General features: G+C 40.8%; 1 protein-coding gene and 3 non-coding genes across 12 annotated transcripts; 1 reads left to right on the top strand and 3 right to left on the bottom strand.

Annotated features, from left to right (window-relative positions):
* Positions 1-613: 613 nt before the first annotated feature.
* TMPO (thymopoietin) lies at positions 614-25,109 on the bottom strand. 9 transcript variants are annotated; one of them, XR_003990724.1, is made up of 12 exons: positions 24,615-25,104; positions 13,948-14,074; positions 12,754-12,912; positions 11,105-11,205; positions 6,485-6,604; positions 6,274-6,369; positions 5,617-5,727; positions 4,596-4,685; positions 4,421-4,513; positions 4,196-4,290; positions 1,572-2,865; positions 614-664 (listed from the first exon to the last, which is right to left on the bottom strand). XR_003990724.1 is itself a non-coding variant. In XM_030480718.1 (11 exons), exons 1-11 carry the CDS (start codon positions 24,852-24,854, stop codon positions 2,577-2,579), a joined length of 1,521 nt encoding a protein of 506 aa, XP_030336578.1. In that variant the 5' UTR covers positions 24,855-25,104; the 3' UTR covers positions 614-2,576. The 9 variants fall into 9 exon arrangements, 8 of the variants coding, with proteins under 8 accessions (XP_030336578.1, XP_030336579.1, XP_030336580.1 ...); XM_030480718.1 differs by having other exon boundaries at positions 614-2,865; XM_030480719.1 differs by having other exon boundaries at positions 614-2,865; positions 4,448-4,513; positions 24,615-25,045.
* A 6,435-nt stretch (positions 25,110-31,544) lies between these two features.
* TRNAW-CCA lies at positions 31,545-31,616 on the bottom strand. Its single transcript has one exon. It is a non-coding gene; the product is annotated as a tRNA-Trp (tRNA).
* A 457-nt stretch (positions 31,617-32,073) lies between these two features.
* TRNAD-GUC lies at positions 32,074-32,145 on the top strand. Its single transcript has one exon. It is a non-coding gene; the product is annotated as a tRNA-Asp (tRNA).
* A 124-nt stretch (positions 32,146-32,269) lies between these two features.
* Positions 32,270-32,341, bottom strand: TRNAD-GUC. The gene has a single exon. It is a non-coding gene; the product is annotated as a tRNA-Asp (tRNA).
* Positions 32,342-60,982: the final 28,641 nt, after the last annotated feature.

Genomic DNA, 60,982 nt, shown 5'->3' with positions numbered 1-60,982 from the left:
TTTCCAGTCTTTTTGTAGCTCTTGCACTAAAAGAGACTTACGCAACATTTACTACATCAGAACTCAACTGATTTTTGCAACTGGAATTTGGATACTAATACCAGTCTGTAAAGTTGCTCCACTCTGTAACTGGTTCTGAAAGTTTAACCTGTCTCTGTCTAGAAGCCAAGATAAACTAATGGAACAAAACCCAGTACACTTCAGTGTAACTTACACAGCAGTATTTAGGCAGCTTTATGCACATGCAACTATTCAGCTAGTAGTATTATTACTACATGTGTTTCTCTTAGAATAACATCAATAGCTTTAGTAATGCTAGTAAATCCATATTTAGAGCTGGCAGAGGAAGGAAGAGAGGGAATAAAGAAGGAAGATTATTCTCAGAGCTCTCTCACACCATTAAATGGCTCAAGTACAAGAAGTTTCCAACTTCTTCTAACTACAATTGAGCTACATGTAAGTTACTTTGAGAACTTATGTAGAAAAGTCTTTACCTTCTGTGAAGTAACACTGAAGTTGAGAGGATTCTCCAGAACAGTGCATAAATGAAAGAATGATGACATTTGATTGCATTGCAGTTCAGTTTGGGGTGTGTTTGGGTTTGTTTTTTTTAATGACGCTAACAGTATCCCTGAAGGAGGTCAACTGAAATTATTTCATGTAACTAGAAGAGAAAGATATATTTCATGTTAAAACACATAGCAAAGTGGGGTGAAAAATAATTTAAAGTGAAAAGGAAGTTCCTTAAGCATTGGAAAGCAAATGAAGACTAGCTTTTCCCCCCATCCAACTTAAAGGCCTAACACAGGCTAAAAGATTATGGTGCAGTACTATTGTTATAGTGCAAGTATGATGAATATTCCTCCCACCAAACGTTGACATGAACTGTTCTGGTTTTACTATCAGATTTTATTTTTTCTTTAAACATGGATTACTTTAGCAGCACAAAATGACACCTCTGATACATCAGCTGTCTTGCTTTTGCTGCTTTTCAGCAATGAATTTATTTTATTAAGGAAAATTCACACACATTAAAATCATTTTTATTTTTCTGCATTTTGACACCAGAAGTGAATGTCTTACGTTACAATTTTCTATAGGATGGACACAAGTTTAGCTATTTGGATTACTAAAAAGGCAGATTAAAAGGAAAAAGAAACATTAATCTTAACAGAAATAAACCCCCAAAACTATTGCTTTGCTACAAATTACCGTTTGTCCCAAAGTTCACAGAAAGTAAAGCTTCCCCATAGCTATAACCTATGCAATAATTGTACCTACAGTAAAAAGATATTGACTATTAACTAATGTTCTCAGCTTTTTATAAGTAGCACTTCAAGAATTAGTATGATTTATTGCGATTTTGTACCAAGCAGTAAGACTGAACATCTGTATGCTGCAGATTTAAGCACACCAAAATGTATACATTCACTTTGAAAAATTGTTGCTTATCACTCTTCATTGGTAGTATGAAGTCAGCTGCCTGCTCAACTAAGTTACACAATATAGAGTGTTTCAGCATGCTTCCACTGAGAAAAATATTCAACTGCATGAAAAGTAGTAAATCTCACCTTAGAAGATGAAACTGTAGCAGAAAATGCAGCAATGCCCTCTTCATACAAGAATAAAACTTCATATGGAATTTTCACACTTTGAGAATACTTCTCTACATGAATATTCAAAGATAATCACAAAGCTGTGCTGGAAAGATCTAGCTTTTTAAAAAAAAAAAAAAAAAAAAAAAGACAACCACTGCTAACGTCAAAATTTAGACTACTTCAGATAACAACTGACCCAAAAAAGTATTTTAGTAGCAAATTATATTGATGCAAATTTTATTTTCCACGCATATTACTAATAAATAAGTTCCTCTAAGACATCTCTTGCCAATTAGGTTTGTATTCAGCTCCTACAACACTGTAAGCACTAAAACGAAGGGATACATTTAAATGAAGTTACACTTAAACGGAGTTACTAATATGATACTAAGACTTTTACAGAAATGCAAACAGGTTTACAGTTACATTTACTAAAAAGTTACAGTAACCTACAGAAAAGGTTGTCATACTCTCCCTACATCCTAAGAGATTAAATTCAGTTACATGGTTACTGAAAAAATGCACACAAAAATGCATTTCCCTTTATCACCTGTGTTAAAATCCTCCTCCACAATAATCTATAGAGACAGAAGTACAACTTCTTTTCTGTACAAAGGAAAAGCTTTAAAAACACAGCTTCACATTTTACTACATTTTTGCCCTTCTCAGCTTCCAAGTTCTTGCAAAAACAAATATACATTTTCTCAAAAATGAATTTAAAGGATGTCCACATTAAAAAAATAAAGCCTACAAAAGTTCAAAGATTTAAAAAAATGTTACTCCTATGGCAGTGATCTCCTACTAGTCCAAATCCAGGAAGTGACCGATGTCCATTTAATATTATCTTTCTTCCTTTATCCAATTTATCATGTTCCAATCACATTATTTGTAAGAAGTCCTTGAGCCGATGAGAGGGCAGAAGAGTTCTCTACAATTAAAAATAGGAGATCAAATCGGGTGTGCCTTTCAAAAGGATACTCATTTGGCACCACCCTGAAAGATACTCGAATACTCAGAGAAAGGATTTCCTTGATTAGTTTCCATTGACTGATAAATCGAAAACAAGAAGACCGAAATGACAACAAAGAGAAGAACTTTTATCCACAGGGGAATGGAGCGTTCTTTTTTTGTTGGTGGTTTCTCCAACTTGATGTCAGTTGAGGTACCGTATTTTGGAGCATACTTAGAGAAACATTCCTCCATTCTGAAGTCACTGTGCTCTATAGGCCGGCTAGCAGCTCCTTTGATGGGTTTACGGCAGCTAGCACTATTAAAACAAATAAAATATCACATATTTCAAAGAGCAATGTAAGGTACACACAGAAGTTTTATTATAATGAAAGAACTAAAGATTATTCCTAGTGAATGCAGTACCTGAAACATCTGTTGCAAACTCTAACATGTCTATCATTACTATGATGAACACTGAATGAGTATCCTAGTCATTCAGTGTTCAAATACACCCCCCTTAAAAAAAAAAGCTGAAATGCCACTGTCCACATAATCAATGGATCATAACTGGCAATAAAGCTCTAGGAAGTGTGCCTCTCCTTTTACATCTTTAGTGATCACTTGTGCAGCCCCACTGGGATTTCTAATCCAAGAGTGCCCTGGCCTTTAAAATATGTATTTGATGGCTAAGCCAACACACAGAGCCATAAAACAAAGCAGTAAGGGTTAAGAAATCCACCTACATTGCCATGTCATAGAATAGTTAGGGTTGGAAAGGACCTTAAGATCATCTATTTCCAACCTCCCCTGCCACGGGCTGGGCTGCCTCACCCTACATACATGGAGTACAACCCACAATTTTTATTAATTAAGTGGTATAGATTTAACAAGACTGACAGACCTCAAAACAAGAGAGCAAAACTGAGTGATGAGAAGATACACCACAGTAGTAGTAGCTGTTACCATATATTCTCCTTATGGTAAGACTTTATAAAATTGCAGTTTAAATTGAAGCTATAATTAACGTATTGGAAACACAGGACTTGATTTCACAACATAGGGAAATTTTCTCATTCTCTAACAGGACAAAGTTTGGTGAATTGCTTAATTATCCAGAAGGTTGTTTTAATTTTTGTTTAAATATGAAGTTGCAAAGAGAAATTTAATAGCCCTTCCTAGGTGCCGTCCTTATACATGCTAAGATTAACCTTTGACTAGAACAGGACTGCTACTTAGAGGAAAAAAATAGGGTATCTGAAAATTCTTTTTGGCTTTCAAAAAGAAAGCTCAAATATATGCTGGGATATCTTTCTTTCATTTAACAGCAGGCCTAAAGCAGTTGTATCTAACAGCTTAAATATTGTAAAGTACACAGAGAAGCCCTTTCCATCTAACTTGCAGCATCCAGAAGTTCCAGTAACAATTCCTACTATAATACTACCCTGTTCTCCCACCCCCAATCTAAATAAAGACAAGACTGTTTTGCCTAACAAAATCATGTATATAGAACAGAAGAGCTGATCATCTCAACTGTTATAGAGATAGCGCAAAAACTGTTCCTCAGAAACCTACCAATATAACACACTTATCAGCTTAAACAGGATTACAAAACTGAGGAACAAGCTCCACATAAACCTTAGAAATACCTAATTCCTGTAGGTGTTGATACTTCATAAGGGAACATTTCCTTGAGAATATCCCTTTCTACTCTTCGTTCTTCTGTATGAGTTCTCTCCAGCACCTAGGAAATCAAAAACAATTATAAGCCTAATAAGACTGCAAAACAAAAAGCTCCTGCATAGCTATCTCAGTGACCATAACCATGTGCAATTTTTAAGACTGAGTCACCCAGTGGCATTCAAGAAATTTACTTTTTGGGTTCTAGAAATTAGTTTAACCTTTGATAGTGGCAGCTGTCTGGTCACTTTTGGTGTCTTTAAGCATTCAGTCCTCTCCTCAGTTTCCTTTAAGATAAAAAATATGCTGTATAAATACAATACACCTGCCAGCCAATGATGCAGATGATCAAAAAAACTTAACCATCACCTCTATCATGGCTGTGTTGAGCAGATCACAGGATTGGTTGTGGCCAACATGATTAAAAAAGTACTGATGTAGGCAATCTGTCTCTTCTTGCTGTAATAAACAATGCCACAGTACAGTAAAATACTAACTGAAGAAAAAAAAAAAACCCCACAAACCTTAAGCTTTAAATAGAACATCCAGTTTTCCCCACAAGCTTCTATTTGACAACTAAGCCTACATTCCAGTTACACTACAAATAAAGCAGCCCATTTCATAAATTTCAGACCCATTGAGAATAGGCTTCACAAGTGTTAACACAAGTTTTATCTACAGTAACTACATGAAACAATGAACTCCACTTAACTTCAGCCAAAGATTATCTTGTAATGTAAAAGTACACAATATTACAGTACTACGTTAATACAATTACATATACTTGCAAGTGCTTTAGACAGTTCTCCAAGAATATAATTTTGACAGCTTGACTAAGTTAAATGTAAAAGAATTATTTTCTTTCTTGGTAACTGATAGGAATCTACAGATGCTTTTTCAAGTCAGGCTTTTGGTCTAAAGTAATCCTACTATTTGAGACCCTAAACTAAAGCACATGGTGGCTTTTCAGGATAGGCTGATTTACAAGATCAAAAGTAGATAACCCAATACTGCTCTATCTTTGAGCTATTCAAAGAATTTAAGGGGAGAAAAAAAAAAATAAAAATCTACAGTTTGATCAGAAAAATAGCAGCACAAGGAGAAATAACACACCAGAACATATTTGGCTTGGGGGGTGGGGGGGAAAGAAAGAAATAAAAAAAAAAATAAAAAAGCAGCACTTACACACACACACCCCCCCCCAAATCTGAAAGGGGAAGATAAAAGAGAATATACACTTATTTTTATGCCATGTGACAATACTGTTTTAACTAGTACCACCTGGACAATGATATCCTCTACCCCTTCTGTACTAAGAAGTAAGCACATACACACAAGAATCTTGTTCACAGAGAGTAAGCAAGAGCAATCTAAGTTTTAATTTATTTACTTCAGCTGTCATCAATGGTTTCTTTGGTGTTCTTCTGGGCATGTCTGAGAGTTCACTGACTGACAGCGTAGGAGCTGCATGCTTGTAATTTCCAGTCACCCTATTGCCAACCTGCCAAGATTCAAAATTATTCAAACTCAGAATCAGCCAAAATACAAAATAAAAGAGGGGGGGAAAGGTGGCAGAACCAAGCAACAAAATCTTTATGTGCATTGAATATATATGCATGTTAGCAGTTAACTCGAGGAGGTTATGTAACAGATACTTTGAAATAAGCACAGGAAACACATTGCTTATCATCCCAAGTAGTTTCTTTTAAGCTGTTTAGAAACGTTAAAGCTATTTAGTTCACAAGAAGCCAAATTTAAAAGCTGATATTCTGCATGTACTTAAAAGATCTAAGCTTTGAAAGTGACTCTTTTCAACCCTCCCCACAAAAAGACATTAGATGGGATCTAGGTGTTTATCCAGTCCCATCTCAAAGTGAACAGCATAGGTACTAATAGAGACACTGAATATGGTTTCAAAGACTACTGAATAGTCTTACTTCCCTTGAAACAGTATCTGTTCAAAACAGAATGATTCTATCAGTAAAGATATATTACAGAAGAATATCACTTGCATGATTTATTGAACATATTTACTAAACATATTTACTAGGGTCTCGTTGCTTGCAGTCAATATAGTTTCAGCTATGGGAGTACTCTCTGATATTACAGCATCATCTACAGGCAACTGTGCTGTAGCTTCCACCTGTTTGTTTAAAACAAACAAAAGAAAACAATTGAATAAAATAGCCACTGGGACCCTAAAAGTGGGGGGGTTGGGGGGGGGGGAAGCTTGTCTATTATAAAAAGCCTATCATCACCCTTTTCCTTGGTGTTCTTCTTGACACTCTTGTAGACTCCCTAGAAAATGCCTGCAGAGGTCCACTTTTTGAAGATCCACTTGTCCAGACAGTCTCAGTAACTCCATCTTGAGAATAGGTCTATTCAAGCATCAAACACATGATCAAATACATGAAAGCCAGCTCTCAACATTGGATACCCACAATCAAAAGCCAGAATAGCATGCATACTCCAGAAGCAGTGTCTACAATCTGAAAATTAGTATCTGGATCCTAATACATTCAGTAATTATCATCTAGCTAGACTAGTAGTATTGACCACAGTATTTACGTTAGAGCACATACAGAACTGACTAGATAATGCCTGACAGTAAAAAATTTGCTTACTGCAATAGAGTGAACTAATGCTACAAGTAGTTATATCAAGTCATGGACAGCAGATATGCCAGCTTTAAGGCCCATTGCATTACCTGCCTGCACAAAAAAAAAAATAATTAATCTATGAGCATAAGCAGAAAGCATCACCATGTTCTCTACTCACATGAGAGTCTATTCTCTCAAGCAGAGGTGGGAATGGTCTAGGCACAGCCACCCACATATCAATTTTCACGTAACAGTAGGTTTAAACAATCAAGCCTGACACAGATCTTTACAAATCTAAGTAACAGCATGAAGTGCCAAACTTTTATAGCCGTTAAGAAACACAGATCATTCCCTATGCCTTAATGCAAGTTTTATGCTCAAAGGGAAAAAAAAAAAAAAAAAAAAAAAAAAAAAAAAATCTTCCTTAAAACAAATTCCAAACATAGACCTGGAGGGAAAGGGGAAAAAGGGCCTGCTACTTCTAAATTATAAACAAGATTTCCCTTTGCTCATAGCAAAATATTAGCCCATTAACACCTCACGCACTGAAGCATTACCAAGTTTTTGGAAGTTACACCCAGCAATGATAGAAGTTACAGAGACTGGTGCAACTGTCAATTACAGTTCTAACAGCAGATATCACTGAATACTAGCCCCAAAATAAAAGACGTATAGAGCAGGCTGAAAAGGATTTATTGAGGAGGAAAAGCCAAAAAAAATCCACAACAAAACACAACACAAAAACAACAAAACAAAAGTTAACAATGTCTTCCATCCATTCCTCCTTTGTATCTTCAGTGAAACTAGAAGCTGAGCAGCTTTATGATTCCTAAGTTCTGTACTGCAGCTGCTACACATCCAGCAGAGGGAGCACAAGTGTTTCACTTTTACTCCAGCCACTAAAAAATACTTTGAAAACCAAATGATCAACTCCAAACAGATTCAGATGTTTCATACAGAATTGAAGATTTCAGCCCAAGTCTCCAATATTTTTTCAATTTAAACAGGATCTTCCAACCCCTCTTTATACAGTCACCAGACACTGGCTTCACTTCCCTATTAAGAAAAGCTTAATCTGCAGACTTCAACCACAGCTCCCCACCTCACCCCCATACACCTTCTATTTGAGAGGCATTCTTCTTCAAAAGCCTAAAGAAAAACATTAGTTTCAGAGTGGTTCTACTCAAACACATTCCAATTAAGAAAGCAGTACAGCAATTCCCTCATACTACTAATGGAGAGCTCCCCTGGCCCAGGTTGTCTGACTAGAAACTAGTTTTCTTCTAGTGGAAGCTGGAAACACTTCAGTAAATAAATGCTTCTCCTTAGTTCTTCAGACTGTTATCAGTCATGTGTTTTAAGTACCAAATTTCAAGGTTTTTTCTCTCACATGAAAAGTCTAGGCGGAGGAAAAAAAAAAAATCTACTGCATAAGACCCATCCAGATGTCAGCAGAGCATATTCAACAGACAAAATTAAAAAGCTGTTGCCTACAGTTATGCTTATCCTCAGTGTCAACTGAGTAGGCCTTGTCTGCTTATTCCACAAATATCTGAACTAAATAAACTCTATTAGAATATAATACTTGTGTTTAGGTACATCAACACCCTATGTACAACGATAGCAAATTACAATGGTGTGGTACACAAGTACTATTCAGCCTATGCTTTTAACTGTTGCATTACTCAAGCAGCGAGGCTATAAATTATGAGTTTAGCTCTGGTGTCACAGCAGCTGCAATGCTGCTTATTTTTATGCAGCCCAGTTATATAGAAAGTAAAAAAAAAAAAAAAAAAAAAAAAAATCAAGGGAGAAGTAGGGGAACACAACACTTTAAAATGTCACTACACTAAGTCTCAAGGAGAGAGACTAGTTCTATATTGTTAGGACTCCTTAACATTTACGTTATTTAGCCTGCCTCTTTCTGTCCAGTGCACTTTCTATGAGGCCTTAGGCTCAGTTTTGAACTCTACATCTATGTTCACCTACCCAATTGGAAGTGGGGGTTCAAACGAGAGTTTTCTTTCAACTTTTTCAGTTCACTATGAGGATGCAATTAAACACAAACAGCCAAGCTCAAATTAATCTAGCCCTCCACTGTTAACTAAGTGATAGGACCCATAAGCCTGCTAACCCCTCATCCAATTTATTTTGCACCAGCTGCCTTAAGGACTACCTATTTGCACTCATTTCTCAAGAGAACAGCAACATCCACCCATGCCAAACAACAATCTTTTCAGGTCTGTACATCTAGACTAAGACTAGTGCTGCACAGGACCTAGAAGAAGCAACAAACAAGTCTGCTCACACACTACCCACCAATTCAGCCCCACCGCTCTTCAGAGCCTCAGTCTTTGAGCCAATGCCACACGGACCATGACTGTTGCATATAACTCTGCAGAATAAGTATGGTCACTTGACACAATCTCAGAAGAAGAGGGGGGGGCGGGAATCTTCCTCATCTTCCACTTTTATTCTGAGCATAACATATGACTACACACATTTGCTAACCAAAAGCATTAAGTTGTTTTTGGCGTCAAACAGATGTAAGTCTTTGTTGGTTTTTTTTATTTTGTTGTTGTTTTTTTGTTTGGTCTGTTGAAGGGTAAAGAGCTACAGTTAAGAGTTCCTGAAGAATATGGCATAATTGTGAAATTAGATTAATTTTTTTTTACTAATCAAATGATATTCCTTTTATTAACTCCTGGTAATTAAAATATTGTATCTATATTGCACATGTAATATATTGCAAGATAAAACACAGTAATGACCTCATGTTAATATGGTGAAATTAGATGACAAAAACTTGAGTAGGCACTCATCATTTGAAAATTCCACAAAAATACATCACTGTATCTCTTCCTTTTTATTCTGTAAGTGGGTTCCTGAAGACTAGGAAGCTTTGTTTGTTGATAGCTGAATTAAATCCCTCTGTTACTCTAAGGCTGGCAGCGACTTTTGGGTGAATAGAGATTTAGAAAAGAGTAATCCTTAAAATACAAGATTCAGATGCCCATTATAAAGGCCATCATGAGCAGAAATTGCCTGATTAAGGAGTATTTTGTGTGCTGAATTATGTGTGTGCTTTGGTTTGTAGAAGTGAGATCTGTTCAGCTTGTACCCTAACAATCCAATTAAAAATAATGAGAACTAGTTACAGATCTCTGTAACTGTGCTGTATTACCCACGCTCACACTGCAACGTGTTACCTGCTTTAAGAGACATCCATAGCAAAAGCATGCTTATACATACAAAAACAATATCTAAAAAGGAAGTATCTGGCATTTATAATAAAGTAGTGAGGAAAGTCACTGATCTGCTAAAATACACCAAGCTATTAACAGGTGAGATTTTGAGTCACTAAATGTTTTCTCTAAAAATCCTTCACTGTAGCACAACTCCACTACTTCCTGGTCACATGAATAAGACCATAAAGATCCTAGGTAACCTAAACTGGGGAACAGGGTATTTAGTGACACTGTCACATTAGTCACAAACTACCAAATCCAGCATTCAGCCAACATTTTGAAAACCTGAGGTGCTTCTGTGAAATTCCTCTTTCACCACAATAGAACTAGTATTATTCATAAGTAAAGGACAGCTGGTACACACAGCGAGATTTAAACTTGTTGTTTATTACTATTCTTCTTAGGAGAAGCTTTCCAACAAATTAATGTCTATACTAGTACTGCTGCCACAAGCATAGCTGAGGAAAAAAAACATAGCTAAAGCATGTGTGTACACACATACACATGCTTCTATATATAAGCATATACAGAAGTACATTATGTATTAGAATCATTAAACATATGTATTTAAAATGCACACATATATGTATAGATATCAAACTAGATGGATATGAATGATGTATACGTATTTTAAAACATTTCTTAAAAAACAAACAAAAAAACCCCAAACAAACAAAAAAAACCGCAAAAAAACCAACACCACCCACAAACTGACCTTTTTCTAAACTTTTCTTTTTGTGTGCTAAAGTTGCCTATTATTTTTCTCCAAGAGGTTTGTCTGATTGGCCAGCTATGGTAGCACGGCTTTTAGCAGAACATAATTTGGAATGTTATCAGACAGGCTAATCCCAGCAGCTAAAGTTAATTCACAAGATTTTCATGCTGCATTAGAACAGGCTTTCTGGAAGAACTTTTAAAAAACAGCAGAGCCCAGTTAGTCAAATGTGATTATGTTAAAAGCAATAAGGTGTTTAATGAGCACATCACCTGCAGTTAGTAGCTGTTCCAGATGCCACTAAATTAAACATACCTGGTTGTGTTCAACAACTCTTCTTTGTTTGAGTGCTACTGGAGTCTTTGTCCTGGCTTTCAATGGTTCTCTCTTCTCAAGCCTCAGTTCAGTCTTCGGATCTGTAACCAGTTTTAATATAACTAGTTTCTATAATACTACTAGTCGCTGTACTACTTTAAACCAATTCTATTTTAATAAAATTCATTTTAAGAGGCAACATAACTCTGTTATGAATTACCACTTCCCTAAAAAGTTTGAGAAACAGGTACGTTTCTCCGCTGAATGTAGAAGAAGAGACATTTGAAGAATAACCTTAAAAATATTTTAAAACACTGACCCAAGTATTTCAGTTTTGTCCTAAAATCCTACATTTCAGATAAGTTTTGACCAATCCAGAAGTTCCATCTATAAACTGGTATCAAGCTGCAAATACTTTAACCAAAATACCATTATACAATTAATTGTAGTAAGGGTATTGAAGCTTTTCAGCATCGTTTAGGCTGGTAGTTTTATTTCCTTTAAAACAGGTCATTTTTATATAAAACTCATTTTTGATGCAGACGGGCAAGTGGTTAGCAGTCATCTTACCAGTAACAGGATGTATTATTACCAGCCCTTTCTAAAATTCTAATATACCGACATATTTAGAGTCTATTTATAGAAAAGTTCTGTTTATTTTTGACAGGGGGGAGCGTCTGGTTTTGGGTTGGGGTTTTTTGTGTCTATGCCCTGCTCCCCCCACCCCCCTCCCAGTGTTTGAACAACTTGGTAATTAGATAAAGCATGTGTAAGTATAAGGAGAAGGCTGTCAGCTGTGACTGGGCTCTTGGCTGTGCTAAAAATAAGTAAAGATATAAATCTTTAACATCTCTTCCCCCTTTGAAAGAGCAAGGGCTTTAAGTTCAAAACCAACCCCAAATACAAAAGGGAAATCCATTGAGTTCCTAGTTGTATTTCAACCTCTTCTGTCCTATCTCCATAGAAGTTCTGTAGAAACAACAAAAAACCCAACACCCCCAAAACCAAACCACACAAAATAAGCACCTTCTAACATTCCATTCAAGATGCTCTTTAAAACCTACACTGTTTTTATATAAGAAGAATGATGGTGTGGTTTAATTTCCATTTCCCCCACCTCTATACCTTTTTGATATAAACTTTGTATTAAAACCACAAAAAATACATCCGAGACCAATCAACCAACCCACCCCAAACTAAGCCCATAATGAACAGAGCATAAAAAGGATTGAGTCATACATGACAGACATTAAACCAAAAAAGTACAGAACTTTAAAAAACATTCATACACTATCCAATAGTAAATAACTACTGTGAGCACCTTAAGACAAAATTGCACTTGCAGATGAAGTGCAAAGGACACTGGAACACTTAATATGCAGTTCTCCTACCCATCAGATTTAAAGGCTCCAATCTGGGGAAAATGGACAGAAGGGAACAGTTCAGTAGCAAAAGTTTCCTTTCCCAGAACATCTAGACACCTAGATCACTGTGCTAGTACTGCATGATGAATTACATGACTCACATGGTCTACAGCAGTAAGCCTCACCTAACAGCAAAATCATGGCCTGTTTAGATATTTCTTCTACTGCCAAGTATTACTGATGTATATTTGAATAGTTCACATGCAAGTTCCACTTAAATCTTACCTTCTTCATTGTCACTGTACTGGTCAGAATCACTATTTCCATTCTGCCTGGTGTTCTCTGTAGCGGAAGAAATCGCTGGGAGAGGCACAGGTGCCTTTGGTTCTGGGCCTTGCTCCATCAGTTTCAACAGTTTTTTCTCATAAAGTTTCCTAGTAGTAGCTATAAACAAGGAAGGATACATGCTAAAGATAGTTTTCATCTTTCCTGACTTGACTGCTAGAACTTGGCTGTTATATATTCCTTTGGGATCTCTGAATGCATGGGGTTTTGTATTTTTCATCAGTCTGTATGGCCCAAAGCATATATACGGGAAGGCATGCAGAAACAGCTAACAAAATATTATGCATAAGACTTCAAATACACACAGGATTCCAGGCTCCACCACTGTCATTTCCATTCACCCAGGATCCCAAGAACATCCACAGAAAGCTTACCATGCTACAGCAGGTTTTTTTATTTTGTTTTGTTTTGGGTTTTTTTTTGGGTTTTTTTTTTTTGTTTGTTTGTTTGTTTTTTTTTTTTTTTAGAGTTGTAGAAGTCCCTTGCCATTAAGCTAGTGAACAATCTGAAAGGCAAGGAGCTTTGATCCCACATCACAGATGAGTGCCCAAGGCAGGAGATTAAGCTGGGACAGGAACTGATGTAGGTTATCATGCAAGAGAGAATGCTAGGTTCAAGGAGCCAGGGGATAAAAAAAATGGGGGGGGGGGGGGGGGGGAAGAAATGAAAAAGAAAAAATAGCAGAAGAAAACATTACTGCACAATGCAGTGAGTAGGAAATGCTCTAGGGATGGGTAAGTTACACATTCTGATTCTGCTCTCAATGCTATTAGGTTATTATGTAAGATTTAGTTTCTTTTTAGCAGGCCCCAGATCTCCGCCTCTGTTATCAGAAAACCTAACTATCCCAGTGCTGAACTTTAACTAATAGTTACACAGCTTTGGAACAGAAGTTGGAACATCTCCAGCTGGCCTAGAACACAAGAGGAATAAACTGTGGACTTGCCTACACTGAAATGCCAAGTCTTCTCAATGTAAACAGTTCAATGAAAACATCTGAAGTGGAAAGCAGTACTGGCACCAGTACTGGCACTAAACTTCAGTAACTGCATCAGATAAGCTTAGAACACACAGAATTGAGGTTTATTGGGAAATATGTTGAACAGATGTATTTGCTAGTACCATTTGACCTACCTACAATTGGGCCAGGATTTAGTCCATACTTCACAAGTTGCTCTTGAAGATCTTCATTGCTCATCTCTGTTATGTCTAGGTCATCCTTCTCGTCTGGCCTGGGTTTGTCAGTTTTCTTTGTGGCCTTCTGTGAGTGTGCAAGGAAGAAACAAAAGACAGTGTTTCCGGCTAATATAGGACACATTGTTTTATTCTAAGGGAACAGGAAGATATGAGAGTCCTAAATATACAAAACCAGAAAAAGCCATTATATTCTCCACCACCAAATCCTATGTGAAACACTTCAAACATTTACACCTACTAAACAAACATGCACAAATCTCCTACTTCTGTAAGGACATACTTATTACAAGCCTCCTCTACAGAAAACAAACAAACAAACAAGAAAAAAAAAACCCCCAACAACAAAACAACCCCCAAGCAAACACAACACACAAACCCTTACTTATTATTCTGATCCTGCATTTTAATTTGAAGTTCAAATATGCAACAGGAGAGGATTTCTTTCCTATGACTGGAGAGGTAAGCTTCTAGCTGTTTCACCATCACAACACTAACCTACAAATATTTATGTTCCATTGGCATTTCTTCACATTCTTCTTCTACCTCACAGATCAACGCTTCTTCCTCCAATGGCATGGAAAAAGTAACCACACCATCTCAATCAAGTTCCTAAAAATCCTCATTCCCACTTATCCTGGTATTCTCTGTAAGACTACATGATGGTTGCAAAGGAAGTGCAGGAAAAGCAAAACCAGAAACACCCTCAAATTTTCAAAATCCTGTCTGCCTAGGCCTCTGCTACTGTAGATCTAATAGACCCTAAACCCAACTCTGGCAACACTACTTGCACAGTTGGCAACACACCACCACCACATACAGAGGGTTATCAAAATAATCTGCCAAGACACTACTCCTAAATTAGCAGTTTCCACTATACCCGAACAGAGTGTTCATAACATTTGTTCAACTTGGGAAGCCTTTGTTCCTACAATATGTATTTCAAGCTCCAAGATCTGCAGGAGAGTGAGAAGAAAAAAATATGCTTAGGATCTACTTGCTCTCACCTTAGAACAGTCCTGATACTGCTTTGAAATAAATCGTATTTTTGTCTCAAAGTCATAGGACACAAACAGATATAACTTCTTCACTTTACATTTTTCTCAACTTGGTTGCCCAGAGGACCTATCTGCATTTTCTGGTACTTACCAAAGAGTAAAATTCCAGATACAAATATGTTGTAAGCCACAATTAACAGGGTTTTGTTGTATTTACTATGATAGCACTGAAAGATTGTAAGATGACTGACACGAGTCACCAGTACTTGCTAGCCATTGATGTCAGTTCAATATTGGTTTGCATACAAGCTTGTTCTTGCCTCACGTATCTTGGTATTTTAAAGCTAAACAGGGTCTGAGAGGATTTCCCGAATATTAACTGACTTCTTAATTAAATTTTCCTCCAACTCCTGGATTGTGAAAAATCTCAGCATTATGAACTAAAATCAACTGCTGAAAAGCAACACTCTCCAAAAGCTCATGCTGTTTCTTAATTCTAAGATATAGACTTCAAGTAATTTGAAGAAAGAGATAGTGTCACTAAAGTAGCAGATCTGACTTAATGACAGATGTATAACACTTTCTATCAGTCATTCCATTATCACATAACAATCTAATTTTTGAAGCAACTGAGCCTACTTGTGTAGTACACAAGAAAACAATGAACTTGGAGCTACAAGACTTGTACTTACTTTGGAATGTGTCGGTCATAATGGTATCACAAGTTAAGTATCACATTAACAAGAACTTAATATCCAGTGCATTTGTTTTCCTGGACTACTCGAACTGCCCAAACAGTGCAAAAGAATCCCAAAACAAATAATGGATTCTCTCATCGGGATCTGTTTAGACAACTTGCACACATCACCAAGAAGATTAACTAAGATGCTACTTCTATACTTCACAAGAAAACTACCACCATGGTGCAGTAAATCACCATTCCAATGACACTTCAAAGAAACTGGAAACCTAATCTAATGTATCTCTACCTTTGTATTACTTAGAGGTGACAGAAGAAACTATAACAATATACACCAGAGAAACTACTCAGCATTGTACTAGACATTTTACAGAAATCATAACTACCAGAAATCTAACTCCAATTAATGAGTAACACATAAGTAAACATAAGTAACATGTACATAAGTATGTTACATGTACTCTAACATAAGTAAACTCACAACTCTCATAGTATCTTTGGTACTTCATTTTTTCCTTCCAAGATTAATTTCACTTTTTCCTGCAGCATTACCCCACATTGAGACTATCAGAATAGTCAGTTTCAGCAGAGAAAAAGGGCAAGGAGGGGATGAAAGGTGAAGATAATCTGTGTTCTTCAATCATATGGCCAGATAAATCAACCTTGTGTTGTACGAGGACTTCAACTTTTACTTTGAATACCTATTCTCCTTAAAGCAGAAACAAATGACTTGAATTGTACAAGCAGAAAGCTGCCATTGTAACCACTCACTGTACCACAAGATCAGTTCCTAGAAGCCTAAGGCAGAACAATTTCTCTCATGACTTGGTTGTGGTATGACAGCTTCAACCTCACGATGTCAGCTTTAATTACCACTACTACTGTGGTATAAAGCACCACTATACTTTCTGTTCATCATCACAACTTATTCATGAGACTACCCTGTGAGACAGGTTGTAAGAACTATCTTTAAAATTTACCACTGCAAATAAAAAGAAAAGGCAAGGAAAAACAAACCAAAGCAAAAAACAAAGAAACACACCACAAAAAAAACCCACAAAAAACCCCCACAACCAATGCCAAAAAAAAAACAAAAAACCAAACCAAAACAAAAAACCCACAAAACACACCACCCAAAAAACCCAAAAAACAAACCACATGACCAACATATCCACATTTCCCTGGTGTGGTGACCACTACTAAAAGTTGTCGTACCGTGTTGCAGAGGTGAAGTGCTTAAAATGAAATCACAGCAACCACCAGGCTTTGCCAAAGTAAGGCAGGGCAGCTGACCACTTTGTATGTAATGTAACTATTCTTACAACACTATGCCCAGACCAGTAAATCCTCACTGAAGATCTTCTAATTCCAACCAGAGCTAGAAGCATTAAAACAAAACAAAAAAAAACCAAAACAAAAAATTATCTCTAATCATTGCCATCTTCTAGAAAACAGAAGATGGAAGAGGAGCTGTATAATTCACTTGAGAGAGAGTTATTCACACCAAAGAGATATCACCACCAAATTGCCATCTTTCAGGCTCAGTTCCAGATTAACTAGGACCCAACCTTTCAAACTAGTACGGAAGCAAGTTATAAGCGTAGGGCTCCCAGGCAGCATTCTCAGTTCTAGGGCCACAGGAAAACAAGAGCATAAGAGAAGTTAGTCTTGTCAGTGTCATATCTCAACAGCAAAAAGATTTCACCTTCTTACACTAATAAAAGGAGCAGAAGATGTAAGCAACAAGAATTCAGACTTGGAAGCTATCCCGTACATCATTTTTTGTATTCCTGCTGAATAGAAATCCAACAACCACAGACTAATTTATCCGACATAATGTACAGGTATCTTTACTAGGTTCTAGGACTACTCCACCAAAGACAAGCGTAAGTAACATCTTAAAGAAGCCATTAAATAATATAACAAATATGGGACATCATCAAAAGCAGCATTTTCAAATCCCAAGTTAAATGGCACCTGCATTAAAGTATTCAAGGACTTTAATCCCAAACAGGTGCAGCTTCCTCACTAGAGGCAGAAAAGCTCAGGGCTTCTTTACTATTTCTCCGAATGAGGTTAAGACAGGCTAAGAAAGCCCAAATCACACCAACAGAATGTTCCTTAATTTCCAGTTCATACAGCATCCTCTCTAGTAACCAATAACTGTATTTCTCTTAGGGTAGTGGAAGACAAGGAACCGTACATGCCAAGTCTCAAAAATAAGACTTGTACTGTGAAACACAGGGATGCTGGAAAGGGACTCTTCAATAGGGACTGTAGCGACAGGACAAGGGGTAACGGGTTTAAATTTAAAAAGAGGAAGTTTAGGTTAGATATAAGGAAGTACTTTACTGCGAGGGTAGTGAGGCAATGGAATGGGTTGCCCAAGGAAGTTGTGAATGCTCCATCCCTGGCAATGTTCAAGGCCAGGCTGGATGGAGTCTTGGGTGGTGCAGTTTAGTGTGTGGTGTCCCTGCCCATGGCAGGGGGTTTGGAACTAGATGATCTTAAGGTCCTTTTCAACCCTAACTATTCTATGATTCTAGGATTCACCTTACACTTTTTATTCTATCACACACAAAACATTTCTTGCAGTAGAATTTTTTTTAAAACCAAGTCCTACTGAACTTTTTAACCACAAATGCCTCCAGACAATACTCACCAAAAGCTACAGAACAGACAAAATAAACAATGGAAAGGATATTATGCAGCAGTAATTTAGAGATACAGATACACACAACTATGAATTCTCTACCTTTTAACAACAGTTAATCAGTGCCAGACCTAAAATTTCCAAGCTTATGTATGGTAAAAGTTCTAAACGATAAGATCAGGGATTATTCAACCCTTCCACCCCCTCCACAGTGAAGGTGCCTGCTCTGAAAACAGATCAATACTGCATAATGAAGAGCTGTTTACAGAGAACCTAAGTGAAAGAGTAAAAATTCACAATAAATTAAAAAAAAAATAAAATAAAATAAAATAAAATAAAATAAAATAAAATAAAAAAAATCAAGAAACCAAACTAACAGATGGTCTCACCAACTGAATGTTGACCTGGAGACCTGGCTTGTGTATGTGTCCCTGCTGAACAATGGACATGTGCTACTAGACAAAAAAATTATTTCAACAGGATTTTATTGCTTAAACATATACACCATTACTACACTAGCACTCTAACAAGCACATCTCCCTGGTTCATGATTCTAGAACTGCAGAAAGCCTGAAGGCACAGAACAGCATGGCAAGACTTCTCCCTGCAGTGGGAATTACTCAGCCACCTCACCCCTATTGCCCACAGCTGTCACTCAGACAACAGATGAGTGCTATTTAAAAGGCCACAAAAGTGTTAATATGTATTCTGGGTCACATTTGTACAGCTGTTGTACACACAGGTCGCATTAAGAGATCCAGCCACACAAGAAACACCTTCTCTTCCTTCACAATGTAGCATATATGCTTTACAAATCTCTCCTCTACCCCAAACATGCAGCTTCACTTTCCATGCTCCCTATCTTCATAAACCACCAGTTTTTTCCATTAGCTTCCATTTTCCAATAGGAAGGGCTTGAAACTACACAGTTACCTCAGCTACAGATATTATCACTACCACACCATTGTGACCTCAAAGAGCTGAGGCTACTTGATTAAAACAAGCAATTAAAACAAAAAAAAAAAAAAAAAAACAAAAAAAAAAAAAAACAAAAAAAAAAACAAAAAAAAAAAAAAAAAACAAACCAAAACACCAAAAAAAAAAAAAAAAAAAAAAAAATTCTTTACCTGATATAATCTTTCTAACAGGTCCTTCAGGTCCAGACGCCCTCATTATACTTTCATTAACAGAAGTGAGGAGGAGACATCTGACTGATAATTTTAAAATCATCACTTTAAAGGTCAAAAATATCACTCAGTGTGTTTCAGAAGAGATTCTTCCAGGACATTAAATGCACCAATAAGACAAGTCATCAAAACCTACACACTCTAAATTCTGAACAGCTCCTGTCTGGCAACAGTGTCAAGATGGTACTTTTGACGTGAGCTTTAAAACAAATGCTCCTAAGGAGACAGAAATGTCTTTTCATCATTACTTTTTCCGAGCTAGTGTGTCCTGATATTCACCCATAGTTACCCAGGACCAGGGATTATCCAGATGCAGATAGTTCTCCCCCACAAGAAAATGTGTCTCACACCAGCCACTGTCCTCACATACACTACGCTAAATAGGCCTAGGGAAAAAACCTTGCTAAAAAAAAAAGTAGAGCTGGAGAAGCTGGCTCCTTCAGACGGTACTAGCAGACTGAGGCCCAAACAAGCATGATTTTAAAAGCTTTTCTTCTCCTGGTAAGAGCATGTAGGCAGAGTGAGCCCTCTCCCCCTTTCCCAAAGAGAAGTACCCCATCTAAAGAAATGGTCATATTTAAAATTATACTTTCAGATATTTCACAGCACAGCTCTTTAAATAGATATAAATATATATATAGGTTAACATTTAATCTTACTTCGATTTCCGTGGAATTTTTTGTACTTGAAGTTATCTTCTACCAAGCAGACTGCCACTTTATGCAATAGGAGGGGGTTTGCTGGCATCACATTATGAAGTATAAAAATGCTAAGTTACTTCCTACAGTAAAGGTAGGGTTAATTTTTAACATTAAGTTGCCAAAAAAAAAATGCTAACTTCCAAAAGAGTTTGCTCGTCTAAAGCATGAGTTTCAGGGCCTGAAAACAACACATCTGAACAAAACTCCATAAGCTTTGATCTGCTTACACGTGCATGTTAGAAATCTGTACATTCACTACTGACCAGAATAAAACACGGGTCAAATAAACTCTCATGAATAACATGAATATGATAAATGAAACAGCAGCAACATCACTATGACACAATACACCAACTTTAAACCACTAGCATAAGGTTAATGCAGTACTGACAGAGCTGTGCTAGAAGAGTGATGGATTTAAAAGACAGTCTGTAGTCAAACTATGGGTTTTGTCTCACTGCTGCATAGTTTTTATCAACAGAAAATGTGCACCTAAATGCACTATCAAATGCCTAGAACTAAAAAAAAAAAAAAAAAAAAAAAAAAAGAACACTAAAATGACAGCATAGACAGTTTAAAATTACTAAGGACTACAGCAATGTCAAAACATTAACTATCAGTATCAATAGACCTGGGTTAGCTTTACTGTCTCTTTAGTGAGTGTAACACAGATATTCAGAGCGCCCCTTTCGACTTTTTTCTCATATCCATTTGAAGAACAACCGTACTTCCTTCCCTTCCCCCCCAGCATCCGTAAGCCAGTTTACAGCTCAAGTAAGGTATTGGTATGAACTCAAACACACCACAGGGCTACCCGCCCCGTCCGCCTTAGCCCCCACACCCAGAGGGTGCCGAGGAGAGGCAGCCCCGGTGCGCCCCCTGGCGGCCAGCTGCGCCCCTCACCCCGCAACAGGCCGCTCCCGCCCTCCCACGCTGCTCTCCACTCTGATCACCTCTACAGACACGAGCACTGCGACCCCAACCGGCTGCCGCCTAACAGAGGGTTGCAACTCCTTGCACTTGCTAAAGGGAAGTGCGAGCTGACCCAGAGCAAGACGGGGATCGCTCAGCGGCCGGTAAACTCTCCAGTGACTGTCAAGCCAAGACCACCCTTATTCAGGCCAATACGGCATCCCCATTACATTTTTCACACTGGAAGCCTAATAAACAATGTATTTTGTACATCTTTGACATTTATGCCCATAAAGTAAGGACAGAGTACTTTTTGACTGCGATCCCAACACTTTCCGAGGACTTGAGCAAGAGAGGATTGCTCACTCAAGGCATATGCACTTCAGCAAGCAGGCACACACACAGGAAGTCAAGCCCTCAAACCTATTGTGTTGGTATAAGCACAAACTTATTACGCATCTCACTTGCATTGGTCTTCTCTATTCAAAAGTACCCATTTCTCTGCTCCCAGAGTAATTCTGGCCCTTTTCTGCCTCTCCCTCTACATATCCAGAATTCATTCATTCATTCATCCCAACAGTGAGAATGAGTCTTTACTCCCAAATCAGTTCATTTGGGTTGGGTGGTTGTTTTGGTTGGGTTTTTTTAATTGTTTGTTGCTTTTTAAGGATTGTAAAATTTTAAGCTATATCCAAAGAAATACAAAAACATCAGGAATAGCAGAAAGCACAGTGGGACAGAACCCTCCAAAATGCAAACCTATGTAAGTGCTCTTTCAAATGTTTTTACAAGTTAATACTAGCCTTGACTGAGTCATGGGGATTGAAGAGGCTTTTTCAAGTTTTCAAGTTAAGCAATAGTCAAATTTTTAGAGTGATACAGGTAACACTGAATAGAGAAGTCCAAATTTTTTAATCCCACAGCAGATACTTTTGTAATAGAGTCAAGGATTTTGGTGTTCTAGAAACATACAAAGTAGCAGATCACCTGTAAGTTTCAGAGAGCTGGTTCACAACGCCTTCCCCCCAATGTACACAAACCAATACTACAATTTCTAAGACCTGTAATACACATAAAAATGGAACTAATAAAGCACTGCAATTGTTACTCAGTTCTGAACCTAGTAACAGAAAAGAGGCATGTTATTACACTAGCGTATGTCACAAAGTACTTTTATTTCCTTATGCACCCAGTGCAAATTGTCTTCTGCTCCTTTTAAATATACACATAAAAGCAATACCTAAGATAAACCAATTAAGTTGCACTGAGGAGTAAGAGACAGAGGTTGCCAAATCCACTTCTTTCTGGAGCCTACTAAGTGACTTATAGGAAACGCGGGATGCCTTTATTTTATTTCTCCTTCCCATAATGCCCCGCAGTCCCAGCTTCCTCCCTTTGCCCCTTATTTCCAGTTTCTCCTCTTTCAGAGGTCTGAGCACTTTCCCTCCTCTTCTCTCCATCCTATCAAACTATTCCACTTTGTTCCCATACCAGAATCCCACTCCTCTAGACATCAGACTTCCTTCACTCTGCTTCTCCTCCCTTCCAACTGTTTTGGGGGCAAGTCATTCTGGAGACCTGTACATACTTCTCTGGAAGGACAGGCAATTAGAGAAGCATCCTTATACCAGAAGGCATTAACAAGGACAACAGCTACTCAAGCTACAAGCAGTTTCACAACTACCTAAGCTGTACAAAGCAGACAGCAAGCATACATCAACCAAGCTTTTTTGCCTCCCCAAAGCCCCAGGTTTTTTTTTTGGGGGGGTGGGAAAGGAGGGAAAGTGGGGGAGGAGGAAGGGCACAACAGACCCAAATCCAAGCAACTGCCATTAAAATATTCACAGAAGCTTTAGAAGTTACGATGACACAATGCTCTGATATTAACACACAAGACTAGCAGAAATAGCACAGAGCCTTTCAGACACTGTTAACAGAAGTATAAGGAGTACCACCCATTCTGTAAACATCAAAAAAATAGTCACCCGCAGTTGTTTAAGCTTAAGCACTGTGAAGAAAAATAAGAACCAGGTCTAAGAACTTCAGCAGTTATGAAACTTTCCTTCTCCTACAAGTGTGAAACACGTCAGATTCAAGCTCATCCTACTTTACTCAACAGCACCTCACAAATGCTACACGAAGACCACTAAGTCAGACCAGTGTAAAGTTTCTCCAGTGAATGCTAATTAATCATTTGAATTGGACAGATGTTAAAGAGAGGTAAACAAGCGGGTTAGAAAGCTCTTCCTCTTTTAGTTGCAGTTTCAGTTCTTAATTCCAGAACTGTTTGTTAGGTTTTTTTTTAAAGTTTTAAGTATGAATGACCTTCAAATGAGTCCATTTCTCTGCACACTCTTTACAACTGAGCTTTGAAACACAGTATTTCAGATACAACTAAGTACTTGTAATATCACACAATTTACAACTCTGGTAGCTGCCAATCGTTATACAAGCCTTTATGTGAGATCTGACAGCTCAGAATTATGAATTAAGAGTGCTTGCTCAATATATTCAAATTTACAGATCACTTATTAAACAGGAAATCACATTTTCCCAAAGGGTAAAATTCTAAATGGCATCAGCTCCCTCCCTCTTCCCTTTCAGGATAAAAGAAAGTCTGTCTAAGAAAGTCTGTCTAAGAAAGCAAGTAACAGCGAACCAACCAAACGTGCAGCAGAGGCACTCTTCTATAAAACATACGCTTAGATGTACAAGACAGCTACATTAAACAGACCCTCTTTACACAAAACACCCCACTTCATTAAACAAAACAAACAAGCTGTTCCATCACAGCTTCGCCCTTTCATCTGGAGGTATTCACACGGAGTAGCGTTGCTCCAGTACAACCGGGACAGCTGCCGGGAGTCATCTTTCTACAGTAAGTTGCAGCCCCGTGCAGTTTCTCCTGCTCTATTCCTCCAACACCCAAGTATTTTACTTTCGAGACGGCGCGCCAGACTCCAGTAAAGGATTCCCAACGTACAGTCGGGTCTGTCTCACGCTCCACGCCAGATCGCTCTGCCCCTCCCCGGCTGGAGGGGCCCCCCGCCCGGCGCGCCCTGCGGCCACCGGGGACCAGCCACTCCGAAGCCGCTGCCGCCGCGGAGCGCACACGCGGTTCGCGACGCGGAGGCAAAGCCGGCGGCTGCCCGGCCCCGGCCCCGCGGGTCCCAGTTGGGCTCCTGGCGCGGGGCAACCGCCTGGCAACGCGCGCCTGCCTCTCCAACCCCGTTCCCGCCGGGCACGATCGCGCCCTCAGCCAAGCGGGGCCGTGCTTCGAGTGAGGCGAGGCGGAGCCAGCCCCACGCCGGAGAACGCGCGGGGAGCCGCGGCCGCCAGGCGGTGTGGGGGGGAAGGCCCGTTCGGGCGGGAAAGCTGGCCCGAGGCCGTCGGAAAGCCAAGGGAGCACGGGCGGGGACCAGGACCCCGGCGCAGGGTCGGGACGGCGGTACTCACCCGCCCGGCAGCAGCGCCGCGGTTCCTGGCGCCGAGAGGCGTGGGCTCCCGCTCCTCGTCGCTGGAGAAGTCGGGCTGCGCGGCGGCAGGCGGGTTGCGGGCGGTGAGGTGCTGCAGGTAGAGCTGCACATACACGTCCTTGCGCTGCTCGCCGCCCGGCAGGCTCACATTGTTCGCGATTAGCTCGCTCTTCAGCTTCTCCTTGGTCAGCACCGACGGATCCGCCAGGAACTCGGGCATCGCCGCCGGCCGCCGCCGCCACCACCACCCTCCCGGGAGAGGCACCAACAAAGCGCGGGGAGATGGAGAAGGGGCGGGGGGGAAAGGAGAGGGAGGAGAGAGCGGAGGAGGAGGACTCGCCTGCCCCGCGCCAGGGACCCAGTTCCCCAACGGCAGGCGCGCGCACCGAGGCTTCTCCCAGCCAGCAACAAGCCGCGCCCCGATTGGCAGAGAGGAGAACGAAGCGGCCCTGTTATTGGCTGCCGGGAGAAGAAGGGGAGAGGAGCGCGAGGCCCGCCAGCGTTAGTGCTTTGCGCGCGCGAGGGACAGTAACGCAGTTTAAATTCGGCTCAGGCGGGAGAGGCGCGGGGGGAGTGAGGAGGGGCGGGGGACGCGGGACGCGCGACGCGCGCTGCCTCAGGGCGGTGGCAGGGTTCAGCGTCACGGCGGTTCCCCCTCTAGCCCCTGCGGGTCTCCCCGGCTTCTCCCCCCGCCGCCCCTTACCGGCTGCACAGGCTGTTTAACCCTGCCGGGAGGAGGGATGAGAAGGCGGTTCAGGCCCGTCGTGAACCCTGTACCCTGCCGTGATCCCCGTGACGTGTTGTGACACCTGCTCCTCGGCACCGGCCTCCCTGGCGCTATCGGCTCGCCGAGCGTGCCGCCGGCTTTTCTTCGGTGCGCTGAGGCGGCTGTCCTGGGGGTACCCAGGTTCTCTCCCGGGGTAACCGGACCTGCTGCTCCCGCCAGCCAAGCGCTTAGCCTCTCCCGGTGCGTTAGCTGTCCGGCTGCAGAAGAAACCCAACCGGGAAGCTGGTAGCTAAGCTGTTAGTGTAACTGCTGCCGTTGTGATGACCTACATGTTAAATAAATGATAATAAAAATGAATGGCTTCTGTAGCATTGCAAAATTGAAGGGTGCATAGTCCTTTTAGTGAGCTGACTTCAGCAACTTCGCCTGGGGAAGAAGACTGCGTTTTAAGACTGCACGGTGTTTAAACAAGGGAATTAAACCTGTGTTTACACGCTGCTGGCTGGGAACATACACTGCTATCAATTTTCCTGTATTTTGATGGGAACAGTTTAATATTTAGATCTAATTAGATATCCTATGCTTTTGAGAGCTACCTTACAGTATCAGACATAAGAATTGAAATGTGAATATTTTCATTTGCCCATCGATTGATGGACATGCAACAGAAGTATTAGTGTTTGTGCCTGCTCCTCTTTATGTTCCAAAAAAGAGTTTTAAGTTGATGTCGAGGAAAGGGATTTCCTCAGTTTGGGTTTGCTCTCCACACAAAGTATGGCGGCTGTCATTCCTGTTTACCAGCCAGCTAGATGGAGGTGCTGAAGGTTATTATGGAAGGGTAACTCCAGGTAAATCACAGGACGCACACACAAGAGCCTGATGCTTCCAATGGAGGACTGGTGTGCATAACAAACTAATAATAGAAGGGAGACACTTAGCTTGGGGAGTTTAATTTACCTTGTAGTGCAAATAGTCAGCCACCATCTGCAGTTCATTATACTTTATATCTGAAAGTATTCGGTTCTTGGTGTTGCATATACTTTACCTGTTTGGTTTGTTAGACAACAAAGCTGAATAGCACATGCATACAAAGCAAATATTCATGTACCAATGTGGATTGATTACTATCACTTACTTTTAAGCCTGAATCGAACAAATGATGTGGTTCTGTTTATTTTTTCAGCATATCTTACCAACATTTTCCTGGATCATGGGTATCACGTGACAAGTGTTTTGGAAATGCTTAAAGAAAATTAAATTCCCTTCCAAATTTGATAGTAATAATTTAGTGTAGATAAGTGTGGATAGTATGTTTCACCTTCTAGGTGACTTGAAAATAGATCTTTCCCCCACCTTTAAGAATTTACATCTTACTCAGATATGAAACCAGTTGCAGACTGACATGGCATACTTCAGAAAGGTAGCAGCAGAGATTCTTCAGCTATCGTATTAATGTGAAAAATAACAACCTCAATTCATAGAATTGTATCACACAATCATAGAACGGTTTGGGTTGGAAGGGACCTTAAAGCTCATCCAGTTCCAATCCCCCTGCCACAGACAGGGACACCTTCCACTAGACCAGGTTCCTCAAAGCCCCATCCAACCTGGCCTTGAACACTGCCAGGGATGGGGCAGCCACAGCTTCTCTTGGCAACCTGTGCCAGTGTCTCACCACCCTCACAGTGAAGAACTTCTTCCTTATATCTAACCTAAATCTCCCCTCTTTCAGTTTAAATCCATTCCCCCTTTTCCTGTCCCTACATGCCCTTGTAAAAAGTCCCTCTCCACATTTCTTGTAGGCCCACTTTAGGCACTGGAAGGCTGCTACGAGGTCTCCCTGGAGCCTTCTCTTCCCCAGGCTGAACAACCCCTAAACAAGGACTGAATAAAACAGTCCTTTATTCCCTGGTTCTACCCTTTTCATGGTCGCTTCTTGGGAACAACAGGCTTTCTCCAGGGAAGGTACACACAGGGAAAGTAATATGAGAAAGCACCAAAATGTGCACATACATAAATAATGATTAACTCTGCAACATGCAACTATCACCAGAATTAGACCTGAGACAATCAGCTGAGGATTTACATCTTTATTGTTTGCTTTGAAGGAAAGAAAGCTTGCATTTTGTAGCATAAGGCAACAGTCAAAGGGGATAAGGGAATGAGCTCCTTACGAACAACCTTGAGAGATCTTTCAATTTTTTTACAGATCATAAAAACCCAAAATCCATTAGGTGATCCATATGCCAATATGACGATTTGTGTCTTAGAGGTTGGAGTACAAAACCGCTGCTTTGCTGTGCCTTCTGTGAAGCATTCCAGTATTTAAATGTTTATTCCTAACAGCAAGTTCTGGTTTTCAAAGACCAGAATACCAGCCTCTACCTGAGAAACAGGTAGTCATATTTTACCTCGTCCATAAAAATGGTGACAAAAGGAAAGTTTAGGAAAAAAGCACAAATGGTGTAAAACTATGCCTGTTTTCAGTGATTGAAAAACTGCCGTAAGCTTGCTTAAAAATGTGAAATATGCTGAAGGTAGAAGCCAAAAATCCTTCCTTTGCAGGACCCTCCCAAATGTCTGGAATTTGTTAGCTTTCCTGAGCACAAGAAAGAGATTTTCAGTCATACAGTCTTCTTTGACAGGAAAACACTGAATGTCTTCTGAACTATCTCAGTTGTCTAGCTTTGACTTCCCCCAAGTTTATGATTCCTAACCTCTAATGCTGCCCAGAAAAATGAGACAGGTAGTTTATGTTGTGCTACACTGAAAAAAATATTTTTCTCTATCTGTGTATTCAAAAAAAGTACCCTAAATTCCATGGAAGGTTTAGATAACATATAATCCATAATGAAGTATAGATGGATAATTTGCATTCACATGTAACATTTGCCACATAATACACAATACCACTGTAAAGGCTATGAATCCATTCATGGCAGAGGCATTTAAGGAAGTGTTACAGACATGCCCTTGTTTTAGGCTGAGCTGATATGGAAATCTCCTAAGATAAAGGAAATGTAAAAAAAAAACCCTATATGACATACTAATTCAGTCTTAGTGCACAGTGAGTTTCACAATGAAAATAATACCCCCTCTGAGAAAGGCAATAGAAACTGGAAAGCATTACTATAAATAAAATAAGCAGTTGCCTAATCATGGCAGTCTAACTATGCTTTCTAGAATCACTCCTTTTTTCTCCACCATCTTCATTAACTTGGAAAAATTCGTTTTTCAATAACTACATCTTTCTTATCCAAAGCATCTTTTTTTAAAGCATAATCCAAGTAGAAATGGCAAAGTGGTAAGAAAAAAGCATGTCTTCCTCCAGTGGAGCATGTCACCTCTAGAGGAATTCTCTTAGGGAAGTAGTTTCATCTCCTGCTGAACCGGCCACGGGACATAGCTGTATTGGGAGGACAGGCCAGGCGGCCCGCTGGGGGATGCTGCTGGATCTGCGCTGCCCGACGTGGTAAACAGGCAGGTGGTTGCCCTGGCTGTGAACACAGGGTGCCTAGTGCTGCGGGTGGTGTGTACAACTGTCCCCACAGGGGCAGGGAACGAAATGTGTGCAACTGAGTGGTGTAACTGCTTTAAATCTGCTAACACCATGGTAGACAAAGACCTGGGCCAACATGGACTGAAAACAAAAGCATCGGCTCCTACTTAAGTACACTGACAGAAATGAAATGAAAAGGACAATGCACAGGGCAGCTTCCCGCACTGAATCATTTCCAAAACAGATTATTTGGGTATCTATTTTTATCATATACAGACAGAGAGAGTGCAGAAGCTGAATTTACCATATGTAAGCTATTACCTCATCTCCAAGATTTTTGAACATTATGTGGATTTAAGTTATTGTTTATATTTAGCTAGTAACAATTTCATAAGCAAAAAACATCTGTGTCAAGAGGTCAGCCAGGACACAAAGTATTTAAAAGTTAGAAAGGGACAAAAGTGCAGAAGCATTTCTACAGCATTCACGTACTGTAGAAATGCTGGCGAGACTACTAGTGTGCTTAAGTGCCTTGGAATTAATGGAGTCACCTCAGCAAAACAGCTGTGAGATTAAAGAGAGTTATTCTCCCCATTTTACCGATAGGAAATTGAGAGGGAGAGTTTGCATGTAGCTAAGGCGTATTTAATTCTTTCTTTTAGTTTTGAAATGTCACTAGATTATTTCAATGTAGGGACAGTAGGCTCTCCCTCCAATGAACAACTGACAAAAAAGTTAACTGAACTGTGGTGGTTGTGGTAGTAGTTGTGGTGGTTGTCAAAAGGGATGATCCCGCTCTCCCTCCGGTCCCGGGCCACGCACCCCTGATGCTTTCCTTGTGCTGGATCTCCTAGTTGTGCCACCAGATCTGCATGCTGAGCCAGCAGCTGCCGCTGCACAGTTGCACGATGTGATCCAAATGGAGTGGGGGAAGCACGCAGGCAGGGACGGGCAGGGCTGAGCCAGACCAACTGCTTCATGACACCCTACACCTGCGTTACGCGAGGTCTGTTAGTGTGAAACCACACCCTGAGAACAACTACTCCCATTAATCGATCTTCTGTATTGTCAGGAGATGAACCCCTCGCTGCAAGCCAGAGATACTGCCCGGCAGCAATCTGGAATGCTCAGAGCAGCGCACCTGCTTCGGCTGTGGACAGGAGTGTGAGCAGATCGCCACCGCTTCTTACATCCAGCTCTCTGAGGGACCATAGGGTACAGACATCAGATATTTTGTGGGACCAGGGAAACATCTAAAAGACATCCAGTATGAAACGCTTCCATCTAACAGATCCTGCATCAGAAAAAACAAAAAGGACTAACCACAGAAATGCAAGTCCTGTCAGTATAGCATGTCAGGCAATCCTCCTTTTCAGACCTGGTAAAACCTGAAGTCAGATGAAATACTGTAACTGGTTCTGGGCACTTAAAAATGCAACACATTTGGAAAGACTCCAGAGGCAAGCAACACAAATCATCAGAGGCCCAGCAAACACGGTCTGTTACCCCAGAGCAGCTGTGGAGAGGCATAACAAATTTCAAATATGTAAGAAGTACCTATAAAAAGGAAAGGAATAAACTGTCCTCCAGTGCAATAGCACTAGGGCTGGATTTAAGTTACGTCAAAAGAGACATCAGGGTTAAAATACACATAGCTGCTTCCTAACAGGATAGCAAAACACTAGGTGTGTTCTGTATTCTCTTCATTTTCTGCCGTGGTTTACAACACTAACAATTCTATACACTTCTCTGGAGTGTTTCTCTCTGTCCCTCAAATTCAGGCCTTTTATAAACTATTCTGTCTCCTTCCTAATTCAATTTCATTAAGTGTCAAACTTTCCAGTCCTTCCATATCACCTAAGTATTACTTCTAGCACTCGCTCTCATCTCTAGATCGAAATTCACTGCTTTCTGTGCCTTTCTGCCTCTGGCACCTCAGCATGTGGGAATGGCTACTCTGAGAAAACTCTTGTGTTCCACAGCCCCAAACCATCACCCGGCAATGGGCATCCCCTGGCACCCACTCCCCCTACTCCCCTCTCCCTCCTGATAGGACCTGACCTCCACGACCACCTGTTTCCCCTGCCTTTATTCCACCCCTTTTCATGTGCACTGAAAACAGGCTCTCCCTGCCAGTTTGGGGGACCCATTTAAAGTTTAAAGTTGCTATTTTCATGCATCTTTCTGACCTGTCCCCATCATTTACACGTAGTGGGTTGTCTTTGTAAAACTGTGACACGTTCTTTGCCTTTCGTGTTTAAGTGTGGTATTAGAAAGCAATCCTGCGCCAGGACCCGCACCCCGCTTCCCGTCTCCAGCCGCGGAGGGGGCCCCAGGCCGCGCTGCGGGAGGCTGCGGTCCCACGGCGGGCAGGGAAGCAGCGTCCCCGTTTCCGTTCCTCTCCAGGCACTGTTTCCCGCCCGGCACGTCCCCCGACCCGCTGCTGCCGAAATCTGAGAGCCAGACGCTTTCCGAACACCTGTTTCTGGCGTTTCTGTTCGCCGGCGGCCTCGTCCGTGGCACCGTTCAGACCGCCTCGTTTTGTACTTCTGCCTTCCCTCTCGGGGTCAAGCAAAAAGAGACCGACCCCAAGCTTTAGGGGGGGAATGAAAAAAAAAAATTAACGTCCCTCCGTTTCCTCCGAGATGAACCCGACAGCGCAAGTAGAGGAAAAAAAACCACTGTGACCCCGACGTGATTCGAACACGCAGCCTTCTGATCTGGAGTCAGACGCGCTACCGTTGCGCCACGAGGTCCTGCTGCGCATAGCTGTGTCGGGAATTAGAACTCACCCACCACAGGCAGCCCCCGCCCTTGGAGGGGCCCGCAGCGGCGCCGAGACAGGGACAGAGCAATGGGGTGGGGTGCGGACGACGATCCTGCTCACTCGCTATGGCAACCGTACCCCCGCAACCGCAACCCCGCGCCGGCCCCTCTCCTCCGTCACGGCTTCGTTTCCCGCCTTCCCGCGCCAGTACGTTAACTCTACCCACCTGCACACCCGCTACTGGCCCCTCTCAGCAGAGGCCTCTCGGCCCTGCGACACTGCCTCCGTATGCAGACTCGTGGGTCTCAGTTCCCGCTGCTCGGAGACCGCCCCTTCTGCCGATCCCCCTTCGTTGCTGTTGTCCCCCGACGGGGGGGTGGGGGGGAGGGGAATAAGGGTACATCTGCAGATAAAGTTATCTCTCGGGGGTGTAATAGTAGGGCAACTCCTCGTTAGTATAGTGGTGAGTATCCCCGCCTGTCACGCGGGAGACCGGGGTTCGATTCCCCGACGGGGAGGCCACAGAATACGTTTTCCCCGGGGGGGCGGGTGATTGTTTTGCTGCCTGGGGCCAGCGGCCGGGCACAGCGCGGCGGCCGCCGAGGAAGGGCGGGGAAATAAAAAGAGCGAGCGAACGCGCCTCTCCCTATCGGGGAATCGAACCCCGGTCTCCCGCGTGACAGGCGGGGATACTTACCACTATACTAACGAGGAGCCGCGGGGCGCCCGGGGGCTATGCGCAGCCGCTCCGCAGGGAGCGGAACATCCGGCCCCGGGCCAGGCCGCTCTTGCGCTGGTGCCCGGAGGCTGCCGACGGGCACCGCAGTCCCCCCTGCCCTTCCTCCCACCGTCCCGTTTGCTGGCCTCGGGAAGGCTGCGGCTGGGCCCGAGCGCTCGGGCGGTGTGCAGCAGCCTCAGGCCGTGCATTGTGTCGTGCAGGTGCGGCGAAGAGAAGGGTCTCTGCCGGTGGCTGCTGACGTCCTAGAGCTTGCCCGGCACCGGGCGGCGGTGGGGAGAGGGCGGAGGGAGGAGAATGGCCCGTGTTTGTTGTGGTTTTCCCCGGTGGGGAGCGGCATAGTGCCTCCTCTCTCTCGCCCGCCCCACCGCGGAGCGCCCCGGGAGCGCTGCCGGGCGAGGAAAGTGCCAGAGGGGAGGCGGCGGGCAGCAGAGCAAGCATCTCGGGTGTCTTCGCGTTTGTATTTTTGCCTCTCGTTCACGCAGTTTCTTTTTACGGGAACCCGAGAAGCCCTGGAGTCAGCAGTCCTTGGGGTGAAGAGAGTCGAGCACCTGCTTCTTACCTACCTAAAAAGGGGACGAGAGAAATGGAAACCGGTTACTTTGGGATTTGAGAGTAGAAGGCAGAGGACATATACTTACCATATGGCATGATACCAACTCGGTCAGCAGTAACATGGTTGTAAGTTTGTAATATTTCTTTGGGTAAAAGGACCCCAGCTTAGCTTTTTCAGACAAGCACAGCTAAAGAACAAACAGCAATCTGTACGTAGACATCTAAATAGACGTGACCTGGAAACAAAGCTTTTCTAAATATTGGCCTACTCGTTTAAGCACTCGAATATAAACGTGTTTCCCAGTGGATGCAACAGATTCAAATTTTGTCCTAACGTGAAAAATAATAATTAAAGTCTCATAATAATGTCATGACTTCAGAGGTAGCATAATGAGATGAACTGGTAGGGCTGTGATCAGGTGATACACCTTAAACCTCTCAAAGCAGGATCAAAACCCATGTTGCTAGGCTGGTCTAAAGTTGCTGTGTGGCTTCAAATTTTATGCAGCAGATGCTGTTGGTTAACTTCCAGCTGGGAGACTTTCTGGTGGATCAAACATTGCCTGTTTGCATTTTGTGGGACCACTCACATGTAGCTCTAGTTCAGACTTTTTTAGCAGTCCCTTCTCAATTCCTTCTGTTCCTTGATCCCTGGGGTCAGGTATCAGAGATGTGACCACTTGTATAAGTGGTGGTGCTTGCTGCAGCCAGACCTTCCCTAGCTTCTGCTCTTTACCTTAAAGCTGGTTTTGCCTCAGGTTCCTGTGCATACTTCTCCTTGGGCTGTGTTCTCTTGCACAGGACTTCTGCTGTCTCCATACCATCTCTTGCAAATTTTTGGCATTGCTAAGCACCATCAGAACACTGGAGCCAGGCTCACAACAAGTTGTGTAGATATTTTGGTGTGTTAGGGGTTCAAACTGAGGAAAATGAAAAAAGCTGCAGAAGTGGTTTTGCCTCTTCTGCATTTTATTGAGTGATCTGGAAAGCATCAGCAGGGGGAATGTGTTAAATGTAGGGCAAAATGTTGTTAGGGCAGCTCCTTGCGCCAGCAGTTTCCTCCTTGCAGTAGTTGCCACAATGATCCTGGTGGCCTGAAACAGACGAGGGCAATCCTTAGAACCAGCATTTGCTGACAGGTAAGTTTTGTGAGCAGTAAGTCAGGCCCTTGTCTTCTTGCCAGACTGTAAAATGGCACAAGTAATTTCAACCCAGTGACTGTAATTTTATATTCAGGAGGGGCATGAGGTGGGGGAAGAGCCTTCTAAAGCTGCAGAAATTAATGCTTCCGAATCAGGGTAAAACCACAAACCCTAGATGAGAAGCAAAGTCCTTCACTGGTATGGTCTTTAGGATGCCCCAGTCCAGAAGAGCTGCTGCAAATTGAATACATTTGATTATACTTACTCTTCATAGCTATTTTGTACACTCTTACTGCTGCCCATTCACACATATCCAATACTCTCTCTGCTCTGTCTTCTGTTTTCCATGTAATTTTTGTCTGTACCTTCACCCTGTGGAGTTCACAGCACAGGATTTAATAAGCTTTATAAGTAAGAACGTATGAATTATCAAATGGCATATTTAATAACAGGACTTCTTTGTGTGTGAGTTTTGGCCTTATACAATTTCTGTCCAGTGTAATGGATTTGTTGCGCAGTCTGTATGACTCAGTTATCTCTTTCTGTGCTAATGTATTTTGATCAAGCTAAACCAAAGTTTTAGAAGTTATTAGAAAAATCAATTTACATCACTTAAGGGAATGAATGATCAGACATCCCGTGTAAAATCAACAGCTGCAGAGCTGAAGAAATTCAAGGTAAAGGGGACTCTGACATTCTATATCAGTGCCTGGTGGGCTAGTGGGAGAAGGAACTTAAGGGGCTTTTTCCCCTATTAGCATGCCTGGTATAGTTTATACGGTGCTAAATGCAGCCACGCAGCTGGGCAGCTTCTTCTCTGTCTTGCATCATGTGAACTGTCTAATAAATGGAGCCTTTTAAAAACTTGTTGGAGGAATCTCAGGGATTGAAAATTTATGTCCTGAGAATTGTGAAATAAAACAGAGAAGTGGCCATGCAGAACTGCATTTTCTGTTTAGGTAAAAAGCACTCTGATGGAAAAGTTGAATAGTTGAACCTAACCATTTCTATTCCTATAGCATGGTTTAAATGTTGGACACTCCAAGTAAGAATAAACTGCTTCTCAGAGGGAATCTGCATTCTGATCACTTTTCCCCTCAGAAGAGATTGCCAAGCAAATGTGCTTGGAGAGATACCATGAAAAACTGGAAAATTCAGACCAGGAAAAGTGGAGGCTGGCTGATTTTAAGGAATAATTTCAACTTCAGAATAGCAAAGTCTGAGAGATGTCCTGCCTCAAAATCAGAGGATAGGACTCAGTAATAAAAAGGAGGAAGATTGATCAAGTTGGTATGAAAAATACACTTCTCTTGGTGTATGAGATGTATTGTTTTTGAGTAGTCCCAAAAGAGTGTTTATGGAGCAAAGCCTTTAGAGATGTATCGGGATGCTCTGAAACCTGAACAGGTTGTGTACTAATGTAAGTATTCCTGTGTAATGTAGTTCTGGATACTACAATATGTCTACCATGTGACTACAAGAATAGTCATAACTTTCTGGCTGTGGTGAAAGACTGCAGTGGACCCAAACAATTTCACCATTGGTCTGACTTGGTCTGAAATATGGCATTTCTTAGAATCTTGACATTGTCAATAATTTGCTTCAAAATAGACCAATAATGTAGTGCCTAAGAAGCAAAATTGTAGAGACGAACATGAAAAAATCAAATATTGTCATATACAGCTGAAACTATGAGGTCTGACTCTTGCATCCTATCAGCTGTCATTCAAAAAAATGGAATTATGAACCTAATAAAGGAAAATGGAAGTGTAGAGAGGGGAAAACATGGGATAGCAAAACCCACAGAAAGTAATACAGGAAAAAGCACCATAGACTGAATTTAGGTATCCAAAACAAAGATGTCATGAGATAAAGGCATCACACAAAAAAATTTGTACAGTAAAGAGCATGAGAACATATTTAAAGGTATAGTACAAAACTATAAATGAGGGAATATGCCATTAATTTATCTTAAACTTCTTTTACGCATTCCAATGCTCACTCGTTATAGACATTACGCACAAGCGCGGGCCAAGTAATTACGATGGGGAAACCGGACATTGAAACCAACAATTAGTGTAAGGAGGAAGTGCTATTAAAATCAAAACCTCTGTGCTTGCTTAAGGTATGAAATTAGGAATATACAAAAGATCCTGCAGAAGACTTGAAAAAAACCCAGAAAATTGTATGCTTCCATATCAGAACTCACTAATGCCCCAGACCTTTAGTAGTGCTTGCTGTTCTGTAAGTTTGCTGCAATGTACTGCTGTAGTACTGAAAAATCAGTGAGTAAAAAAGCCAGTATGCTGAGCCAAGAGTGAATAGAAGTCAGTTTAGTTTTTATCTGGTAGTTAACACAAGGGAAACTGACCTCACCTTGAAAACACTATCAGAACGTGTCATGGAAGTATACAGGGAAATTTATGATGTTTTGTCTCTTCTGTAAAGATTTTGGGAAGTTTCAGCTAGATATACATCACTGAAAAATGTATTGATGACTCACAAAATCCAGAGTTTAGAAAACACTGTAGCTGAGAGAGAAAGCAGCATTGTAAGCAGATATTCAAACATCATAGTATATCATCAAGGTACATTTTGTCTGTGAAAGCATTCGGTATTAAGTAGAAAGCACAACAAATGACAGTTTGGAATCTTCTAAATGGCATCTGAGTTAATGGAGCTTGTATGAACAATATGATGTCTGTTAGCAGTGTTTCTCTAAGAGTTTAATTAGAGAAAACCTTCAGAGCTTGATGAATGTTCAAGAAAAAAAAAAGATAAATGTTAAAAACTCTCAAAAAGTGCTAAAAATAGTGTCAGCAAAAGACAAAGTTGACAACTCATTTATTTTAACAACCAAGCACTAGATCAAAGCTACCAGCACTGTAGCAATTTATTGTAATGCTGGCTTCACTCATGCTCCTGGTCCTCCAGTCGCCACCATTTACTGCTTCATTGTGTTGTGCATGGGAAACAGAAGAATAGCTCCCTTTCTAGATAAAACTATGGCTTGATTGGCTAATAGTTTACTCCTGTCTCCTTTTCTTAGGATACAAGGTTTCCTCCTTGTATCCTAATGCACGGAAACCGCATTTTTCTTACTCAGGGAGGTACTCCAATGACTGCAGTAATCCATATGCACAGGGAAACCTTGAGAAATCCCATGTGGTCCTCATAGCTAACAAAACCCAGTAAGGCTTAATTCTCCTTTAAGTAGTTGGGTTTTATCCTTGCCCTGTGTTGTACTATTACTGCTACATTTGGCTTCTCCACTCTGCAGTCTTTTGTCTTTCTCTTCACTATTCTTCCTTCCCTCCCCCCCCACTTTTGTTTTGTTTTGCTCTGTCCTGAAGCAAATGGGATGCCCATGTCTTATGCAAGTCATGGGAGTGCAAAAGAGTGACCTGAAGGCTGGAGGAAACTGCTGGTCATGTTCCTCTGTGCCAGGACAAGCTCCTGAGGTTGATTTCTTTTGCTTCTGACACAATTTTCAGTGGGTGCACAAGCAATAGAAGAGAAGTGGATAGGTTTTTAAATTTAGCAAATGGAAGAAGGAAGATGGTATAAAATAAAACATTAAAAAGCCCTTACAGAAATTAATTGCCATTTACAATATTATTCATGATAGAGAAAAGCGAATGTGCATATCCACCAGAGATTGTTCAAGATGTGATGGATGGTTAACCATCTTGCTCAACTGTGAAAGCCTGACACTTAAAAAAAGATGCAGAAATGAATCACAGTGCACTTTAAAATTGAAAGAAGAGATGAATATTTAAAGTCAGTTAAATAGCCAAAACCACAAATGAGGAACTGTTGAGAATGATGTGCTTAGAGCAACAGCTGCTTGAAGGAAGAGCTGAACGCTATGGTGTATCTGCAATACATGGCTGACAATCGCTACATTACTCTTAATTCTAGTAAAATCAAAGTAAAAGCAGTAAGAGAAAAAGTATCAGATGCATTGCTAGGTAGAGTCAGATTCAGTGAACACAGCATCTATTCCTGGGAAAAAAGTATAACAGAGTTTGTTGGTTGTTTTTTATTTGTTTGTTTGTTTTTCATTTACATTGATGATCCTCATTATATGTGATTGGAATGTGGAGATTTTTACTGCAAAAACACAAACATCATGCTTCAGAACCATAAACTTGTTTCTTCGCTGTTTGCTATTTTGCAGGATTATGATCATTACATAAGGTCGTTGGGGTTTTTTTGTTTGTTGGTTTGGTTTGTTGTTTTTTTGTTTTTTTTAAATTCTCTTCCAAAAGAACTAGACTTTCAAGTTTGCAATTGCATTGGCTCCCTCTAGTGGCATTCTGAAATGCTCTACTTTTTAGTCCAGCAAAACTACTGATTCAAAATTAATTTGATAGCAGTTTGGGATTACTGTTTTATGTAATTGTTATATTAAGAACAGGACAAACTAATAGTCATATCTCTTAAATCCAATTCATCTTATACAAAATCAGCTCATAAAATGAAATTCTAGCAGTATGGGTCAAAATGGCTGAAGAAAACATGATTCATTTCCCCTCCCTCACATTCTCTTAACTGAATTCACGAATGCCATTTTGCTATTTGCTATGTGTTTGGAAAGGAGAGGAGTTACAACAGTGTCTTAACGATGGGACTGGCCTGTTCCACTTGGCAGCAAAAATCAATCAGTCTCTTATGAAAAGTTTTAATAGGAGAAATTCCAGTTTGAAATTAAGGCACTTGGCAGCTGTTGCTACTTGCATCCTGAGAGCTCTTGCCAGAGCTGAACCAGATGTGCAGTTAATGCCTGGTTTTGTCCATTTGTTATTAATATTGAATATAGAAAAGATAGGATAGGAAAGAAAGGATACAGAGGAGCAGGAAATGGGGAAGCAGTTAGATCATTTCCTCTTTAGGCATGTGAGAAGAACCCACATTTTTGGAATTTTGCATGAGATGAAACTAACCCTTTTCCTAGGGTTGGGTAATTCTGCAGTTGCCCATTCTCAGCGTAGTAAGACAGAGAGGAAGAAAATGATTAAAGTTGCATCATCACGGCATCTCAGTCCCCTATCTCTGCAGTGTAAGGCCTCATTTAGCAAACATGGTAGGTTTCCCAAGTGAATGAATCTTTTACTTAATAATAACTGAGAGTTCAAGACCTACTGCCTGGTATTTCTTGGTCAGTGTGACTCTGCTCTATGAACATTCTTGGGTTGATGCACTGATATACTTTTAATTATAGCACTTTAGAAACTACGAAAAGAAGAAGACAAGAATAAGTCCAGTCTTCCTTAGATTAACTGCTCACATTGGAAGAAATCGTGTAGGATATTCTGTTGAAGATCCTACATGGATCTTCAACGTGAATGAATGGAGAGCCACAGTCTTTTTTGACATAGTTAAAGTAAAAAGGAGAATGCTAAAGATAATTTTTAGAAGCAGTTTCCTACATGGCATGAAGACTAAGCTTCACTGAAAGGATTTCAGTGCTAAAAATCAATATTTTGCACTTCTGACAAAATTCAACTGAAGGTTTAAATTTTTTACCCAGTTTGAAATCCTGATCCTACCAACTCTTCTTAAGCAAAAGAATTTATTAGATAGCCTTTTAATGAACTTATTGGTCTACTGAGTCTGAAATTCCAGCTTTTCAGAATTATTTCAGACAGGCTATTTCAGTTTTTTTTTAAAAACCCACAACTAGCAATACTATGAGTAAGAACTGTACATCTGTGAATAGTGTGTATATATATATACACACACTACATATAGTAGTACGAGATATATATATATGTATTTGCCTACCACAGAATGAAGAATTTTCTATGATTCACTCGGTAGTATATTTAAGCAGAATAGCTAGGCATTCTTAAGGCCTTTTTACATAATTCTGCACACCTACAAGTTCTCAGGACATTTCTTTAACCTGTAAGACACACATCATCAGAGAAGTGTGTGTGTCAGCATGTTGTTCTAGAACATTTAATATGAACTTTAGCATTACTAAATCTCGTTTCTTCATATGAGCAAGTTCTGTATTATTCAGAAAGTCCTTTGCTTGACATTTTCACAATGTGTGTTTGTTTTACATCTACAAAACCCACTAGTTCTGAACAATGCCTTTTTGTATTTAAAATCAACTGAAGCAGTGTGATAAATTACCAATTTTTAAATAAAGCAAGCTTCCCAGACAAGAAAGAATATAAGAAATTACAGCTGTGTTTAAAAAGCAAAAATGATTGCAACTGTGCATTAAGAAGGGAAAGTCATTCATAACTCTACATCACATGATTAAAAGCTGAGCTTGGCTATTTATAGCTAAGCACTGTCAAGAGCAATATGTATTGATGAGGGAATTAGACTGTTAGTACGTTCCTAGATTAGGTGCATGTTAACAAGGGCTGTACAGTGCAAAAAAAGGAAGAAAGAGTGAAGGTAATATTTAGAACCTGGCAAACATGTTTAACTTGCTTAGATACACAAAATTGTAAAATTTGACGCAAAAGGAGTTAAAGTAGGTAGAATTCTCACTTTCTATTTGTAAAGCAGCTCTGCTTCCTACGGAGACTCAAAAAGGTAGACTAATAATGCTTTAAAAATGTACTTCTAGCAAATAATTATGTTAATATTTTAAATAGTACTTAATTAATGTTAAGAAATACACCCCTTAAATTAATAATGATTAATACATTTAGAGTGTGTATTTTCCTGAAGGCATTTTTTAAAAAAAGGAGAGAAAGCGCCCACTTTGCAGAGGGACTCCATTCCAATACAATGCTGAAACCAAGCTTTTTAGTTTTACTTCTGTCTTAACCTGGGTTATATGAAGGATGATTTCAGGATAATGGGCAAGACCCAGGCATTGGATTCTTAGGGGCGTGGCAATCCTTAAACCTGAGTACGGAATCACTTTTACAGTGCCCATCATCTGATACAATTCCCTAGAAGATTTCGAAGCTGATGGGATGCAGCTTTGTGAAACTATTAGATCAATCCAGGAATCTGACCAAAAGATGTATATTCAGGGCAGAAGATATATCAGAAGATAAATCAATGGATTAATCAATCAGTCTTTTGGTCATGACTTTTATTCAGAAAAAAATCCTTAGTATGCATCTGGCCGTTGCTATAGAGTCACACTTTATTTTCATAGGATGAAAGATTAAAATACCAAAATGATAAATTTTTTTTAGATAAATTAATTGTGGATATCCTATTACAATATACATTCTTATCATACACTACCTCCTGTAACTGCAGAGTGTAGCAATCTGTTTTTCTCTGTGTCTGGAAGTGAAAGAACAACTGTATGCAGAAGTGGGCATTACAGGGCCAATTAATAATATCCCTGTTCTGTTAACTAGAAACATGCTTGTATGAGAAGTTTAGATCTAGATCTGAGCTTGCCTACAATTTAGGGAGGGACAGAAGAGCACTGCAGTTTTGCAGATCGGATGCAGAACTTCAGCTGAGATATTTGGGAGAAGGAAGTTGTGGATAGATACATATCTCAGATTCTAATACCTTTGTGTTTCAGGATGCATTCAGAATTTGGGTGTTGCCTTGAGTTAGTTCCATATTTAAACTTCCTCTGTGGTAAAACAATTACTTAGGTTGAGATTTTGGTGAGTGAAATAAAGAGAATTCATGGCTTTTGAAAAGACAAGGTAATGAAAGCTATGTTTATAGAGAATAAAATATGCACAGATCTCATGGAAAGAGAATATGAAATTTGGAAGGCTGGGACTGCAGTTTCTGCAGGCCGTAAACCACAACATTTCCTTCACGTGTTCAGATGATACAGCCAAAAGACAGTCACTGTGCAGTGTGCCCTCTCCCTTTGCCAGGTTACTTTCTGAAATGGAAAACAGCATGAAGTCACACATCAAGAACGACAGTTTCATGGCTAGTCCTAAATGGTTGGATACGGTACAAAGAAAGAATGGGGACAGGTGATGGTATCAGGACAGTCCAACAACAGCAGGCATCGCATACACACTGTCAAAAGTTTACTGGTCAGGGGTCTCAGCAGCTCAGCAGGTTCTGGTGCCTACATTCATCTTCCCACTCTGCATGCAGATAACAGCGATGCCCAAATTGAGACCACTTATCTCCTAGCTCTTAACTGCAATACTTAATAAAAATACTGTGAACGCTCCTTCTCTATGTAGTCGGTTGTACTGGTTTTGGCTGGGGTAAAGTTCATTTTCTTCATAGCAGCTAGTATGGGGCTTTGTTTTGGATTTTTGCTGAAAACAGTGTTGATAATACAGGGACGTTTTTATTACTGCTGAGCAGTGCTCACACAGAGTCAAGGCCTTTTCTGCCTCTCACACCACCCCACCAGTGAGCAGGCTGGGGTTGCACAAGAGGTTGGGAGGGAACACAGCCAGGACAGCTGACCCCAGCTGAACAAAGGAATATTCCAGTCTGCATGGCATTATGCTCAGCGGTATAAAAGCTGAGGGGAGAAGGAGGAAAGGGGAGATGTTTGGAGTGATACCATTTGTCACCCCAAGTAAGTGTTATGCATAATGAAGCCCTGCTGTCCTGGAGATGGCTGGACATCTGCCTGTTCACCTGAACACCTGGAGAATGAATTCCTTGTTTTGCTTTGCTTGTGTGGGCAGCTTCTTCTTTACCTTTTAAACCGTCTTTACCTTAACCCATGAATTTTCTCACGTTTTCAATTCTCTCCCCCATCCCACTGTGATGGAGTGAGCGAACAGCTGTGTGGTGCTCAGTTGCCAGCTGGGTTTAAACCACAGAGACAGAGACAGCATTTCCGTGTTAGGCTAGAGTAGAGTTTTATTCTGAACTGCCTACCACGACCAAAGTGAGGTGGGATAAAGTAGGCATGTTTGATTAGGAAATTTTTATTTCTGCTTGTCTCATATCTCCCTCCTTGTCCCAACAAGTTAGTTCCTAAAGTTTTTCATTATTTGAACAACACAGAAATATTATCTACCTTGACCCACTTTTTTCTTTCATTAAGTTTGTCTGCAGGAAGATGGTCATACGTAAAAGCTTTAATTTATATTCTTGGTGTATTATCACTAAGGAGATGGTTACACTGGGAATTGAGATTGTTTTATATGGAAATGTGTTTCATCAGGTAATTTAAGTGATACGTTTGGTGCTGCCACATGGCAAGAAAAGGGAATATTTTAACTTAATACAGTATGTATAAACAACTTCCAAGCCTGTGTGGTAATTGCTTATCATTATGTCTGAAGCAATGGTCTTTTGGCAGAAACTTAATGACTTATTCCATTGGTCAAGCTAAGGCTATGGTATTCACTTACTGAGTAATTGTCTTAATTCTTTGTTTGGATGATCACAGAGAATGTTATTAATAATAGATTGGAAATGAAGGAAAGGACATACGAACTCTGGCTTGCTGGACTGGTTGCCTTATGCAAGCGATAGCGTCATTTGTATAGCAGATGCCTAATAGCAGCTGCTGAAGACTCACTGAACTGCATTGTTCTCAAAAACATGTATGCATCTTACCATCTTTGCAAACTATAAAAATAAATCTATACAGTACAAACACATTGTCATAGATGAGACTGCTTTCAAGCAACTAAAGATATGGTATGACTAAATTTCATTACATGACTATATTCCTTACTTTCTAAATGCAGATAAATTAGAATAGAGAAAAAGTTTGTAGCAGAACATAACATGAGAAGAAAGATTCTAAACAGTCTTGGAAGTATTTGTTCTTCTATCATACATCTAGCTATGGTTCCTAGATTTTTCTGAAGGTGAGAGATTGTTTTGTCATCTTTTGAAGTGCCTTAAAATACTTGACCTTTTATATACCTACTATTTGCTTTTCTACAGCCTGCAATAGCAGAAGATTTTTTGCTGTTCTGCAAACAGCATAATTTTCTCCTAGATATAGCCATTTATGATGAACTCACAGGAGTAGCACATCTTGGAGGAGGCATTTGGAGAAGGCATGGGAAAGTCAGCACCCGGCATCCAGCAAGAGTACCCCAATTACAATATTTCTTTAAGCAGTATCCTACATTTCTCATTTTCCTGGAGACTCAATGTGTTAAACTCCATGTTGGTATGGGATGGAATACAGAAGGTGGCAGAAGGTGGAGAGCTCAGGGATGTAAAAACATGGCAGGTGGCATTTGCTGAGTGTATTGGTCATTTTACTGAGGAAGAGCTGAGATGGTGCATTTGCCAGTGCTTGTCAGGGCCTAATTTCAATGCAGGGACAAGGAAGATAAGAGCTACAATGCAATACTGTTGCATCTTTTTCTTTCCAGGACCCTAGGCCCTAAATAAAGCTCATACAAAGATCACCAAGGAACTGCATTTACCTACATGAGTCCAGAAGGTGAGAGAGCTTGTAGCACTGTATTGACAGTGAAAATCAGGCACTAAAGTAAGTTCTACTAAATAAGCACACCTCACACTAGTATTTAACAGTTCTACAGTTCAGTTTCAAGAACATTTCATTTTAAGAGCTCCTCATATGAGTAGGTTCCAGAGTGCAGCCTTGGGCAGGGACACCTTCCATTAGACCAGGTTGCTCAAAGCCCCATCCAACCTGGCCTTGAACACTGCCAGGGATGGGGCAGCCACAGCTTCTCTCAGCAACCTGTGCCAGTGTCTCACCATCCTCATAGTGAAGAATTTCTTCCTTATATCTACTGTAAATCTACTCTCTTTCAGTTTAAAGCCATTCCCCCTTGTCCTATCACTACTTGCTCTTACAAAAAGTCCCTCCCCAACTTTCCTGTAAGCTGTCTTAAGGTACTAGAAGGCTGCTGTAAGGTCTTCTGGAAACTTCTCTTCTTCAGGCTGAACAACCCCAGCTCTCTCAGCCTGTCTAGATAGGAGAGGTTATCACAGGATTTATACTAATTGATGGTGGGAACCATACCCTGGAGCAGGGTCATGAAGGCTGTATAAGAGCTGCAGGGCAGGTGAGGAGACATTGTCAGCTGTGCCCATTGCGCTAGCGCATAAAGACACGCTTCCAGGTCATGAGCACACCTCTGTAACTCATCCCTCTCTGCAGCTCAGGCATCTGAAATGGAGAGTTTCTGTTGGCCTTGTTTCAGCCACTGAAGGAGAAAAAATCCCAAGACTGAAAAGAATCATGACATCTGCTGAAACTAGCATAGTGTTAGTCAATAGCTAATAGTGGGCAAAAAGTTCAGAGAAACCAAGGACGTCAGGACAGGGATCTAACATATACTGCTAGTCAAACTATCCAGCCAGTCCCCTTGGGTGAATACTGCTGTGTCTGAATGATTATGAGGTTTTTGTCTGTACATTCCTGGTCTTCAAGTATAACTGATAACATTTTTTTCATAGGAAAGAGAGAGATTAAGAAAGGAGCGATTTAAGAACATGACAGTGATCTTCAATTATTTCTAAGCAGTGCTATTGCAGAATATAAACTTGAAACAGAGACTGAGGAGATCTGAGGCCTGAGTGTCAGAAGTCAGAGATGTGAATGAAATACACTCAACTTGTCATTAAATATGAATACATCCATCAGGCAGCACCAGGTTTCTTCTGCCAACACGATTTCAGACCAAAAGAAAGGCTTATGTTATCTAGAAATGTTTCATTTTTTCCCAGCTATATGAATTGAAAATATAAAAATGTTATATATATCATTACAAAGCATGACATCTTGAGGCCTCATAAGAAAATTCTCCATGACTGAAATATTGGTTAAGTACATTTTGTGAAATTTATTCTGCTTCTAGCCATTGATTTTTAATTGTATTGCTACAGTACTTCTAAAATGAAAACATTAGGGACATCTCTGTAAATATGAGTTTCAGCTCCCCAGATCTTCTGCATCATACTTGGGATAGGCTAAGCTGATGGTTAATGTTAAGAAAGAGGCGTATGAATCAGAGTATTGACAAAAATCATTGACAAATGGCCTCTAGTCAGAGCTCCTGAGGGGTGTCAACAAAGTTGAAGCTTTGGTCCATGGTACTGAAATAGACATCACAAGACTGAAGTGATCAGAAAATACGGAGTCTTACTTGTTTCCTTAAGGACAATGAATTCAGTGTCTTCTCAAGTGATTTTACTGATTTCTGGAGACAAAACAGTTCTTGGTGTAGGACTCCACCTACCTACAATGCTATATATATCTTTGGAAAACATATCAAAATATCTCAATCCTCAGAAAAACAGCTGCATCATCCTTGCCCGCTTGTACATGTAGCCCTTAGGATTCCCAGACATAATAATTAGATATGAACATCTCCAAGTCTAAAATACTCTCCCAGTCCCATGGCTTTTCATCACACGTTTCCCAGCAGTATATTTCCGTACTCATTTCCAGCCATGTCCTCAGATTGCATTTCTAGAGTTGTAGAGGGGACAGGCTGCATCCTTATCAAGTTTGCAGGTCACAGCAGATCGAGGGGGCTGTTTGATACACTTGAGGGCTGGGCTGCTGTCCTGACAGGCTGGAGGGATGGAGCAACAGGAACCTTATGACCCTCAACAAGGAGGAGTGCAAAGTCCTACATTTAGGAAGGACAAATCACTGGCAGTGATACAAGCTGGGAACTGATGGTCTGGGAAGAGCTCTGTGCAGAAGGACCTGAAGGTACTGGCAATCAGAAGGCTGAACATGAGCCAGCCCTAGCAGCAGAGAAAGCATCCTGAGCTGTATTAACAGGAGCACAGCTTGTAGACTGAAGAAAGTGTTTATCTCCCTCTACCAGCATTCGTTACATCATACCTAGATAGTACATGTTTTGGGCTCCTCAAAACTAAAGACACTGATAAACTGCAGTAAGTTCAGCAAAATGTCACCATGGCAGCCAGGCTGGAGGACCTGCCCTGTGAGTGGAAGCTGAAGGAATGGGGCTTGTTCAGCCTGGAGAAGAGATGGCTTCAGGCGACCTAAGAGCAGCCTTCTCATACAAGGAGGTGACAGAGGTGGAGCCAGGGTATTCATATTCCCCATGAAGACAGCCAAGAATTGGGACAGGATCCCAAAGGGGCTGTGCAATCATCATCCTTGAGGGTTTTCAAGATCTACCTAAATAAACCCCTGAGAAATCTGGTCCTGTTTGATGAGGAGGTTGGACTAGAGAGCTTATGAAGGTCCCTTCCAACCTGCATTAGCCTCTGATCGTATGAAATTATTTCTGAAACCTTTCCTCTTACCTCCCCAACTTGGGTGGCTTGAAAAGGGTTTAAGGGGGGTGAGAAGAGAGGTATGGCATAGGAAGAAACTAATGTTTCTTAAAGTTTTATTTAATTAAATTACATTAGAATCTTATGATTAGGAAAAAGGAGGTGGAATTAGCAGAAACCACAGGAAGAAAAAGTATGCAGCAAAGTGTTTTGGAACAGAGTCTGTCAACAGTTATTCATGTGAGCAAGGACTGATAGCCAGCCCTGATTAGTGTACAATTTTAATGGGACTTCATGCTCTACAAGATCAAAAATAGTAAAATGCTCCATTATGGCAATTATCTATCAAAGGGTGAAAGCACAATAGATGAAGTTGCTAAAATACTTCTGTGTTCATTAGTTTCACTATGTTGCAAATGGAGTATAGGGCACTATATGCTGCTACTGTACCTGACAATCAGAAAATGTTAATGGAAATGATAGAAAGACAAATTATAAGGAAGCCAGTCCATGTTTAGCCATTAGAAATCCAAGTACATGTTCAGCCTACAAATACTTACTGGTGGGTCTGTGGTCAACTTCCAAAATCCTTTCATCTGATCCAAGTTATGAAGGGATTGAGGTTATGCAGCATCTTTCTCGTGACATGATAGATCAATAATACACTACTCAGAGCTAAGACCAAACAGTTTTGATTTCTAACTTAGAGAAACAGCTATTGATTTGACCTTGAAGATTATTGGAAGTCAAATAAATGATTTAGCATGGTCAAGCATTCTTTGGTGAAAAGCTCTTTGTAATCAAGATTTGTAACAGAAAGACCCAAATAATTTGGATTTAACTAAACTGCAGCTTTTTAACAAGGAAACTTTATGTCATCTATTTGGGATGTGGTTGGGCCCCTGCTTTCTACCATAAATATGTCTTAAGGATTAACATCTAATTATTTTTATATATTTTATTTTTACATAACATTTTATTAAAGTAGTTACTTTTGGTTCTGGTCAGTAAAAAAGCCTTTAACTCATCAGGTACCAGTGGATTCAGACATGCTTTAAGAATTTCAACATTCCCCTCTGTGGCTGATTCAGGATTTTAATATTCACCTATGTCTTTGAGGAGAACAGAAGATATGTATAAATCTTTATCAGCATGGAATACATTCCCTGCATAGTGGTACTAGTTAACAAGTTACAGGGAGGAATGACTATTCCCCTAATCTTTCTCAAATCTTTCCAGGCAACTGCTTCCAAAGCTCTGAAAAGTCCTTCAGCACTTAACATTCAGAAGTCCTAAGGGTTCTAATTATAACCAGTTCTTCACCACTGACAGATGAGGAGGAGAAAATGAGATCTCAGTGTGTTCCTTCTGTTTTTTATTCACCTGCAGTGAGTTAAAGAGAGAGAAACTAGCTTCTATTGATTGCATATGGCACTGCTGTCTCAGGATACTAGGAAAAAGTTACATGAACAGCTGATTTATGTAACTGTTTTGTTCTAACTTTGGTGCTCATTTCTAGATTAAAGCCTCAGAATACAGATCAACATACACAAACTCTCTGGAGTTATTACATTTATGTCAAGAATCAAGCCTATATAATGCTGGTGCTCAGGAAGAATTACACAGTAGCTGCAGAGGAATAAAAACACAACAGGATAAAAGTGCATAATAACAGAAAAAAATGAAGATGTAAAAAGGAATTGGTTGGTTTTGAGGTTAGGGGAATGAGGCTCTTTGACTAAACACAGCTGGTCTGGAGGAAGAGAAAAATAGGATAAATAAAAATATGCATGAAAGAAGCATTGCCAATTAAGTTTTTATATGATTTGGGCAAGAAAGTAGCAACATTTAATAAGAATCTAATTAAACTTGAGAGTATTAACTGGCAGGGGCAAAGATATGTAAGCGGGGAGTTCTTAAATAACTCGTACATCTATTTGCTGTTCTTAACAATGTATTTTCTCTAAGGAGAATTTAAAAATGTAACACTGTAATTCCAACAGTCCTCCCATTTCCTGGACCAGATTTTCTCCCCTTTTTGAGTCTCTGCAGGCTTTAATAGCTTCAAAAATGCTGCAGAGGGATGATTAAACTGTTCAGTAGTTACACTTGCAGAGAGTAGTTAGGAGAGATTTGCAAGCTGGGACAAAGAAAAACAAATTTCTGAGTAAAAAGAAAATAATAGCAACAGAGATCAAAGTATGCTTTTGAGCAAGCTGTTCTTTATGACTGCAGTGGGTGCAGCAAATGATGTAGATTTGCTGTGCGATGAGGATAAGATAGGCTACTCTGCCTATCCCAAAGGGCCTTGGAATGCAAGTGTCACCCAGTCACCCAAGCATTACACACAGTCTTACCATAACTTACAGAGGTTGGTGAAAGATACTCTTGTGACAAACTTGAGGATGATGGGGGCCAGAGAGGCTTATGAAATTCCCTTGAGATTTTTCTAAAGAAAAAAAGTCACCAAAGTGTCTACTCCAGTGCACCTTTTGTGGGAAGGCTGATCTACAGGATGCTTTGGGACAGAAAATTTCTCCTGTCCTTGCCTTGTGCTCAGCTGGGAAATTGCTCATTAGTCAGTACTAACACTGGGTTGAGCTCCCAAAGTTCTTATAGTTCATATTCTGTGTCCAGAATGCCCCAATGTGACTTTTGAGCCTTGTACAGCTCATGAACTACTAAAGTGAAGTTGCTTTGCTGCTGCTATGTCATGTGGTGAGTTATGGGGTAACACTGGCAATGAGTCTTTGTGGTGTTCTCAACCTTTGGTCACTGGAGCAATGTGGTGCAACAGACAGTTCTGGGCCACAGAAAGACTCAGCTGTCCATCTAAGCAGCCTCAACTGGGAGAAGGAAGAGGAGGGACCTTGTGGATCTACTGTAACCACACATCATGGACCAGTGCTGGATGCCCCTTCTCTTCAGCTATCTCTGCAATATGGAGGTTTTGGTATGCTGCTTGTTGGCACTGAAAGATAATGCATATTGAATAATGTACATAATAGGCACTGAATTTTATTAAGAAAACCCCATATGATATTGCAAAATTCAATTTGAATTGCATGTTTTTGGAAACAATTGAAAATGTTAGATGATTAGGATGCACTTTGTACAGTAGACTTTTGCATATTATCCAAACAGAAAATGCTAACATTTGCACATGTGGCTGCACAACTCCCAGATATGGGATCAGAGCAGTTCACAGAAATATTTCAGAGTTTATAAATCTATATTCCAACTACTCTTCTAGCAGCACTCTGTCTGTGCTCATAGTCATAGGACCATATATGCCCAACCGGCACTTTTTGAGCCAATATGATGCCAGTGCAGATTCATATACTCTTAGCACTGGTGTCTGTTGGAGCCAAGGGCTGCAGTGGCTTTGACTGTGCTCACTGTCCTGTGCAGAGTTACATAAAACTGGGGGGAATGAGGATCAGATATTCAGCCACTCTCGATGCATTTCTGTAGCGTGCATTCATGATGTTAAGAATATAACCCACATGGTGGCCAGGTGGCATGAACTTTAAGCCTTCCAGGTATTCTTTAGCTGTTTCTAAGACAAATAGCTTGTCACTGTTTCCTATGAAAACTGCTCAAAGAAGACATACAAATAAACCCCTTTAGTTGAAACAGGAGAAGAAAATAACTGTGAATTTTAGAGTTTACTTTTAGGAGTCAAAATAGTGTTATAAAAGCATTAAGAATGTAATCTGTGAAGTGAACTCAAGCCAAAATGCCTTCTTTGGAAAGCAAGACAAAACATTGCTCTAGCTTATTACTCAGGACAGATTGCTACATGTTTTTATTGTGACTGTAGCAGACTTTTTGTCATCAGCAGATACATGTGCAGAGTATGACCACCTTGACCTGGGAGATAATTAACAGGAACAGAAGACAACATGACCAAAAGCTGGTCCCTCTCTGCAGTATTGTATCATTCCTTTTGGGAGGCACAGGATGCAGTAATATCAACAAGTATTAAGCTACGGCTTAACCTCAAGCCTCAGGCTCTGCCAGCTCCTGCATTGCTCTATAAATCATCCTTTCTTCTTAGCCGAGCTTGATTGGGTATTAAGGACGTGTTTATATCTAAGCTTCAAAGTCAGCACTTGCTGATACAATTAACTAATCCGCATCTCTCAAAGCTGAAGCTAGTTGTTTATTTTTAGGTAGAACTATTTTTCATCTGAAAGACCTTATTTATCAAAACTGAAGTGTTTTGTGGGAAGATGTTTTAGCAAGAATTGAATAGAGCTGTCTACTGAGGAGGCATGTGTAAGAACCTGCCAGTTTGACTAAGCAAGGGGCAATGGCAAGTTGAGAGCATGAAGCCCTGGAGCCAGGCGTGTGAATCCTTGCAAGCTCAGCTTCTCTGTTCTTAGTTTTTAAGTATCTCACCTCAGGGCTGCCAGGAGCTAGCAATGGGGAAATTCTCAGTGTTCAACACTGAGCTGCCCAGCCACCCCAACCCCTGGTGTAGCACGGTTTGGAGAACATGAGGGAACTCTGCAGAAAGGTAAAAACACAGAGAGATCTGGACTTTTGAAAACCGCTATTTCAGAATTTCTTTGCTGTGACAACTTGAGTTTTTAGTCTGAAAAGAAGGAGGCTTTTCTACATTCTCTCAGCAGAAAAAATCCTGTCTCTAGACAATAGTATCTACAAATGTATGTATACAGCATCAGCTTCCCATTTCCTAAGCTGTCTCCACAGGGCTTCTTAAACCTTACTTGTTTCAAACATGGAAATGCAGATTCTGAGACACACAGTGGCAGTCACCAATGGAAAATGCTAAGACAGCAGCATGGTGTGAACTAGGTAAATAGAAATTCTATATTGCAGTTACACTGCTTTATGAAAGGAGTCTAAGAATGCATGCATTAGTAGATGCCATTCTCAGGAATTTGGGGATACATACACACCCCTGTCCCACTCTTTCCAGCTCTGGGTTGCTGCATTTAAGACTTGCAGTTTTACCTTGTTGTATTTGCCTTTAGACAAAGCACAAACAAAGCATCTGCTCTGTTCCTCTGAACAGTGACTTTGAAGATCTAGGGTCAGAAGCCGTGAAATGACTATTCTCAATTCCCTGAACAAGCTTACTATTGAACTGACTCCTTTGTTCTTACCCAGGGAGAGTACTCATCTCTTTAATTTGCTTGGCAGCCAAACCACAACCTCCTGCTATTCAGCATACTCTGAAACTATAAAGAATTGGTTTGAATAATGTTTTATAGTAAGGAGTTATATAAAAGAAGAGAGACACTGACAAAGGCAAACTAAGAACTTTTCTACATAATTACACTAGTATAATTATGCAGCTAAGATAATACTTGTATAGCTTACCCAGGATGAGGGTCTTTCTTTTTTTTGTCTAGCCTGCAGCTCTGTATTTCTTTTAAAGCAACATTATGATGTAAGTCTTGGCTAGACAACAGTACTGTGTTTGCTAGGGCTTGAAACTTTCAGTATTTAGGTACTCTGATCAGTAAAGAATGAAAATGTAGCACAGGATGGATCAGTGCCACCTCTCCGATTTGTGCTCCTGCCTTGACAAGCACTTTCCATGGTGTTCAGCCCACTCTGCTGTCTTGGTGTCCATATTCCAGGTGCTTCAGGACCTGGCCTGACTTTATCAAAAACACCCTATATAGTGCCAGGAGGAAGACTGCAGTGGGCAACCTCAGGAGTAACCAGCACCAAAAGGGAACTGCTCACTTTCCTAAGACTGTTGGCCATTGGTTTACTCTAACCTCATATTGATTTCCCAGTCATGACACAGTCATCCTGAAAAGCCTGCCATGATTATCACCCATGCCTTGAAGTATGCTGGGAATAACATATGAATTTTCATTCTTGATTGGCCAAAATATGCTGGTTTGTACAGTGGCAAATTGGGAAGGAATGTGAGAAAGGTGCGTGTGAAGAACTGTAGTTCCCAGTACATGCTCCTGGTTTCTGATAATCTGAAGTTTATGAATGTCTAAAGACAGAGTTTGTATTGGTGTTTAAAATGAGCAGTATTCCTATCTTTTCATGAATGTAGAAGCCTGTTTGGAGAAGCAGAAGAGTACATAGGGGTTCTTCAATTCTGGTCAAGATTTTGCTTCTTTAATAGGAATACAAATTTCCGTAGTCTATGTTAGGCCGTGAGGTTCTTCTCTCAACCATGATTTTGGAAAGCACTTATTCAGGAAATATCTTATGGTCCTTAAAGTTTAATTATATATGGAATTTAATACTGGCATAGCAGGAGCTAGAACAAACCTCTTCAAAGTTCAGAGGTGGATTTTAGATTTTATAACTCCCCTTTATATCTTTCTAGTAGTAAAATGATTCATTTCCATATTACCCATGCCTCTTACATCTGTGTAAGTGTTGTTACTACTGGGCTTTTAAGGCTGAAATATTGTCAGTTGTATTCAAATTTGTATTTAAATTTGGGATAATGAAACCATATGTTTCTGCATTTTCTTCAATAATGAAAGATATTTGACTCCCAAATTATAAAGCAGTTGGGCATATTTTACTATTTTAGAATCACCTATATTTCCTTTTCTATCCTTGAATGCAAGTAAGTTTTTTTTTAAGAAAGCCAATGCTGCGAATGTCATGTAATGACATGTGAACTTTGCACTGGAGCTAAATCTAATTTCCATAGCTGTGGGAGAATTGTCTAAAAAGGTTAGCCAGAACTACCTTTTTTTTTTTTGTGTGTGAATATATAGAATTGATCAGTTCATGGTCAGTGGACATCATCCATTTTGGGCTTGGCCTCACCAGACCATATTCAAAAATAACTGATGTACTTTTCTCCACCTACTTGTGTTTGCCTGTGGGGACAGAAAAGCCTGGTTGCTGAGTAAAGAAGTCAAGCAATGTTAACTTAAAACCGGAATTTAAAACAGATGGTGGCCTATGTTGATGCTGACCTTCAGCACCCTTTCATTACCTTTCTTGTCACCCTTTTGCGGTGGTTATGATATGACCCAGTGTACAGAACAGTTGTTTTTTTGTTTCATACTGTCACCCCTGCCCACCACATGTTGTCACAGAATCACAGAATCATAGAACGGTTTGTGTTGGAAGGGACCTTAAAGATCATCTGGTTCCTACCCCCCTACCACGGACAGGGACACCTTCCACTAGACCAGGTTGTCTCTGGTTTTATACTGAAATTTTAATCTCTCTGACTAGGGCCAGCGCTTGGTCAGTGTGGAGGAACGGGAAGTGAGATGGCGCTAATTGTGCCTACCACCCTCATCAGTGAACTCTGGGTATGAGTGCAAATCAGATTTAATTAATAGCACGATTGACATTTTGGCAAAATGTTAGCACTGCAACTACTCTATTTTCCCTCTGTTTATAATTTTTAGTATAAAGTCTTCCTTTTACCTGATTATATGTTCAAAGCCATGCAGCACTGTTTGGGCGACAGCACCTGAGGTACCACAGGGATCATGCAGTCCCAGCCACCAGGCCTGCAATCCACCAGCTAGAGGCTGCCTGTGTTTTCAGCATACAAAAACCCAAACTGGACCGCAGTGGGGGAAAACAAATAATCACGAATATTAAACTGAATAGTTACTCTAGCTATAAGACAATCCTGAGAGCCTTTCAGGCTGGTGTTTCGGCGCGGCGCTGCAGGGCTTGTGTTGGGGTACGGAGGACATCTTGTGGTCAGTGTGGAAAACTCGACCTCTCCCAGCAGGCTGGCAGCCCTCAGCTTCCTCCTGGGAGCGAGACACTCGCTGGGGACCTGCCTGGCGATTTTGAATCCCCGAGAATGTGCTCAGCCGCATTTGGCAGAGAGGAGCGGCCTCCCAGACCCGGCTGGTGTGTGTTTGGTGAAGTGTGGCTGGCCGGAAAGCGAGCTGGGAATCCATCTCTTTTCCCAGCTGGGGCCACTGAGCTGCTGGCACCCAGGGCTCATGAAAAGCCACATTTCTGCGATCGCTATTTGATGATGGGGATTTATTCTCTCCTTGGCATACACCTGGGAGCTGCAGCCATCAGCATCAACACAGAACCGCTGCATATGGAGGGTGTTTTGTGTGAGCAGGGAAGCATAGACCTGCAGCTCACATCAGGACACGGGGATAAAATATGGCTGTAAAAACATAACTGAGGCAGAGGAGTGAGGCAAAGCCTCTAAAAGCATGATGCTGTTAGCATTCGATAACCATATAGGATTATGGCTGTGAACGGAGAGCGGGACCTGCACCGTGGTCACGCAGGCCTTACCCAGGCTGGCCATGCAGACACCAAGCTGAACAGGGCCAGGCCAAAAGGGGACGAAGTTGAACCAGAGTGAGGAGGCAGCTGGAGCGTACTGAAAGCAGTGCTGTTTGGTGCCCTAGCTGAGAAGGGCTGACCAGTGAGTCCCCAGGCTGCCTGCCTGCAAAGTCCAATCGGAGCTAATGGTGTCACCAGTCATCTGTGTTCATTGTGCTGTCTTCTTAGCAACATGCAGAGGGCATTTGGCAGTCAGGAACAGGAAGAAAAAGCAATGATTTATCAGGGATAGGACTGTCATGTGTCTTCCTGTCTGCCTGTGTCTGTAGAAAGAGCAGGTGCTGTTGATACTCAGGTCAGACACACTGAACATGTGCTGTATGGACATTGCAAAGGGACCTGCACAGTACACTGTTGCTATGGGAAATCACTAAGATTTCTTCTCACAGCTTTCCTTTTGGACATTATGCAACAGTGTGCCACCAACTTCGTCGATCCAGACATATGGAAATTCCAAGCAAATTCAGCAAATACTCAAAATCCACTGGGTAAACATGTCCGGAGGGAAAAGGAGAATCTGGGGAAACACAGGTGTCTGTGAGTTTTAATCAGGACTATGGAAGGATGGAGAAAAAGAGCAAAAGGGACAGCAGTGAAAAGCATGCTGGGCTTTTCTTGGGGCAGGTAATAAAAAGCCCTTGTGCTTTAAAAGATATTATCTAAACCTGCATTTAACTGTCTGTATGCTTTCTCCCCATTCTTAATATGCCCTTTTAGGTCAAGGAATATCTGCACTGTGTTTGTGCAAAGTCTATCACAATGAGGCTGATTTTTATCAGTTTTATATCTACTTCTAAAAATAGATTAAAAATGATCAGCCGCCACATTTTGACACTCTAGTGTAGAAAGGTGAGATCAGCCACATGAAGGACAGCTGAGTGAACTTGGTAAAGTTTGCTTTTTATGGATCTGACAAAAATAAACATGGAAAAATGCAGATCCTTGTGTTTTATCTCAATTTAATTCTCTATATAGGGTAAGCAGATGCGTGCTTGCCTATTTTAATCACTGCAGTCAAACATTTATTTTGATATATCAGCTTACTATAGCAGAGGTAAATCTGTTGGGATGATGCTATATTAGGTCTTTTGTTGTCCCAAGGTATTTTATTTAAACTTCTACCCCACAATCCTATCTTAACTTCTTTGCTGCAAATCCCAAGTTTGGTCAGACATCCACTGTACTGTGCACACCTTTTACTTCAGTGAGCATTACCATCTAACCATTCACTCTCCTGTATTAACATGATGTAAACACCTGACCATCTAATTTTCATATTCTTATACAGTACCTAATACAATGAGGTCCCGAGGCCACAGGCATTACCACGGTAGGGCAGAAGTAATTACAGTAACACCAGCAATATACTTAGTGGCCATGAATTTTGCTGACATGATGTGCCCTTAGCAGCACGTCCAGCTCCTGCTGCATCATGCAGTTGAGAATTGTGGACAGAAATCAGAAACCAGTCTTCGGATGGAGATTTCTGCTGCCTAAGACACCACCTTGAAATTTTCATCTTTGCAGCCTAAAATAGCCTGAACATTTCTTTAGAATTCTGTGCAGATGTAACTCAGCTGCTGAAGAAGTAGGAGCTGTCTGGAAAAATATGCACAATAATACCAATGAAAAGATTTCTGCTCAGCCTTCTTCCACCTAGGATTCAGTTTCAGTAAATAGAACTAGCTTAAGAAAGACAAACAACATATATATTTGCCTCTGATACTGGTCTGCATACAAGAACATGGGCAATTTAAATTTTTTTCTTTGATTTCCTTTTTCCTTTATATTATACCCATTTTTTACTGTTAGAACTCCTCATATGATGCTGAAATACAGCATTTTCTTGGTTTTTCTTTTATTTTTGAATATTAAGGCTTAAGTTGTGTTTTTAAAATTAGAATCCTTTTGCTTATTTTGCAGGTGGAAAGGCTATCCCACTAACAAGCCCTTTGGCCTTAATTCAGTTTTAGTACTCTATGTTTGTCATTCAGTCAATACCCCCAAACTATGTGTTTTTATCCATGATCAGAAACAATTTAAATTCCAGGACTGTTTTTAGTTTCTTCTTTCAGTGTCTGTTTTTTTAGAATCATAGAACCATAGAATAGTTAGGGTTGGAAAGGACCTTAAGATCATCTAGTTCCAACCCCCTGCCATGGGCAGGGACACCTCGCACTAGACCATGTCACCCAAGGCTGTGTCCAACCTGGCCTTGAACACTGCCAGAGATGGAGCATTCACAACTTCTTTGGGCAACCCATTCCAGTGCCTCACCACCCTCACTGTAAAGAACTTCTTCCTTATATCTAACCTAAACTTCCCCTGTTTATGTTTAAAACCATTACCCCTTGTCCTATCGCTAGAGTCCCTGATGAAGAGCCCCTCTCCAGCATCATTGTAGGCCCCCTTCAGATACTGGAAGGCTGCTATGAGATCTCCATGAAGCCTTCCCTTCTCTAGGCTGAACAGCCCCAATCTTCTCAGCCTGTCTTCATATGGGAGGTGCTCCAGCCCCCTGGTCATCCTCGTGGCTGAGGGTAGCCAGTTCTCCCATTAGATTCTGGAGAGGGCCCACCTCTCCAGAATATATAGTGAGACTGACTTTTGTTTGTGACATACCTATAGAAGCCCTTCCTGCTATCGTTCACATCCCTGGCCAGATTCAATTCTAACTGGGCCCTAGCTTTCCTGACCTGATCCCTCGCTTCCCGGACAACGTCCCTGTATTCTTCCCAGGCTGCCTATCCTCGCTTCCACCTTCTATAAGCTTCCTTTCTCCTTCTAAGTTTTCTCAGCAGCTCTTTATCCATCCATGGAGGCCTCTTGACCTTCCTGACACATTTCCTTCTTGTTGGGATGCAGCACTTCTGCGCTTGGAGCAGGTGATCCTTGAATATCAACCAGCAGTCTTGGGCCCCCCTGCCCTCTAGGGCTTTATCCCATAGAACCTTACTGAGCAGGTTCCTGAAGAGACCAAAGTCTGCTTTCTTGAGGTCCACGGCAGTAAGCTTGCCGCATGCCCAAAAAACCATTTTGTTTTGGTGTGCACAGTTTGCTTCTAGAGCAGGTTGTATGCCTTTCTCTCCTCAGAGTGATACATAGTATATTTCATTATGAGACAAAATAAGAGTAATCGGCAGGTGGTCTTTGGCCATGTCATGGTTTAAGTCCAGCCGGTAACTCGGAACCATGCAGCTGCTCGCTCACTCCCCTCCTTCTTCCTTCCCCTGCTCCCAGAGGGATGGGGAGGAGAATCGAAAGAATGTAACTCCTGCGGGTTGAGATGAGAACAGTCCAGTAACTAAGCTATAATACAAAACCGCTACTGCTACCACCAATAATAATAATGATAAGGGAAATGACAAGGGGAGAGAATACAATTGCTCATCACCCGCCGACTGATACCCAGCCCGACTCGAGCAGCGATCTGGGCCTTCCAGGTAGCTCCCCCCAGTTTATATACTGAGCATGACGTGCTGTGGTATGGAATACCCCTTTGGCTAGTTTGGGCCAGGTGTCCTGTCTCTGCTTCCTCCCGGCTTCCCCTCCTGCCTGGCAGAACATGAGACTGAGAAAGTCCTTGATTGGAGTAAACATTACTTAGCAACAACTAAAACCATCGGTGTTATCAGCGTTGTTCCCAGGCTGAAAGTTAAAAAACACAGCACTGCACCAGCTACTGAGAAGGAGAAAAATGACTGCTACAGCTGAACCCAGGATAGGCCAAGACCACAGAAGCTAGAAAAGCAAATGTGAAACTAGACCAAACTGCAATGAAACAGAATTTCTTCCAGTTGCAAAGAACAGTAGCTTCTCTGATAGTTTGTTATTGCCTGGCTTATTAACATACAGAGCATATCTACCAGTATCCACATATTTAACACATGTCTAATCACCTTTACAACAGAAAATAGACTTATTTTGTAGTCATGGCCCAAATGTATATTTAGGTATATCTTATATCCCACTAAGTTCATGAATGGCTTTCTTCGTGTCTTGCACATTGATACTAAAAGGAATATATGACATTTGACAGTTCTCTCTCAAGTTTTGTATAACAGATTCTTTGTATTTTTAAATATATTTGGCCTATGAATCAAAACTAGACAGCATTCAAATGTCTGCAGTGTGCAATTGTGTGTAGAGTCTCTGTGCTTTCACAGGAAAAATAGTACTTCATACTATGCTGCTAATGCCCTACAGGTAAGGAAATAACTACACTGATTTATCTCACCTTTAATCTGACTTTCCTTATGTCCATTCTGTAGCTTCTGCCACCCCTTTCCACCATAATAGAGATAGAGAGCCATCACACAGCTGTTTCTGTTGCCTCACCTGTGGGCAAGAATCTCCTGGAAATTTATGGGACAGAGATCTGTGAGAATAAAACTCCCCATATATTGCAAATCAGAGCCTTTTGGAATATTTGAACCTCCACAATGATTTCTCAGAAACTGTTTGCCACCTCTGCTGGTCTTGGAGTACTGCCTGCATGGGTACTGATGGCTGGAGCGGACCACTGACCAGGCTCTTCTCTTCCCTTGGTGGTGTTAATCATATGTCATCAAAATTGTCTGAGACTGTTTTGTAACAAGCCACTGCACTTTAATACATTTATTTTATTTCTCTGCATAAAAAAATTGATTTTCGAAATCAAAGCTTACAGCCTATTCCCCCATGATGTAAATGAATCACTGGTGTTCCTTTTTAGATGAATCCAGCAGTTGTGATAATGACATTTTGAAAGTGGCTGCTGCCTAATGCTGTGTAATTATTTTTAATAATGACTGATGCATAAAATAAAATTCATACCATTCTTGATACACATTCTAACTAGAAGCAGTGATGGTGTGTGTGCAGAGTATGCATATCAAGAAGTGTCTGAGTCCTTGTTTCATGGGTCATATCAAGCCCCTGCCTGGTGCAAAAGTAGGTGTTCTCTTTTGGCTGCGCTGGAATTTCAGTTGCTATCAGCTACAGAGAATTCAGTCTATGATCCAAACAAGAGTCAGACACCAAAGCATGCTACAGAAAATTAAAAGTAGAACAGTATTATGTGTGGATACTTTACTGTCTAGCCTAGATGGTGGATGAAAGGAAGTCACAAGGAAGAGAGGAAGTATTGGAAATCCACCGCTTATAACAGGGATGTTCTCTGTGATAAAGTAAAATGCAGTTCTGGATAGTTTTTCACTTGTAGGATTTTAGGTCAGTGTAACACAGTCCAAAGTGACTGAATTATTTTTATAAGTAAAAGATATGCATAACTTTTTATTTGTAAATTGTCTTCATAAAATGAGCTCTCTAACCACTTGGTCAAATACATTTCATGCAAGTGCTTTAGTACAGGATATGCCTGAAGGTAGTTCTTATTAGAGACAATAGAAGGAGGTTAGGATGAGCCAGAAGAGGAAAAAAGCTTCTCTTTAGTCTTGAGTGAGCATAGTTCAAACGTAATAAGTACCTAAGTAAGCAGTATATATATATATA

Source organism: Strigops habroptila, chromosome 3 (assembly GCF_004027225.2).
Source record: "Strigops habroptila isolate Jane chromosome 3, bStrHab1.2.pri, whole genome shotgun sequence".
Lineage (NCBI taxonomy): Eukaryota > Metazoa > Chordata > Aves > Psittaciformes > Psittacidae > Strigops > Strigops habroptila.
This window is presented reverse-complemented; position numbering and strand designations above follow the sequence as displayed.

Coding starts and splice junctions, on each gene's coding strand:
- TMPO (XM_030480718.1), bottom strand. CDS start 24,854: ATGCCCGAGTTCCTGGCGGATCCGTCGGTGCTGACCAAGGAGAAGCTG. Junction 14,075..24,614: donor GCGGCGCTGCTGCCGGGCGG/GTGAGTACCGCC, acceptor GCACACTCACAG/AAGGCCACAAAGAAAACTGA. Junction 6,605..11,104: donor GAGTTGTTGAACACAACCAG/GTATGTTTAATT, acceptor ATGCTTGAATAG/ACCTATTCTCAAGATGGAGT.